Source organism: Benincasa hispida, chromosome 1 (genome assembly GCF_027475165.1).
Source record: "Benincasa hispida cultivar pf3 chromosome 1, pf3_genome.v1.1, whole genome shotgun sequence".
Lineage (NCBI taxonomy): Eukaryota > Viridiplantae > Streptophyta > Magnoliopsida > Cucurbitales > Cucurbitaceae > Benincasa > Benincasa hispida.
The window spans coordinates 10,990,005-11,062,093 of record NC_143478.1 but is presented as its reverse complement, the minus strand read 5'-3'; the positions used below and the strand labels follow the sequence as shown (position 1 = coordinate 11,062,093).

Sequence of the window (72,089 nt, the reverse complement as noted above, 5' to 3'; positions counted from 1 at the left end):
TTCATCACATAAAATAACGCATCATCATTCTTAAAGAGTAAATAACATTATAAAGTAAGAGTGACTTATTTCTTGGTCCTAATCTTATGCAAACTCATTGCATAGGACGTCCCCACTCCTCATGTCATAACATGTACGGATTAGTATCACATCGTATGTTGCACTTTACAACTCTTGTAACAACTACAGAGTAGGTCGCATCCAATGGTGTTATCAGAATAAGGTATCCAACCTTATTCATGTACCATAGATCATTTTGACTATTTACTCGAACCTAATCCACTCTTATGTATCCACATAAAGTTCAAGTGCTCATACAATAGTCATGGGTCTTAGTTTATTGGATTTAGACTTTCATACAATTTATGAAATCAATAACAAGTATATTGATTATAGAAAATGTTTATCATTTTACAAACTGCGAGTTTTTAGAACATAAAACCCAACAATACTCCCATTTGGACTAAAACTCCAGTGGATCAATATATACAATGTTGAGTTTACATGGAGAAAATAAAATGTACAAATACAATAAACTAGGGCATTACAATACCCATAAATTCTCTCACTTGCCCTAGTGATACAAAACTCGTAGACCTAGTCTTACTAGGTGACCCTCGAACACTTTAGCCGAGAGGGCCTTCATAAATGGATCAGGTAAGTTGTCTTGGGAAGCAATCTGAGTGACGATAACGTCTCCTCTGTGTACAATCTCTCTGATGAGATGGTACTTCCGTTCGATATGCTTTTCCCTTTTATGGCTTCATGTCTCCTTTGAATTTGCAACTACTCCATTGTTGTCACAACAGAGAGTGACAGGTAGGTGCATATTAGGAACTACTTCCAGATCTGTCAAGAACTTTCTGAGCCATACTGCTTCTTTTGCTACTTTGCTTGTAGATACATACTTAGCTTCCCTTGTGGAGTCCGCAAAATAACTCTGTTTGATGCTTCTCCACATAACCGCTCTTCCGTTAAGAATGAATACTGACCCCGAAGTTGATTTCCTTGAATCAATATCGGTCTGAAAATCAAAATCAATGTATCCAGTAAGGATCAGATCCTCAGCATCATACGCGAGCATATATCTCTCGTTCTCCGAAGATACTTGAGAATGTTTTTTAACAGCAGTCCAATGGTCATGACTAGGATTGGACTGAAATCTGCTGACAATTCATATGGCATAGCATATATCAGGACGAGTACATAGCATTGCATACATCAAACTCCCAACTGAGATACATATGGAATTCGATTAATCTTCTTAAGCTCTTGAGGTGTCTTAGGATTCTGTTCCTTAGACAAGTGAATTCCATGCCTGTAAGGTAAAAATTCTTTCTTGGAATTTTGCATTTTACACCTAAACAACATCTTGTCTATATAAGATGCTTGAGATAAAACCCATGTTTTATTCTTATGATTCCGAACTATTTGGATTCCAAGAACATATTATGCTTCTCCCAAATCTTTCATTTGGAATTGCAAAGTTAGCCATCTCTTAACATCAACTAGATATTCAACCTCATTCCCAATGAGCAGAATATCATCAACATATAACACCAGAAAAGCGACAGCTTTGTTGACGATTTTCTTGTATACACAGGGTTCGTCAAAATTTTGTTCAAAGGCATAAGATTTGATCTAGCGTCAAATCTCATATTCCAGGATCTAGAAGCTTGTTTTAATCTATAAATGGATCGATTAAGCCTGCAAACCTTTTGCTCTTGACCCTGATGTATAAACTTTTCTGGTTGAGACATATAGATACTCTCTTCAAGATAGCCATTCATAAAAGTTATCTTGACATCCATTTGCCATATTTTATAATCATAAAATGTGGCTATGGACAAGAGTATTCTAATAGACTTTATTATGGCAACTGGAGAGAAAGTTTCTTCAAAATCTAAACCCTCTCTTTGGGTAAACCCTTTTGCCACTAGTCAAGCTTTGTAGGTCTGTACCTTACCAACTTGGTCTCGTTTTCTCTTGTAGATCCATTTGCAACCAATGAGTTATACCCCTTCAGGTTGATCTACAAGATCCCAGACAGAATTGAAATACATAGATTCCATTTCAAGGTCCATGACTTTAATCCATTGGTCTTTGTCCACATCGTTCATTGCTTGATTAAAAGACAATGGATAATTTAAACCATCATCTTGTATGATGACTTGAGTTTCAGTTAAACCCATGTACCGGTCAGGCTGTTGCACAACCCTCCCACAACGACGAGACATTCTCAACTCTTGAGAAGGATGTGGAGTATCAATTTCATCAACAACTTTTGTTAATGGACCTGCTCTATCAACAACTCTTGTTGACGGACCTGCTTGATCAACAACTCTTGCTGATGCATTTGTCGTTTCTCTAGACATTTCTTCTATTACTAGCTTACTGCAAGGTTGATGGTTCTTTATATAATCTTCTTCCAGGAAGGTTGCATTTATCGATACAAACATTTTATCTTCTTGAGGATCATAAAAGAGACCACCTTTAGTTTCTTTTGGGTAGACTACAAATAGACATACTTTTGAACGGTGTTCCAGCTTTTTAGGATTTTGTACCAACACATGTGCTGGACAACCCCAAATTCTGAAGTGATATAAATTTCCTTTACGTCCTCTCCAGAGCTCGTGAGGTATTTTAGAAACACTTTTTGAGAGAACCATGTTAAAAATATACACCGCAGTCCCAATTGCATGTCCCCAAAAAGAATTTGGTAACCGAGCGTAACTCATCATGGAACGAACCATGTCAAACAAAGTTCTATTTCTTCTTTCTGCCACACCATTCTGCTGAGGTGTGTCAGAGGTTGTGAGTTGAGACTGAATTCCATGTTCTATCAAATAGTTATGTAATTTTGTGACCAAATACTCACCACCTCAATCCGATCATAGTGTTTTAATCTTTTTAACTAATTGGTTCTCAAATTCAGCCTTAAACTCTTTGAACTTTTCAAAAGTTTCAAACTTTTGGTGCATTAGGTAAACATGCCCATACCTTGAATAATCATCTATACAACTGATGAAATATTCATACCCTCCCCTCGCTCTAACATTTAGAGGCCCACAAAGGTCTGAGTGAATCAGCTCTAGGGGTTCTTTGGCTCTAAGACCTTTTCCAGAAAAAGATCTTTTTGTCATTTTACCCTCGAGAAAAGACTCATAAGGTCGTAATGAACTGTCTCCCAACTTATTTAGGAGGCCGTTCTTAACCAATCTCTCAATCCTGTTGAGATTTATGTGACCCAGTCTCAAGTGCCAAAGATAGACATTTGGAGAAATCTTCCTCTTCTTATGAGTCCCAGTAGTTTTAAGTATATCTATATTAAAAACAGCTTTGACCTCAATTGGTATTAACATGTACAAGTTATTTTTTAATTTTGCAGAGTAAATCTGTTTATTTCCTATATTGATGAACACTTCACCATTTTCAAAATAAACTTTATAATTTTGTTCTAGCAAACAAGAGACAGATATTAGATTCCTTTTCATAGAAGGAATATAATATACATTTTTCAAATAAATGTATTTATCTCTTATAAATAACTTCATATCTCCCACTGCTTTGGCTGAAACAATCTCTCTGGTCCCTACCTTAAAGACTATTTTACCTTCTGTCAATTGTCTCCAGGAACTTGTTTCCTGTGAGATAGTACATACATGATTGGCGTCACCTGAATCAATTATCCAAATTTTATCCTTTTTCACTAAACATGCTTCGATAACAAGTAAATCATATTTATCTTGTTGTTTGAATTCAACACTCTCATCTACATAATTCATAATTTCAGATGAGTTGGGAGATAGAGGACAATCCTCTGTTAAAACTCTTTTGGTGTAATCAACCGCTAGTAATTTGTTTGTTGATTTGATTTTACTGTTATGTACATCGAAAGCGATTATTACAGAAGAATTTGACATGCTGCTAAAAATAAAAACAAATTCTAATTAGCAAATTGTAACTAAATCCAAGATCAAGTTTTAGCAAAAAGTAATAATGTACCCATAACCATTATTTATTTGCAACGATATTTTAGTGTGTCAGAATATGTGTTATCGAGGGGCGGTCATATACTCCTTCACTAAAACAAACAAATTTGACTAAACACTATTCCCGGAATAACTATTATTCCTTAAGTCGTTTAGTTATCGTTTTCGGTTAAGATCTTTACTAACAACTTAGTAATTCTTGTAAGTGTGACCCGCCATTTTCAGATCCTATAGGACGGTATGAATTTGCTTCCGAAATAGAAGACAACATCCAAGACGAAACTATAAGATCCTATTCATTTTACTGAAGCTTACATTGTTCCGAATCCTATGTTACAACCCTCCGAGGGGATGGCTGTCGCTAAACACTAGCAAAGGGCCACCTAAAGCAAACCAGCAGGCGTAACATAGAAATCTCACGGTTTAGACTAATGGAGGAGACAGTAGGATATATTGACACATATCCTTCACCCACTTACTATGAACTACTTCATCCGTTTACCTTGATATTGACTCATACAAAACACTTTCCGAATGGAGGCCACTTCTAGGGTGACACGAAGCGTCATATGAATCTCACGATGTAAACTATGTAGAGACGTGGCAGTTGAAATCTATATATCGAATAATAGACTTATGTTTGAAAAACTTCCTCTTATTCACCAAAATCTAGATTTAAGCTAAAAAATACTTTCCGAATGGAGGCCACTTCTAGGGTGACACGAAGCGTCATATGAATCTCACGATGTAAACTATGTAGAGACGTGGCAGTTGAAATCTATATATCGAATAATAGACTTATGTTTGAAAAACTTCCTCTTATTCACCAAAATCTAGATTTAAGCTAAAAAATACTTTCCGAATGGAGGCCACTTCCAGGATGACACGAAGTACTGCTTAAATCTGGATTGTAAACTCTTAGAGACGTGAGAGCTAAAAATAATGCATCGTATATGTTATTAATCTCCCACTGAAGTTTTCTAATAACTCTATCATATAGAAGTTATTAAACTGCCACTGAAGTGTTCTATTGAGTAAATTTATACTTAGGTTCTTTTCGGCTAATAAAACAACCCTAAGTCTATGTGGTTTATCCAAGTATAACTCTTATAATTGGATTTTTAACCTATGATGTCTAGGTGATAAACCATTTTTGTTACCTCACATCACTCACATATGCTCATAAAACCGGTTACCAATGCTCAATAATTCGGCTATAATCCCCAGGTAGGATGTGTTTCATTAACCGTCAACTTAAGTACCCCCAGCCTTAGATAGGATTATATACTGGTTGAGTTTTTAACCTAGGTTTTATAAGTTTTAAAATTAAAACAAGTGGTCAACCTACGTGAGCATGCAACTGTTGTTTATGGATTTTAATTGTCTAACCCAATTTTATAACAACTTATAAAACTTTAGACATGCTAAACATCCATAACATATATAAGGCATTCAATAGTTAATATAACACTTATATTAAATACAAGAAACCCTAACATGCATACTATATATTATAAAATTATAACATACTTTTCAATGCATGTAACATGCTTCCTATGGTGGGATTTTAAATCTAAATGGCATACTATATGCACATACAAGATTTATTTAATTATAACATACATCAAATATATAAATAATTAAACACAGACTGATATGGTTTCAGTTTTGGAAAAAAACAAGCAAACAGAAGCCTAACTATTACAATCAGCTTCAAAACCATCTTTGAACTGCTCGAACCGCTCCAAACCGAACCCAAGCACCTTGAACCGGACTGGATGAGTCTGAACCAGACCATCAAAGTCTAAACCAGACCAACTAAAACACTTTGAGGCTGAACCAGATTGGACCTTGAGAAAATCGGTCAAACCGATTGCTCTCGGTCCAACCTTAAAGTCTTGAAAGGCCGATCGTGTAGCACTGAAGTCAATCGTCTATCTCTATCTCCTTGTGTTGTGAAAGACTACACGATTTTTTAGTGTTTGCCTCAACTAAATGATCGTTTAGATCCATCATATAGAACTACATGATCGCTTAGTGTCTGCCGAAGCTAAATGATCACTTAGCTCCATCGTATAGAACTACACGATCGCTCAACTCCATCACTTAGCTATCGCTTATTTCCATCGCAGAGAACTAAACGATCGTTTAACACCACCGGCTAGCACTTCATGTCATCGTTTAGTATCCGCCACAGCTAAACGATTTCTTAGCTCCATCGTATAGAACATCATCGTGTCGCTTGGCATTTCGTCTACATGATCGCTTAGCTCCACATCTAAATGATCACTCAGCGCTATCGCGTAGCACTTCATCACATCGCTTAGCATGCATCGTAGCTAAACGATCGGGTAGTACCATTGTATAATAAATTCAACATATCGTTATTTCCCACACCAAAGCTAAACGATTGCTTAGTGCTATCGTATAGCAAATTGAACGCATCATTTTGTACGATTGTCTAGCTTTTCTTCATATCGTGTAGCCCCTAGAGCTAGACGATCGCTTAACAACTGAACCTCAACAACGATTTTGAGCAGAAGCTGAAAAACTGGAACAGCAACTCGACCTCCTTCACTTGTTTCTTTAATTACATCTTAATTTCGATTTTAATGATTCTAAATTACAGACTCTTGCTAACACATAAAAGCTCATCAAACAAGAGCCAATTACAAATTTAAATGATAAATTAAAGAAAATTAAAATGTCAAAACTCAGAAAACCATATCAGTGCATCAGTTTTATATTTCTCATATAAAACACCCACCAAACCAAAATTAAACAAATTGAATGCTTATATGATGCTCTGATACCAATTGTAGAACTGTATCAGCAACAAGGAAGCATAAGAATCATTTAAGCACTCAAATTCACTAATTTTGGCAAAATATAAAGCATGCTCTTGCAAAAAAACAAGTGAGTTTCAAGACATACCTCTTGTAGAACTTCTTCAAAGCTCCTTCTCTAACTGTTATCTTCTTCAAATCTTATTGCATACCACCTCAAGATCTTCCCCGCTATTCTCTTGGTGCTCTAGATTGAGTTGTGGGACTCAAAACAAGCTTGAATCAAGGGATGAAGAAGAAATGCTCACTGCAGTAATCTTGTTGAATAACTCTTTCTTCAAACCGAATTTTTCTCAAATTCTTTATAGATTGCATACCCTATTTTCACTCCAGTCTCTTCATTATATTGCAGATCAACATGCAAATGAGAGACTTGCATGAATTTCAGCTCATGCTTGGAGAAGACAAGGCCAAGAGAATGCTTCTTGTGTGAGCAAGTGAAGAAATGGATAATGAAAAATCAATATTTTCCATTTTAGTGTTTTGTTTTCTAATTTTCAAATTTTATCTCAAAAATCAAATTTTGATTTTAAAAATGAAAATTTTAATTAATTTCATAAATTAATTATTAAATAAAACTTAATTTATTTAATATCAAATATTAAATTAATTTTAACACATATCCATCTTTATATATTTAAATCATATTTAAATATATAAATTCTCCTATTTCGTTTAATTCTCGAATTAAACATGTAATTATATCTCATATAATTACTAATTCCCTTAATTCTAATTTGAACTATTCAAATTAACTTATCATGCTATTCTAGAGCTAGTCCGTTACGAGCTAGTAGGGGAACCTGGCGGACCTACAGATCATGGGCTCCAACGATCCGAGATTAATTGGCTAAACTCATTAGACTATATTAATCCTCATTCGTTAACTAATAGGTCACTCCACTAAAGCCCATAGTTGCACTCTTGTAGATATATTATGTCCACATGATTTAACCATAATCAGCAAGTCAACTATTCACAATTTGTTTGTCATAACGGCAGGGTCAAATATCTGTTTTACCCTCGAGATTACGTCTTATTCCTCAAGTCCCTACTGATCCTCTAATGAACAACTGGTTTGTGATCCAATCACTAACCAAACTCTCTCAGCCTAGTGAGAGGGTGAGGTCTCTTGTTCAAGACCTAGATTCAGTACTTGAGAGAACAACCTTCCTTCTATCCCTAAATCGGGTAGGCGTGAACTCCGTCTTGCACCCTATGTCCCCAGTTATCTATTTGGTCTTACCCCTGAAATGGAATTCTTATTAAGCCGGCGTTGTTGAGCCAACCCTCACCTATGTAAATCTAAGGACAATCCCGAATAAACAGGAGTTCATAGTTAGCTCAGGATTAAAATCAAGTTATCTAGGTTATCTAGGTGAAATAGTCAGTCTTAAACAGTAAACAACGTTATAAAGTAAGAGTGACTTATTTCTTGGTCCTGATCTAATGTAAACTCATTGCATAAGATGCCCACTCCTCATGTTATAACATGTACGAATTAGGATCACATCTTATGTAACACTTTACAACTCTTTGTAACAACTACAGAGTAGGCCGCATCAAATGGTGTTATCAGAATAAGGTACCCAACCTTATTCATGTACCATAGATCATTTTGACTATTTACTCAAACATGATCCACTCTTATGTCTCCACATAAAGTTCAAGTACTCATACAATAGTCATGGGTCTTAGTTTATTGGATTTAGACTTTCATACAATTTATGAAATCAATAACAAGTATATTGATTATAGAAAATATTTATCATTTTACAAATTGCGAGTTTTTAGGACATAAAACCCAACACAACGTATCCTTCAAAGATGTCGAAGCGTACTCAATCCTCAAGGGCACTTTAGCTCAGAGGAAAACTATGGGTGTCATAGCCGCCCCATGTAATCACACCCCTAAGAAAGAGAATTAATTCCCTTAAAAAATATCATACAGACTTACTTTTACTCTACAACATGCTTGCCTTTTATTTAGCATACAACAGGCTTTTACTTTACAAAATAAGAGTTTGACAAAAACCTAAGCATGCATTACTAAGTTGAGCTTCAATTACTTAACAACTATCACCTAGACCTTTTGGAGTGAAAACAATGGACCAAATAACCCAATCATAAGCATTCAAAGCCACAAATAAGACGATTATGTGCTCAAAATATGCAAGGGAACCAAGAAAATTTTTTAAATTTAGCCCAAAATCATGCATACATTTTTCAATCTTAAACATATCGAATAGAGAGTTATCTAAATCTTATCACAAAAAGTCATCATCACAATACATGCATCACAAAAACCATATCAGTAACTCAACCACAAAGTCTAAGCTCAGGTGCTCAAAGACTTATGCATATATAACTACCATCCCCAACTTTAAAATGATACGTTATCCCCATTGTATCTCTAATCTAGGCCCAAGGAAAATAAAGACATGGGAATAGAAAATCCCCCCTTAGACGTTTTCATGCACATTCTTTGAGGTGTGGTAGTAGGACTTGCCTCTCAAAAAGATGCCCTTCTCTTCTAGGTCATCCCTACAAAACAAAAACAAAAAGAAAGCTAATCTAGAAAACAAATAAAGAAAGCAGTAACTTTTATCACCTGACTCCCTCCAGGAAGGGAAAATTTTTAACGTTGGTTGCTCAACATGACCTGTCCCTGTCAAGGCATAAAGAAATTCTCTTATTTCTCTAGTCCATTCTCGGATGAGTCAATATAGCTCGATAAGGCTATAAGGTTCTACATCTTTTGAAGAGAACCAGATAGGTCGAATTTGGTATTTTTCATATTTGTCAAAAAAGGTAAAAAGAAAGAATCAAAAGACTCAAGTGACTCTTCAAGAAGAACAAAAATAAACGATATATCAGAGGGTGGAATAGGGCAAGGTTTTTCAACCTCTAACTCCATTACCTTGAAATCGACGATTTTAACCTTATATTCTTCATCGTTCTCATAAACTGACTTTAGACATGGTATGCTATCTTTCAACTCATCCTCAATGTTGACATAGGTTACCTCATCGTTGCACGCCTTGGTATTGTTATAAGATGTAAGCAGCAGGGATTCACGTTCTCTCTCAACTGAATCAAAAGATTAAATGACTGAGTCTTTCAAACTCTAAAGATCAATTCCGGCCTCAATTTGAAAACTAAAGCTCTCCTGCTAGAGGTTGCGGGTCTCCTGCTAAAAAAGAAGATTATTATCAGCAAGCTGTCTCATCACATCTTCTAATGACATACTTGAGTCGGCGGTGTAAGCTTGCATCGACATGTCGAATGTGGCAAGGTGTGGATCATAGTGGCACTGGTCCCATCCTAGGTTTCCAAAGCCATAGGACTCCTCCCATCTAGGCCGATGGAAATTGTCATCCATATAACTAGGATAGCCTCCCACAGAGTAATCTCATGGCATAAGGCTCCACTGCAAATTTGGGCATACTTGCTCAGGGTGATCAATCCCACATGTTTGCACCTGCTGTGGTAAACTAACATGCAGCAGAAAAATCAAAATCAATAAGCACTCTAATTACACTTAATTTGAGTTTAAAACATGCATTGAAACAAAATTTCATAAAAGGGTTTCAAGAACACAATATCTTTGAAGATTCTCTTCCATTTCAACTTCCCTCCCCGAATTAGATCTTCAAAACACTAGAGGACCACCAAAAAGAGCTTATCTACTATCTTCCAACTTAGATTGAGATGTGGAATCTTTGAATTAGCTCAAATGTGTGAAGAAAGATGGAAGGATTTTATAGAAAAACCAGAAAATCTGGACTCTCCAATTTCGAAAAATTTGAGTATTTATCAAACAAATTCATGCAAGCATTATCTAAATCAGTAGCTTTACACCTCGAGCTACAAGATTTAGTGGGCTTAGGTGTAATGAAATGGATTAATCCACCTCAATTAATCTTGAGAAGTTGGATAAATCCACTTATGCATTTAAAACAATTTTAATTTATTTATTATAAATTTTTTAGTGTCCAAATTTAATTTTCACCAAATTACATTTAGATAAAACCCAAATTCTGAATTTGAAATTTTGAAATGAAAAAGTTTTATTTAAATAATTAATTAAATAAATTTAATTAACTAATTAAATAATAATTTAATATCAAATATTAAATTAATTAAACACCTAATTGATACATGAATCCTATTCATGTAATTTAATAATTAAATCAAATATTTAAATATTATAATCTCTCCGATGACATTAAATTTTGATAAATTAAATGTATAATTGTATCGAATACAATCAAACAAACCCTAAATTGAATTTAAATACTTTGAATTCAAAATCCTAATTTCGAATTTGAACTTTTTCAAATCCACTAATTTACTAATCCAAGATATAATTTTACAAGCTAGTAGAGGAACCTTATGGACCTACAGATCATGAGCTCCAACGATTTGAGATTAATTGACTAAAAATGAAGGTTAGATTTTAAAGAATTCGTCATTGTATGTTTAGAGTATTAAAGATTTGAGGTTTCAGATTGATTATTTCGTGAAAATTGCCAAATCATTCGTACACTGACAAACAATCACATTGGAAAGAAAGAGCGAGAGCGAGAACAAACAAGAGTGAGTGAAGCGAGAGCGAGATCATATCGTGATGGGACAATTTTCGTACTCTGGTATGACGATGTCGTCAGCAAAGGGTCATTTGACTTTTTTTTTTTTTTTTTTTTTGATATTTTGAACCCAAATATTGGGTCATCCATATAAAATTTCCAAATTTAATATTCTCTCTCTCTCACTTCTCTCATTTCATTTTATCCTTTATAAATTTCGACCATAATGCATGATTTCTAGAGAACGAAAACCTCAACTTTTTTTCGTTCCGTTTCTTCCTTATGATAAAAAGAGAATTTAGGTTAGACATTGACATTAGAAGAGAATTTAAAGACTTGTATGAAATGATTTTATAAGTGCTTGAAAGTCAATCCACACTTATAATTTTCTTTTTTCATTTTCTCTTACCAGTTCTTCTGATGTCTTGGTTTTGATCTAAAACATCTTTTATTTTTCATGATGAAAAAAAAAAACCATTTTCTTAAATATATTTTTAAGAAGTCTTTTTATTATTTTAGTTTAGGCTAATAATTATTTGAATTAAAATTGTGTCAACCAAACGTGAAAAAAAAATTCGGTTTTACAATTTGTCATCCAACTTGATAGGTGAAGTAGAGAAACAAAATAGATAAATATTTATTTTCATTATAATGAGTAAACGACAAAAAGTAATTTTATATTTAAGTCGTATATATTAACTTTAAGATTTCTTCCCAATTGTTGTTATTCTTCCTAACAATGATCCTCCATATATTTCGAAGATTGGTCAGAAATAACGTGTTTAACTTTTCATCTTACAAAATTAGTTCAAATAGGTCTTATCGGTGCATCTCGGTAAAGATCGACCACCGAAATTTAGTTTAAAAAAATAACTTTTTCTAACTTATCGATTATTTTTTTAAAAAAATACAATTTTTTCTAATTTCTCGATTATTTTGACGCTTTTGGACCTTTCTCATCGATAGATTAAAGACCTGAGATTCTAATAATTTTTCTAAATATTATATAATATACCTCAATGTGATACCAAATCTTATATATTTTCAAATTTTCTCCAAATTCAGTTATATTTATTAGATATTATATCAAAATCTTAAATAATTTTTCAAATAAATCCAATTTCTAATTTCCGAATCAATTTACCAATTATTCCAAATGAATTTTTTAGATAGATGATTGTTTTTTTTTAAAAAAAATTAGGAAATATTAATTATTTTTTTTTAAAAAAAGTAAGATATGGAAAATATATAAAGTTCGACATTACATATTAACACCGAGATTTTATATATTTTCCAGATTTTACCTAATACTTTTTTCAAAATTTAATATTTCCCAAAAATTTAAAATTAAAATGAGAACATCCATCTGAAAAAATTTAGTTGATAAATTCATTTGAAAATTAAAAAATTCTTATACATGTGGAAATAGAAATTTACCAAAAATTACATAAGAATTGATTATAATATTTGGTAAAGATAAACGAATTTAGATAAAATTTAAAAATATATAAAATTTGGTATAAAATAAGACCATAATATTTTTTTTTTAAAAAAAATAGTAGAATCTATATGAAATATGCAAAGATGTAGTGGCTCAATAAAACAAAAACAATCGATAAGATTGAAAAAGTTTTTTTTTTTATAACTCAATATCAATGGTCGATCTCGCCTAAGATACATCAATAAAAAACTATTTGAACGAATTTTCGAGAAGGATGCTAGTTTTGTAAGATGAAAACTTAAATGTGTTATTTCCGATAATTTCTCATATATCTCCCCAATGATATAATATGGTCCACTTCGAATATAAACCCTCATGATTTTAGTTTTGGTTTCAGCCAAAAGATCTCATACCAATGAAGATAGTTGTTCTCATTTATATACCCATGATAATCCTTTTATTTAACTATGATCATCCCCTTATTTAATTGATACGAGACTTTGTTTATATTTCTAACAGTTATGTTCATGTTAATTCAACAAACTTATGTTATTAATATATGATTTGAACTATACTCAAGATTAAAGGGTCGAAAAATTATTTCACATCAACAAGCTTATTTCCTCATTAAAAAAACAAAATCTATGATTTATAAAACATACCAAAGTTTACATCAATTGTATTGAGCGTTCCAAAAATTCTTAGGTCATAGTCTAGTTTATACACAGGCAAAATGGAATCTTTTATTTTTTACTTTTCTTTTTCAAGATGCTTTATTTTTAAAGTTTATTCATTTATTCCGTTGAAATATATGGTTATTTCTTCGATATAAGCACAATTTAGTTATTAAGGCATTTACATTTTTTTTTTTTTTTTTTTTTTTTTTACATTGGAGATTTAAATCTCTGCTTCATATTTATTGTACTAAAAAAAATGTCATATAACCAATGAGAGCATATTTGAAATTCTTTTCTAATTGTTTAAAATTCTTATTTTAAAGTGTAAAAAAATGTTTCTTAAAACTTAAAAAGTCATATGAAACATGCTAGTTAAAGTACATTGTAAAAAAAAAAAATGAATGCTATCTATAATATTACTGTTCATACCTTATTTGTAGGTTAAATTATAATTTTAGTCTATATTGTTTATGGTTATTTGGTTTTTGAACTCTTAAGAGTATACGATAACTACTTAAATTTTCCATCTTCGTGTCTAGTCTGATCAAACTTGAGGCTTTGAAAAATTAATTATTCTACTATATATAAATTTGAGTTTTATGTCTAACGAAATTCCAAATTGTTCTAATAATTTTAATTTTTTTAAAGCTTGAAAATTAAATTTGTTATTTATAAAATTTGGAGATCAAATATACATAAATTTGACAAATCTGTAATTGTAACCTTTATATTGTGCTATTTATAAAACCGTTAAAATTTTGTTAATTCATTGCCAATTATTTATTTATTTACTTTTAAGTTTAATAGGGATTGTGGAATTCAAACCATAAACTCCATGGTTGCTAACACATATAGATTGTCAGTTACCATTGAGCTATGCTCTAAAAGAAACTTATAATTAATTATTTATATGCACCTTTAGAAAATGGTTTAATCAAACTTGAAAAAAAAAACCCAAATTAATTTTTAATAATTACGGCCAGTTCAATAAAAATGGGGGAGTACAATTGTGATGAAATAAGAAAAATATGAATAACAAAATAACAACGAAAGTAAGACAAGAGAGAAACGGAGAATAGAAGAAGTAGAAAACTAATATTGAACTCAATTCTGGCGTCCTCTAGAAAGGCACCTTCAACCTTATTTATAGGGCATGGTGGAATGTATGTTACAAGGTAAAAGTTAATAGGGGAAGTTATGAAATTGGATAACTTACTAGGATATAAAATAAGAGTATGTAACATAAATAAGTTATGGATATCTACAATATTACATTTACAATACTCCCCCTTAGATATCCATAGTATGTAAAATAATTGTCTCATTAAAATCTTACTAGGAAAAACCCAGTGGGATAAAACCATAGTTAAGGGAAAAAGAGTGCAGCATATTTACTCCTCATGAAAATATCACTTGATACTTTTGGTTGTCACATACAATTGTTGTGTGTTAACTTCTCAAATGTTGTTGCAGGTAACACATTCGTCAATAAGTCACCCAAATCGTTTTTTGAAAAAATTCGTTGAATATTGATGTTGGTACTTTATGCTTAAACATCTTCACATAATAACACTATTGGCTAGCCTCGTACATCATCAAGATTTTAACATGATTAAATTAGTTGTTATGATCTGCTTCATAAACTGCCATAATACAAAAAAAAAATTCTCTATATACTAAGTAACCTGTTTAAGAGCTAGTTCTTATAGGTTAGATAAGCAACTAGCATCTTCACAATCAACTAGATCACAATCTGATTTATGAGAATAAAATAAATCCATATAAACAAATTCTCAAATAAAAACATAACATATATTAAACTCTACTCCAATATCTTTCTTTGGAGGAATATTATATTTATGCTACGATAGGTAGCGTATAAACTAGTAAGGATATAAGTGTACTTCTCAAAATTATGGTTCTTCAGGACCTAAAGTTCTTCATTATCTTTATGATATCAAATGATATACACTTTTCACACTAAGTGAATGAACCATCATAAGAATGTTCAATGGTGGAACTAGTCCATATAAGATCTTATATGTATATAATAATGCAATTCCATCTGTTTTATGCCTTATTTGCAAGCCAAGGCAAAACTTATCATCTCAATTTATTTCTTAATAAATTCTATTTGCCTTTGAAATCTCTTCAGAAGTTTATGTTTAAATTATCAACATATATATAATAAATCTCATATTGTAATTTCTTTATAAAAGTATATAGAGAAATAGAGGCTATTTTTATACCCCATATCAACAAATATTTAATAAAAGGATTATATCACATTCTTCAGGAATGTTTTATATATAATTCTTTAATATTTGAATTATATGAATTTGGTACCTCTAATCCCTCAGGGATATAGTTATTAAGAGATTCATATATAAATGTATAATGACTACATCCATAAGATGTATGTTAAGCTTCTCATATACAAGCAGATAAATTTGATATCTCATGGTATTGTATCCTCCATAGGAGAATATGTCTCATTATAGTCAATACCATTTCTTTGCGATAATTATTGTGGAACTTGACTTGCGTTATATAATGTGATCTCACTCTATTTGTTTGTCTTACAAATATTCACGTGTATTCCACGTGTTTGGTATTCTCTGATGTTTGAACTACTAGTTCTCACGATTTGAAAAATAAGTTTATTTCTATTAGATTGTTTCTTTCCATATAAGTTAATCATTTCTATGTCGCAACATTTTTTTTTTCAATATACCTGAGTATATAATACTCATTCATAAATAATATCGTGAGCAACATTGTATGCAAAAATGTTGTCAACTTATTTAAGTATGGTTCCATCATTTTCTTGTCATGATATATAATTTATCGAGATCTCTTTATTATCTTTATTTATTTCAAGATTCATATGAGTGCTCATATTTAGGATTTCGTCTGGAATATCCATATTCTTAACGGAGTCATTTTGATTATTGACTACCTTTTTTGAGAAGCTTTATCTTTGAAACCCAAGTGTCTATCACGCTTCAAGTATGTTGCAGACTCATTATTATTGATAACTTATTGCATTGGAATATCAATTTTAGATGGTGTATTTGCAACTATTATACATAACTTAGTCATTTTCTTGCAACTGTAAATGCATCTAGCATTAATTTGCAATATTTTACAAATAAATTATCTTTTGAACTTCTGGTTCAAAGATCAAAACGAGACAATATTTATGTATTTTATTTTATTTATTTTTCTAACTTTTCCTTAACTCCTCCCCTAATGTTGGAAAATTTGTTTCATTAATAACAATTAAATAGTGTAGTAAACAATCCACAGATTCAAAGTAATTAATTGATGTAAAATCAATTCAACATAAATTCTAATTGCTCAATCATCTTAATTGTTGGTGTGAAACAATTTAAACATTTACTGCATATCTTGTCTATGAAATATATTTGGCTTTTGGCCATAAGCACATTAGTCATTGGTTGAGCATACATAATAATATGATCTCATATAGATCTAGAAGTTTTGCTATTTGAACATAAGCTACGAGATATTCAACACTTATCCCAATCAATTATCAAATATTTGGGATGCAAACTCACTAGCATTATCAAAACAAAATAATAAGTATATATGTGACCATCAATTGGATGTGCCAACAAAAACCATTAGACCATTGATCTGTTCCAAAAGTAGGAAATGTTCAATTTCAATTTAGGTAGTGAGGGTTTGATAATTAATCTCTTGAGAACACAACACCATGACAATTTATTAGATGGAAGAATCTTCTAGTTCTTCAATGGATGTCAATGTATATTTTCAATAATTATTTTCACTATTGACTCAAAATGACTTATCATGTCAAATGATATATATTTGGAGCAATGAACTTCAAAGTCATTGTTGCATATATTTCAACAACACAAATATGTGTGAATTCAATTTAGAAGGAAAAACATATATTTTCTATATACACTTCTAAAGATGTCCACGGGGTGGGGCCGGAGATGCCATTCCCCATCCTCGTGAAATTTCCTACGGGGATCGGGGCAGGGATTCCCGTGGAAATTCAATAATTTTTTTCCGTTACTTTTTTTTTTTTTTTTAGTAAAAAGCTAATTAATTTAAATCCTAATGTGAACACATTTTAATTAAATAATTAACTTTATCACTAAATTTTATTGTGATTACTTTTATATGACTATTTGAATTTAAAGATAAATTATTCGAATTTTGGCCTAATGAATTTTTTAGTAGAAATAAATAAATATAAATCAAATTATTCACATATATAATCTAAATTTAAACCTTCAATTTAACATATTCATTATCTTTCCCAATAAATAATCAAATTTAAAATTTAAATGTAATATTTATATAATAATAATAACATAACATCAGATAACTATACTAAATAAATATGTACATGCTAATCGGGGTGGGATTGGGAACGGAAAATGCATTCCCCGTCCCTGTCCCCGTTTAACTTACAGGGAATTTTTCCTCCACTTCCTCCCCCATTTCTTGCCTAATTGAGGAATCCTCGCCCCGTTCGGGGTGGGGCCCCCTCCCCATAATTGGACATCTCTATGCACTTCACATAGAAAACAATAAATATAGTATATAAATATTATATATTATTCTTATTATCAACATTTCTAGATGATATCTACTACAACGTATACCTTCCAAATTTACTAAACATCTATTTGATTTATAAGAGATTAAAGTATATCAATTGTCAATTTTGCCCCTCTAGCAAAATATTGTTTTATTTTTCAAAATCTTTAATCAAATCTATAGGAGTTAATATCATATTTTATTTTTCACTTCAAACATTTGAATTTTGAAAACATATTATCTACTTTTCAGTATAATATGCATAGATGTACTATATGCAAAATATAAATATTATTTATTCCTATTCTCTTTATTAGAATTTAAAAAAATCCAAATATCTCATATATATAAGTTTTTAAAACTAATAATAATCTCTTTGGAAGATTCTAAGAAACTTGTAACATAATATCATATTTAGGAGTTAAAAAGATAAATTATGATCTCTTCAAGAGATTCAAATAAATTCTCATATAAATTCTCTTCAGCATTATATCATATGGATAAATTTGTGAGCTTTTGAAATTTGTATGTAGTGATTATATCTATATAATCACTACAAGCTCACAAATTTATCCATATGAGAATAATTTAAATATTCAGGTCCTGTTTGGTAATCATTTGATTTTTTTTGTTTTTGTTTTTGAAAATTAAACATATTTCATCTACATTTTTTACAATGATTTGCATCTTTTTTAACTACAGGTTGAATTCTCAGCCAAATTCTAAAAACAAAAACTATTTTTTGAAAGTACTTTTTTTAAATAAAATGGTTACTAGACGGGGCCTCAGCAATCAAATAAATTTCAATTCTAGCATATCAAACAAAAATTGACTCATTCAACTCCAGGTTAGTTCCTAGGTAGAAGTGTTCGACGGCCAACTTAAATACCTCAACCTAACCAGAATAATCCTTGTTCTCTTAGTCAATTTTTATTTCTAACTCATTGATCTCTTAATTAAGAGTTAATTAATAGATTAATTAATTTAATTGCATTGTTAATCTTATTAAAACAAATTCACTTTAAGAAATAATCTTTAATATCTTGAATCTTTGAAAATAAAATTAAAGATAATTTTGAATATTTATTCTCATATTTGAAAGATAAAAAAATATTACTATAAGAGAATCTTAATGAATAATATATAATATTATTATGAGATAATTTTACCTTTATTTAAAAGAAAGTCAACTTTTATTTAGAAGTAAGCAATTCAATCAAGGAAACAAATATCCTAATTTAATTTTCCATAAATAACAATTGTATTCTAAGATATAGAAAATATAAACTAATTAGAAAAATATCTCAAACAAATCTTTCAAATATAAGAAAATTAAGATGTGTGATTTGCAATCTATAATAGAATCTACATACATTACACAAAAAACTTGATGCATGCATGATTTATAACAACAGTTGCACATCTATGATATCATAAACATGATAAGAACAAATAAAAGAATCTACCTTCTAGCAAAGAAATAAAGCTGTAACAAATTACACATAATGAATGTTACCCAACAAAAGCATTGATAAGATATCGATGTGTACGTCACGATAATCAAATGCCTAACAAAAGCGCTACAAATGCCTCTTGGAGTATTTATTAAAAATAAAATTGAATTGGAAAAGATGGAGATTGAAAATACGATGAGAATATCTACAATTATATGCATACAGACAGTTGGCAAAGTAACAAATTGATTTGAGGATAAAATTCAGCGAACTTCGGAATGCATTGTGTGCATGTGATATAGATTAGAGAAGTTTGCATAACAACTCATAAGTTTTATTTAAATCTCTTACCCACAAAATCACATCTCCTCAATTGCATAACAAGCAACTAACGATTAATTATAATCTCAAAGTGGGAAAAAAGGCTGAAAAACTAACAAGTACTTACACAAGTTTAGACTAATGCCTAAGGAATTTAATTTCAATGCTCAAATAATACTTATATCAAATTATATTAAATATATCTTAACAATCAATTCATAAACACATAAAATCATATATATGATTTAAATAGAGCATTCACCTTATTCGAACTTTAGTTTTAAATATCTCAATAATATGTAGGGCCTTTATCGTTCTTGATATTCCAATGAATCAACTATAATCTCAACAAAATATTCCAAGTATTAGAGACTCGTGCTGATAATATGTGATGAAATAAGAAAAACATGAACAACAAAACAACAACAAAAGCGGGACAAGAGAGAAAAATAGAAGAGAATAAGTAGAAAATTAATATTGAACACAATTATTGTGTCCTCTACAAAGACACCTTATTATCCTATTTATAAGGTATGGTAGAGTATATATTATAAGGTAAAAATTAATAAAAAAAAGATTATAGGATTGAATAATCTACAGATTTGTTGTACATAAATAAGTTATATCTACGATATTACATTCACAATAACAATAAATATTTTTCTCCAACAAAGTTCATAGCATACTTGCAATTGACACGCATTTGGAAAGAAAATTAAAAACAAATAATCGAATCGCTATTTTTGCCATAAAAGGGCTTTTTGGACATTTTGCGGCACAAATCCGGGAACAGAGAAGAAAGAAAATATGCCCGGGGAAAGAAAACGACGGCGTTTAAATAGATGAAAGATTCGGCTTCCAGTTTAGCCCATCCGCCTTGAAGCCCTCGTCGTTTCAAGCCCAGAGAGGCTTCGTCTTCTGCACACAAAGGCCCGAATCGAAAGAACTCATCCTAAGATATTTAACGCAGCTCTGATGCTCCCCTTTTCTCTGAGGTTCGTAAGGGAAAAAAGGAAACCAACCCAGATACAGAAAACAGGATTCGCTTACAACCGTACCCAGATTCCAATTCTTCTACCTCCACAATTCTCCACTTCACTGGTATGGCCGTCCAAGGCTCTCACTGTGATTTCTTCGCCTTTTTCCCCATTTCATTATCTGGGTTCTTCACTTTTCAGTCCCTTAAGGTGTCCAGATGTGCTATTGATCGAATTGCTTATAGTGATGTGTTCTTTTCCGGTTTTTGGTTTCTTTAGCTGCCTCTCAATGTGCATGTTGGCGAGATTTATCCTGCTAATTTGTGTTTAGGTCTCATACCACTCCCATTTGGGTGCGTGTTTTTCAAAAGGGTAATGGGTTTTTGCAATCTCCATTGCTTCTCGCTTTGTCTGTTGCCATTTGATTCTGGGACTCGTTTATTGGAAAACTATGGTGTTTCCCTCTCGTTGTATTCTGTTTATACGATTTGCATATTGGGGGCCATGTTTTATTGATTTCGAGTATTGGGATTGGATGTCTTTGAAACGAAGCACACTAGTTGACGGGACATGAGTTAGGCTTATGTGCCGATGGATTTTATTTTGTAATTCTGTGGACAGGCATCATAATTCCTCTCCTCAGCCCCTTCGTTTTAGTTTGTAGAATTTCATCCTCATAGAGAAAGTGGTATGGAATTTACTTTAAAAAAATCTTAAATTTTCTGATTCTTATACATAAAAACTAAATTGGACTCCTAATAATGTTACTTCTATGTTTTCACTCTGATTATTTTTTCCCCCATTTTCCTTTTACTAGTTACTGATACCTTCATACCCATATTCATAACTTAAATGTTTTTAATATATTACAGGTGATTTTGTGCTTATCAAATTTGTTTGTTGAATGACACTATCTGCGACGTAAAGCAGTCATGGCAGATGGTTCAGAAGTCGAGGAGCGGGTGGATCTTGAAGAGGACAATTACATGGAAGAGATGGATGATGATGTAGAAGAACATGTAGATGAGGATGGAGTAGATAGGAGAGCTGGTGAACATCCGGAAGAGGATGTTGAAGAAGTAGGTGAAGAGCCTCAAGTTGGGACCGATACAGAAGATAGATTTTCAGGAGATGGTAGAAATAGCATATCCATAGAGTCTATAGAAAATAGAGAAAAGTCTGCTTCTTTATTAGATGAAGATGATCTAGAGAAGCATGCTGAGCTTCTTGCCCTTCCTCCTCATGGATCTGAAGTTTTTATTGGCGGGCTTTCACGTGATGTTTTAGAAGAAGATTTGAGAGATTTGTGTGAATCACTAGGAGAAATATTTGAGGTCCGCAGTGTTGTCTATTCTCTCTCATGCTCTTTCGTTCTTTCTTTGGGCCTTTTATTTTAGAAGCACTTTCTGTAATACAATTGTTTTGCAGATAAGGATAATAAAAGACAGAGATTCTGGTGAAAGCAAAGGTTATGCTTTTATATCGTTTAGAACCAAAGAGGCAGCACAAAAGGCTATAGAGGATTTGCATGGTAAAGAAGTCAAGGTAGTTGTGGGACTCCTTAAGACTTGGATGTTCTTATTGCTTTATTATGTTTCAAAAGCATCAAAGCTACTCTTTTTCAGATATCCATCATCGACAAATTTAAAATTGATTTTAGTTCGTCCTTCATACTACAGGGTAAAACGATAAGATGTTCTCTGTCTGATTCTAAACACAGACTATTTATTGGTAATGTCCCAAAAAGTTGGACAGATGATGAGTTTAAGGCACTTATAGAAGGAATTGGCCCTGGAGTTGAAAACATTGAGCTTATTAAGGTGGAGTTGCAAATTTATACATCCTCCTTCTCTAGAAATTAGTAGTTATTGAGGCTTTATGTTCTTTCTTCTGTATAACCTATTGCAGGATCCTCAGAACCCAAGCCGAAATCGTGGATTTGCATTTGTTCTGTATTATAACAATGCCTGTGCTGATTATTCAAGGCAGAAAATGTCAAGTGCAAATTTTAAGCTAGATGGAAATTCCCCAACTGTTAGTTGGGCTGATCCAAAAAGTATGCCTGATAACTCTGCTGCTGCTCAGGTAATCAAGTTATCATAACTGGAGAAAATTATATGGGATCTGCATGGCATTTTTCAATTACCTTGAAATTTCTTATCAACTGGAATTTTGTTGAAAAAAGTGGTACTAAGGTTAAAAGTGTAAACTGAAACACTGTTATTGAGCAGAGAAAAGTCGTATGTCGTGGTGGTTTGTTTCTTCAATTTCAATTACTAAACAAGGCAACCAGATACAAGATATCAGGGCCACAAAATTATATTGGTTGACCAACTGGACATTGAGCAAGGAAATGTGGGTAGAAAGATGATCATCTTGGTGATTTTGAAGAACCTAATTGCCTAAATTCCTCTTTGAGCCAAGCTCATTACAAAACCCCCCACAGAGTAGTCTGCTGCACCCCAGTAATCTTCTAGTTGGCTACTGACAGACTTCAGCAAACTCTAACTATCATTTTTAACAAACCATTAGTCTACCCACATGCTATAGTTAAATGAAGCAAAGAAAGGAAAGCTTAAAAATAAGGCTTTTGGTTCTCCTTTGTTCAACAACTTATAGGAACATAGAAATAAGACTAAGCTGAAGATGAAATACTAATACTTATATGTTCTTGTACATTCTTTCATTTTTCTCAATCAAAGCTGGATTTTTATAAATAATTATAGCAACCATCTAACTAACTACGAGGTAACAATTGATAGTGCATGAATGACAGATATTAAATTTTTATAAATAATTATAACAACTATCTAACTAACTATGAGGTAACAAGATATAGTGCATGAATGACTGATATTAAATTTTTAGGTTGTCTTTTGGAAAACCTCTCTCTAGGTAACAACATTTAGTGCATCTCCTTGGTGAACATGTGAGAAATGAACTCAATATTGACCCATTGAAGTAGAGCATAATGTTTCCAATTGCTCTGTAACCTTTAAATTGATTGTCATCAATTCTCTTTATGACTGTGTATTGAGATGTACTTGAGGAATCGAATTATAATTTGAAATACAAATTAGTTTCCAAACTTACAGGAAGATATTTAAAAGCACATGATAGTTTGAGTACTACATTGCATCGGTGAAAGCTTTAAAGACTTGTTTTGTTTTGGCATTGACTGCCTGATTTCTTATTTGTTTGTGCTAGTAAGTTATTATAGGTCTACAACATTATGGATTGCAGGTGAAGGCTCTTTATGTGAAAAACATACCTGAGAATACCTCTACTGAGCAATTGAAAGAACTGTTTCAGCAACATGGGGAAGTGACAAAAGTGAATATGCCACCTGGCAAAGCTGGGAGTAGTAAACGAGATTTTGCCTTCATCCATTATGCTGAGAGGTCAAGTGCATTGAAGGCTGTTAAAGAGACAGAGAAATATGAAATTGAAGGTTTTGTTTTTATATCCTCAGAGATTTACATTTGAAATCTCAAATTGCACAATCATATTCCCTTTTCTTTACAAAAAAATGTTAAACATATTTTGGCTTTTATTTCTGTTGGTTGATGCGTGGTTCCATTATCAAATTAGGCTACACAGTGAGCCGCCCTTTTTCTGACAGCTCGTTGCAGTGTTTTATCTCTATTTTACTGAAATGAACGATCTGTTCAACTTATGTATGGAATTTCATTTATTACATATTCTCAACATTTAAAAATAAAGTAGGACGAATCAGCAGTAGTCAAGTTGTCTAAATAGGTCTGTTGTATTTAACAGTGTTTTATAAAGAAAAAAAAAAAAGACAATAAAAGGGATCCAGAAATGATTTGTTTGAACCTTTTTCTTTCAACCCAAAGTATAATATTCAGAGATTTTAATCTGCAGGCCAACTTTTGGAGGTTGTCCTTGCAAAGCCTCAAAGTGATAAAAAATCAGATGGGGCCTATTCTTATATGTCTGGAAGTCATCCCAACCATCTTCTTCATGGTGGATACGGTGGTTATGGCGGAAATCCATATGGTTCCCTAGGTGGGTATGGTGTTACTGCTGGCTTTCATCAGGTACATTTTTCTTCTTTCTTACCTTTAAGGCTCTAATAATAAAAAAAAAAGTTATTTAGAGGTCAAAATTCCTCTGCAACATCTCAGCTAGGTGTATCTCCCAAAGTGAAAAGAAAAGAAATGAAAGGAGATTTTCCCTCCACATTAATCTGGATTTTCTTCTATGAACAGCCAGTGATTTATGGTAGGGGGCCAATGCCAGCGGGAATGCAGATGGTACCAATGGTTTTACCAGATGGTCGAATTGGTTATGTATTGTAAGATATCATTCTTACTTGACTCGAAGTCCATTTTTATATAATTATATAAGATAGTAAATTGTATGTGTTGTCACTCGTGAGTGCAGTCAGCAACCTGGAGTACCAATGCCACCTTCTCGATCTCGAAGAAGTGAAAGGAACAATGGGTCAGGTGGACCAACGGGTCGTTCAGGAGGTAGTAGCAGTGGTGATGAAGTCAACCGTGGGAGAAGGTATCGACCCTATTAATGGTGAGAACTGAAGACAATGGTGTCATTAGGCTAAATCACAGGAAATAACAAAATCCCCCACTCAGAAAAAGAATGTAAAAGAAATTGAACATAAGAGAGAACTGAGAGGTTTTGAATGACTGAGAAACAGATTGCATTGAGATCCCTTTTCAGGATAAATGGGAGGATGATTTGCTTTTGTGGCAATTCTTATTAGTTTAGAGTTAAACAAAGAAATTATGTGTACCAAAGCAATGCAGTTAAAAAAGTTCTGCTCAAATTTTAAATCTTCTATTCTCTCTCCCATTCTTCTTGGTGTTCTTTTCAAGGTGGAAATCTTGTGTAATCACTGGTAAAGAATAACTTCATTTTTGTTCATCTTTCTTTTGCTAAGCAGATGCTTTCTGCTCATTTTCCCTCTCTATTGTTTTTAGTTTGATTGGTTTGGTTATATTTCTTGCCTGTGCAAGAGTGAGCTTAAATATTCCTAAATTTTTGTGAGATGCTGACATTTAGCCCAAATGGAAGAGAGATTGAGAGGATAAAGAAAAGACTATGGTATGAATTTGCTTGTAGATCACTACTTTAGTGTTTTAGCCTGGTCTAAGAGCATCAGCCTTGCCTTTTGTCTCTTTGGAAGTGATTTTAATTGTACATAATTAATTTAATTAATTTAATTAATTAATTATTATTTTTTAATAATATGTGAGGTGGGGGATCGAATATCAGATTTCGAAGTTGATAGTATAAACTCTTATGTTAGTTGAGTTGTATCATATTGGTAAAATCAATTTTATATTTAGTTTTACATGTTTTAAAACAATTTTCGTACCATTTTATATTTTAGAGTAATATTGAAAGATTCATAAAAGTAATTTTGACCATAACAAAATCACTTTCAAAAATATGTTTTGAAGTTAATATTTTATATTGAAGTGAATTTATTAAAATAGTATGGTATTTAAATATAATATTTTTCCTTCTATTTTTGGGTTAGCTTAGCAATAAGTGCTTACAATGAATGGTATTTGACAAATGTTTTTCTATTTCCACTTTTAGAATATTCATGATTATGTAATCTCCACCTTATTTAATTAGGTCAGGTGTAATTTTAAATTACTTTTATCATTTTTAAAATTAATTTAAAATATATTTTTAATAATTAAAAAAATAATCTTAAGAGGTGTAGATATGTTTTGTGACAAAAAATAATTTTAACCAATTGAAATGCAATTGGAAATGCTTTTATAATTGGTTTGAGCTCATTTCAATAGACCACATTCAATGGGTAGTTGTCATTTTTAATAGGAGTGTCCTTGATTGTAACCACTTTATTGAGTTAGTCCCACAACTAGACATAGTTAAAGACACCACACTCTATTTAGGTATTTGGTAGAGGTTTGTTTTTATTTAAAACTTTAAATTTGATATTAATACAAACTACAAAAATGTTGAAGGTATCACATTCGTCTTTGCTCGAATTCTAAAAAAGTTCTTAGATAAGATTACAAGACAAAGAAAATCGATTATTTAAAACAAACTATAAAATCATGTTGAATTGTATTCGTAAATATTAGAGTCGCACAAAAAGTTTTTTTTTTTTTTTTTTGGAAAGGTTTATTTTTACAAAGATAAAAGATGGGCGATTGAGCTATTAATATAAACGGAGTTCAAGAGAGTGTATTCAACAATAGTCATAGAGAGATTTAAATGTAGCAATTAAATAATTTGACTAAATTATTGAGGGAAGATTAATCATATGTGAAGACCTTCCCATCAATAAAAATTATAGGCAAGCTATATGGTTTTTAGATCTTTTATGAAAACGTTGCACAACTTTTAATTTCCTCAATAGTTAGGAAGATGAATTAATTCTTATTCGTAATGATTTGGTGCGGTCTTTACACTTAATCATACATTTCTCTTTTTTAATCTAAAAATCAAAATAATTCAGTTTTTAAAAGAAAAATTTTTATCACATAATAAATTTTTATTGGGCACAAAGATAAGGGACTTTTAATATTAATATTGTTGTTCTCAAAACTTATTAGAGAAATATTGTTGTTTTGGGATTTCGAGGCTAGAAGTCGAGGGTTGAGGATTCGACTAATGTAGAGGTCGAACGTTGAGAACTCGACAAACAAAGAAAAACATGAAAACAATACGTAAATTAGGGTTGTCGAGGGTTGAAGTTTCGACATACATAAGTCGAAACTTCAACCCTCAACAAGGAAAGGGAAATCTCGCTAATTTTGTGATGAGGATCTCGCCCTTGAAGGGAATCTCGAAGGGAATCTCGCTAATTTTGTATATTAGGTTGTCGAAGGTTGAAGTTCTAGCATACATAAGTCGAAACTTCAACCCTTGACAAGGAAGATAAGTGGGTGAAGCAGATTGTAAGAGAGAACGAGATTGAAAGCGAGATTGTAGGAGAGAGCGAGATGGAAAGCTAGATTGTAGGAGAGAGCGAGATTGAAAGCGAGATTGTAGGAGAGAGCGAGATTGAAAGCGAAACTGTAGGAGAGAGCGAGATTGAGTCTGCCACATGGATTAAACGACCAACCAGTCAGCTGACGTGGTCTGCCACATGGAAATCGTCTTCACTTTATTTACTTTCCATAAGTCTGAAAAAGTGCATATATATCACCAAGCTGCCCCTGCTCTGATTCCCTGCATTCCCTGCATGCATTGACGTTATCCGATTCCATGCATTCATTAATGCATTCATGCCCCTCTGCCATAGCCTTAATGCCTTTTCAACCACCTTAAACCCGTGGGTCGAGTGTTCAACACTCGACCTACATCCTTTTAAACCACCATCCTCTTCATTTTTCCTCAATCACTCCCTCGATAATTTTTGAAGACTCACTGCCCTTGATTTTGCTCACTCCTCTCCCCTTGATTTGCCACTGCCCCTTCATAGCTCACTGCCCCCTCAGCCTTCGAAAATTAGCCTTTGAAATCATCTTCCTCTCCTCCCATTTCCATTTCCATTTCTCTTCTTGTATTTCGTTTAATACAAATTATTCTCACACAACTATACTGGTTCGTTACTCTACTAAATTTTTATTTTTTAAGAATAATTATAAATTTTATTTTTGTTCTTATATTATTATTTTTTTATAGATTCTAGTTTTTTTTTTAATTTTTTGTAATTGTTGTCAGATAACAAATAACAGGAAAAAAGGGCGAACGTTGTCACTTTGAAGGAAAAAAGAGAACTACCGTCGAATCTGTGAGTTGAACTTATGATATTTGAAAAGTTTAGTTTATTCTTATGATATTTGATTTATTTAGTATTAACTTTGATGTTTATAGTGTTAAAATGTTTAGTTTATTGTTATGTTTAAGAAGTTGATATTTATAGTTTAATACAAAATTATTGTGATAGTTAACAAGTTTAGTATAGTTTCAAAAGTTTAATATAGTTTGAAAATTTTAGTTTATTCATATGATATTTGATTTCTTTAGTATTAACTTTGATGTTTATAGTGTTAAAATGTTTAGTTTATTGTTATGTTTAAGAAGTTGATATTTATAGTTTAATACAAAATTATTGTGATAGTTAACAAGTTTAGTATAGTTTCAAAAGTTTAATATAGTTTGAAAATTTTAGTTTATTCATATGAAAATTATTGTTGTTATGTTTATTGTGATAAGTTGATATTTTCTAGTATTAACTTTGAAAATATAGTTTAAAATAGTTTGAAAAAGTTTAATTTAATTTAATTTTTTATTTTGTATTAAATTTGAAAAAATAGTTTTAAAAAGTTTACCTCATTTTAATTTGAAAAGTTTAATTTGTTGTTATTTTTAAAAATAGTTATAAAAAGTTTAATTTATTGCTATGTTTAAAAATAGTTATAAAAAGTTTAATTTATTGTTATGTTTAAAAAGTTGATGTTCATAAAACTTAAAAAGTTTATGTTTATAAACTAAAAAATTTAATATTTTTTAATATACTTCTTATAAAAAGTATAATACAAAAAATTGATGTTTGTCTTTTTTTTTTTTTTAGAAAATGGCAGGCAAATGCTTGGGATTTTTGTTGTTTACAAATGGTAATATGATTGATGGTATTGATGGAGTTGAGTATGACCAACCACCAAGTGGGAGTTTTACCATAAATGTGAACAGTGGAATTGTATTTAAACAATTCATTCAAATGATTGGGATGTTACTTAGTGTAGATATGGGAGCAAATCAGATAGAAATAATATATAGACATCCTAATCTAGAACCAGATCAATAAGATATATGTCATTCCCTATTTCGAATGCACAAGCTATGAACTTGATGTTCTCAATGGCAATGCCAGTGCCAAATGTAGTGCATTTGTATGTAAATGTAAATATGATAGGGGTGGATCCTGATACATCATTTAACCAGTTTGAAGATCCAACTCAATGTATCGATCCTGATCCGGAGTCAGTTGCATCGCCATGTGATAATGAAGATATGGCGGCTAACAACCTGTACAGAGACTTCAGAACAGAAACGGATGACGAATTTGAAGAGTTGGATTTCGATGGTCGTGAACATGAGATGCTTTCAGATACATTCAATGATTTGGATATGAATGTATTGGATAGCATTCGGGAACATGACCCAATTGTAGCTCCTGTGGACGTTGACAATATGCAATTGTATAAAGGAATGATTTGTCAAGACAAGGAAATGCTACAACACGCGGTCAAATATTTTGCTATAAAGTGTCACGCACCATACGAGGTTGTTGAATCTACACCGATGATTTGGACAATTCGGTGTAAGAAGTGGGAGGAAGGTTGCAAGTGGAGACTTCGTGCAATAAAGAAAAAATCGCATGGCTTGTTCGAGATCACTAAGTATGATGAGCAGCATACATGTTTTTATTCAGAACTAAGTCAAAGTCACGTGCAATTGGATTCATCAATGATTGCACTGGAGTTCTGTGACGCCGTAAGAGAAAAACCATCTATCAGTGTGGCACAACTGCAGTCCGACATTAAATCAAAGTTTGGATATCATGTTCCTTACCATAGGGTATGGGAGGGAAAAAGAAAAGCGTTGGCTAAAGTGTTCGGTGATTGGGATGAGTCTTACAAATTGTTGCCTAGGTGGTTATATATGGTTAAGCAGACCAATCCTGGAACACGAGTAGAGTGGAGAGTTAAAGAAACGCTTACTGAAGGCCATGTTATCCTAACTTCTGTATTTTGGGCATTTGGTCCTTGTATAGAAGCTTTTAATAAATGTCGGCCGATCATTCAGATAGATGGTACACACTTGTACGACAAATATAGAGGAAAACTGTTGATTGCTACATCAGTTGACTCGAACGGCCATCTACTTCTACTTGCATTTGCCGTAGCTGATGAAGAGTCCACAGACTCATGGGGATGGTTCCTGAAACACCTGAGAGAAATTGTAACACACGAAGAGGTGTGTTTAATTTCAGATCGACATGCTGGTATAATTGCAGCAGTGAACAACCCAGCAAATGGTTGGACGGGACCGAAATGTCACCATCGTTTCTGCTTACGACATATCGTCAGCAACTTCAATAAAAAGTATAAATTTAATTCATTGAAAAATTATGTTTATCGTGCCGGGTGTCAGTTTCAAATTCGAAAGTTCAACAAAGCAATTGAAGATATCAAAGGAATAAATCGGAGCTGTCTGAGTTTTTTTGACAACATTAGTTTAGAGCAATGGACTCAAGCACATGATGGAGAATTCAGATATGGGCGGATGACGAAAAATCTATCAGAGTGCATAAATGGAGTCCTCAAAGGAGCTCGAATGTTGCCTATAAATGCTCTTGCTCAGATAACATTCTTCAAATACGTGAACTATTTCGAGAAAAGAAGAGAAGAAATAAGGGATGCATTGGAGCGTCAAGATAAATACACCCGGTAATATTATATATATATATATATATTATTAATAATTTATTTCAAACATATTTTATAATATTAAGTGGAGTAAAAATCCAGGTATGCACACGACAAAATAAATAAATGGGCTGCACGATCTAGTAAACATGAAGTACAATCATACGATCGGTATGATGGTGTGTTTCATGTGAAGACCGGACGTCATAGTTTCAATGCCAAAGGAGGAAACGTTCAAATATTGAGGCTAGACAGGTCCGAGCGGTACTATTCATGTAATAAGTGGCAAGCATTCGACATTCCATGCTCGCATTTTATGGTCGTTTGCTCACATTTTAACATGAACTACGAAGATTTTATTGAGGGCTACTACAAATTGTCAACGTATGCTGAATGTTACTCTCCTCAATTTCAACCTGTATCGCATGAAGATTACTGGATCACGCACCCTAATATGCCCGTCTTACATCCTGATCCATCGTTATTGAGAAAACTTGGTAGACCGAAAAGTTCACGTTATCACAACGAGATGGATTGGACAGAACTAGCCACTCGACAATGATGTGGATTTTGTAATCAGTTAGGACATAATCGAAGGAAGTGTCCTTCGTTACTAAGACGGGCTCCAGATAGTTAGGGATTGAAAAATAAATAATTTTGTTATTATATATTCATTTTAGTGTATATTCAATTTTTTAATTATAATGTATTGTATATTCAATTTTTTTATTATAATTTATTGTATATTCAATTTTTTTATTATAATTTATTGTATATTCAATTTTTTTTATTCTAATTTATTGTATATTCAATTTTTTTATAATAATCTATTGTATATTCAATTTTTTTTATTCTAATCAATAAAGTTTTACATTATTCTTTACTCTCACACTTTTCTCTACTATTCAATTATAGTCAATTTTAATATTTTTTTTTTCAGATCATGGTTTTAAACCCAGGGCCTGTTGATCCAGATGTTTTGTACGACTAGTCCATTCATCGATCATATGTTGTATGGCGAGATCGTACTACTGGAGAAATATCTTGCAGACATCGAGAGGCAGTTCTCCAGCACAATATCCCGCTCCACCCTCGAATACTACCGCTACTGCGCACATCTGGATTCTATGGGGTTGCCATATTAGGATTTATTCAGTTGGACTGGCATCTGATCACAGCCTTGGTCGAGAGATAGAGGCCCAAGACGCATACATTCCATATGTCTGTTGGAGAGTGCACTATCACTCTACAAGACATAGAAGTGTTGTTGGGGTTACCTGTTGACGGTGAGTCGATCACCAGAGTGATGTACGATGACTGGTTAGAAGTTTGTCAACTGTACCTTGGTGCGACCCCACCTGGCGACAAGATTAAAGGATCGAGGTTAAGTTTAATATGGTTAAGAACACAATTTCGTGAGCTCACAGATGATGCAGACGAGGAAACCGTTATAAGATATGCGCGAGCATATATACTACAAATGATGGGTGAAAGTCTGTTTTCAGATAAATCAAGTCATTTTGTTCACTTGATGTTCCTGCCACTGTTAGTTAACCTCCATGATGCGGGACGGTATTCATGGGGTGGAGCATGCTTGGCATGGTTGTATAGACAACTATGCAAAGCAACAAGACCTGAGGTTCGAGAGATAGCTTGGCCTCTCATACTTTTGCAACTATGGGCTTGGGAGCGATTTCCAACAATGGCTCCACAGCTACATCATGTTAATGACGCTCAGTTAGTTGGACGAGCCTACGGTTCTCGGCATGTTGTTTTAATTCAATTTAATTTTTATATCACTGATCTAGTTAATTTAAATTCTAAATTATCAATTTAAAAATTTAGGTGGAGATAAATTTTGTGTGACTAGGACAGCCACACATGTAGTCAACCAGTGTAGATACATGCTTGATCTGCTTCAACTTGAACAGGTACATTACACTAAACCTAATTGATTATTTTATTCACATTTTTATTGTATTTGTCTTTAATATTCTCTAATATAATATTTTGTGTTTCAGGTTATTTGGGAGCCATACAAAATTATTGTGCATACTTTGCCTAATATTTATACGAATGGTCAAAATATATGGCGGACGATGAGTCCTCTCATATGTTTTCACATTGGTGAGTCGCATCTTCCTGACAGGGTGATGAGATAATTCGGTTTTCAGCAGGATATCCCATCACTTTATAATACTGAACCCGTATTGCATGATATTGACCTAAGGACTGGAGATTGGTCTGAAAAAGTTGCACATTTGGTAGTGCGATGGCACTATCGTGCAAGGTTTATTGCAGTGGGGGTTTCTCTTGAACAGTTTGACACAGATGTCACTCTAGAATATATTCATTGGTATAATAATATCACAAGACGCTACGTCACTCGTCCGAGAGCAACTGTGGGTCCTTTGGTAAATGAATAAATATTATTTAATTTTTTTTAATTTAAATGTATTTTAAATATTGTCTAATTATTTTATAATTCACAGAGATCGAACAACAGTAGACTCTGTGAGGTTGCGAATGATCCGAACCAGGTTCTTGCTATATGTAGTGACAACCAAAGCTATATGGAGAAAATTCATTATATATACGATATACCTATTGTTCCTCCACCAGCTCCTAGACATAGAGGACCTGTTCGAGAAGAGGATGAGTTTGATGAGGTTGCACATAATGTGGAAGAGTTACCCCCTATGATGCAGACGCAGAGTCAAACTGATTATGTTAGTCCGATGATGATCATGTCAACATTTGGTTCAGGACATTATGACTCAGAGGCTGGTCTTTCGTCTTCATACGTGTATGGACATGGTCGGAGTCGTGGAGAGCATAATGAATATTATATTATGAAGCGCCTGCAAAGGTACCAGAGCAACATCAAGAAGAACCCGAGCAACCTCAAGTTCGAAGTCGACGACGACAACCAGCTCGAAATCGACGACGTCCGCCTTGTGGGACATATTGATTTTTGTAATTATTTTTCTATAAATGAGATATTTAATTTATATTTTTTTTATTTTTATGAGTTATTATTTTTTTAATTTATTCTTTTTAGAGTTTAAATAAAATAATAAATATTTTTAGAATTTTTCTTATAAAATAGAAAATTAAAAAAAAAAAGAAAGGATTAGAAAGAAGAAGGTGGAATGTGTAATAATTAAAAAGAAAAAAAAGGGGAAATTTGTATGGTATTATTGCTTTCTATCAAAATCTCGCTCTCGCTCTCAATCACGCTCATGCTCAAATCTCGCTCTCACTCAAACTCTCGCTCTCTCAAACTCTCGCTATCTCTCATAATCTCGCTCTCGAATTTGATTGGGAAGTTCAGTGGCAAAAAGAAGGAGATTCATTAGCTCGTTATTTAGTCAGACTTGCTGAGATGACAGAATCCATTTGAAAACAACAATATTTTCCTAAAAAAAAAAGGAAGGTTGAGGGTTCAAAATTCGACCTATCTAGGTCGACTTTTCAACCATCGACTTATTTAAAAAAAAAAAACAACTATATTTTTACAAAGAGTTTGAAAACAACAATATTTTCCTAAATAGTTTCTAAAAGTACAATATCCTTTTAATTTCCCCCAAAGATAAGTACAACCAAACAAAACTAGTTTTCTCTTTCCGAATTTTACTAAAATACACACAAATTGGTTAGAAAGGTTTTAATTCTTACAAAATTAGAAGATAATGTTTAGTTTGCAATAACAAAAATACTTGTAGTGCATCTTATCACATGACAAACTTTTTTTCCTTCTAATTTTTTTCTCTTTATAATTGAAGGGAGTGCATAGAGATGAATGCACTCTGTGTATTACTTGTGAAGATTGATTGAAAAAAAAAGTGTATTTATAAAAAATAATTTGACTAAATATATCGATCTTTCAAAAGAAGAAAAAAACCCAAATATATCAAAAGTTTATTTTGATTGGTCAATTCAATAACCTTTAAGGTGAGAAAGATTTAGATTCAAGGAGAATAAAGAGAAAAATGAGAGTTGGAGTTTGTATGTAAAATAATAGTATATGTATATCTTATAAATATGAGGTCCTATAATTTTCCACACATGGATTATAAGTTATTCAACTTGAGATGTCATAAATCTAGTCAAGTGAGACCATTCAAATTGATTACCATTTTTTTTTTTAATTTGAAAAAAGAACTAAGTACACTTACAATAATACAAAACTACTGGACGTCATATTTGTTGAAGTTATATTGAAACGAAATGAAATGTGCAAATGTATTAGACGTGTTTGAGACACTAGATTGAATTATAAAGTATGAAGTTAATATGTTAGAATTTGGAAGTTTGTGTTTGGTGTGCAGAATTGTAAGAAATTCTTCGATAAATATGTAAGCCAGATCAACTTATAGTCACTTTGGATGCAACATTTTTGGAGGATCTGGATATAATTGAAAAACACAAAGTAATATACTATACATTTTGAGTGTCGTCTCAATCATATTTTTATCATTTCAAAATTTTCATTTTAATTTTCAAGTTTTTAAATTATCTGAAAAATCTTTGTTAGTTTCTCTCATTAAAATCAAAATATATTTTAAAGTTGGATTTGATAACTACTTGAATTTTCATACTTTATTTAAATAGAATAGTTTTCATCTTTTTCACATATAAACTATTAGGTGACCTACCTAAAGGGTTTGAATTAAATAAAATGTTTAAATGATAAATGAATTGAACCAAATGTGAACTTAGTTAACGTTAATTAACACACACTATTTTCTTTAAAGTCAAAAGTTCGAATGGTTATGAACAAAATCGCAAAATTGAAATCAACCCATAATGCGAAAATACAATAACCTAAAATATTTGATTTTCCACCATTTTTAAAGTATTCACATACTTTCTTCACGTTTTTCTTTTTAGCCGAAAGAGAGATAAATAAACTGATTAAAAAAATGGAAATAAAATAATAAGTAAACTTCAATTTTTTTTTTTCTCTTTAAATGAGAGGACCCACATCCGTTCTAATGTCCCACGTGGATTTGTTGATGGAAAACTCTGCATTTTAGACGCTATGATTATTAGCCAACAGGAACCTTGACCGGAAAGTTTTCAATTGAGTCGATCCATGGGTTAACTCGGTCGCACTCGGTCGCCGGAATTTCTCTCAGCGCCTTCCAAACTGTGCTGTTACACTTGAATCCGGCTCCGAATGCCACCTGCCAGATACGGTGGCCTTTCGTGACCCGATTCTTTGCTTCTGCATATGCTAATTCATACCACAAGGAGCTACTCGATGTGTTCCCAAATCGGTAGAGTGTCATCCTCGAGGGTTCCATGTGCCAATCACTCAGTTGGAGGTTCTTCTGCAGAGCGTCCAGCACCGCTCTTCCGCCGGCATGGATGCAGAAATGCTCGAATGCGAGCTTAAAATCTGGTACGCAGGGTTTCACCTTTGCTTTCAGTACTTTCTTTTTCAACATAGAGACTATGAAGGCGAATTGCTCTGAAAATGGCAGTACCAAAGGACCTAGAGTCGTAATGTTGGTCTTTAATGTTTCACTTGCAACCGCCATTAATTCGCGCGCGAGTGAAACCCCAACTTTCCCTTCCTCGTCCTCTTTCTGATAAACGCAATTATAACTTTCGTCGTCAGCTCCTTTGTGAGTCCGAATCGTGTGAATCAACTCGTATTTTGACCGGGATCGATCGCTGTGCTTGTTCGATAACAGCACGGCGGCTCCTCCCATCCGAAACAGACAATTGCTGATCAGCATCGAACGGTCGTTACCGAAGTACCAATTTAGGGTTATACTTTCGGTGCTCACAACGACAGCGTACGTGTTAGGGTTTGCATTGAGAAGGTCCTTCGTGAGCGTAATCGAGATAGGGCTTGCGCTGCACCCCATTCCACTGAGATTGTAGGCTTTAATGTCGGTTCGAAGCTTGTAATGGTTCACTATCATGGCGGACAGCGATGGTACGGGGTTGAATAAGCTGCAATTGACGATTAGAATTCCTATTTCGCTCGGGTCCAAGCCGGTTTTCTCGAACAGAGCATCGAGTGCGCCGAACATTACAGTCTCCGCTTCGAAGCGTGCTTCGTCAAGACACAAATTCGGCGGCCGAGAAGTAATTCCTCTCGACAAGTAGGTTTCGTCGCCAAGACCGGCTCGTTTTGCTACTTTCGACATAAACTTAAGGGCATCCTCTTGGAAGGCACCGCTCTCTGCACTCATCTCCAGGAAGCTGTCCACCGTCATCTTCCTTACATCCGCTGGTTTATGACAGGCAAACTCCACCAGATAAACCGGCGTGGATGGCTTGGAACAGTAGAGGCCAAGGAGAAGTATCGATAGCAAACCGGCTATGGCCGTAGTTGCATCAATCCCATATTGAAATCTTGTGGTCGGCAGTAACTCAGACACCCGGAAGAGTTTGAAACCGGAAAGCTGAATAGCGATGGAAATAAACAGAGGCAAAATGACGAGGAACATAAGAGTAGTGGCAGAGTTGCTTGAATACCCATATCCTAATTTGACATATTGGAGCTTGACTGACTGTAGAAAGTCCGGCAAGCGTTGCCGGATTCTAGTGAGGATGGAGGAGGAGTCCTTGAGCTCCATTTCTGCTGTTAATCTCCCTGTCTCCATCTCAATGCTCTCCATATATAATATACTAATTTCTCTGTGATAGGCTTTGTGCAGAACTCTCTCAAATCTCACCCTTCTTGAAGAAAAATATTCACCAGCTTTTGTATAAGTCAATTCAGAGAAGAAGAGAGGCAGAAATTAATGAAGGCAAAGACTTTCACCCTCTCAAACTTCCAGCTGGTTGGGTCATAGGAGACACAGAGAGAGAAAGAGAGAGACAGAGAGGTAAAGAGGGTTTGGCACTTGGCAGCACCAAGCAAGAATGGATATAAAGAATAGAAGAAGGGTGAAAGGAAAGAAGGAAGGAGAGGGCGTGTTTCTAAAATAAATGGGAGTAGTTCCAAGAGTGGTGAGATAGCTCAACAACCACACACCTCTGCAAGTAAGTTGGAGAGAAAGACCTTTCTAATAAGAAACTTAATTAATGGAGAAATCATTTTCAAATTGTAGTGGTTTTGAGATAGGTAGTTAGATATTTATTTGTATATCTTTTTTACTCTTCTGGATAGCTAGGCAGCCTTATTTGAAATTGGATAAATATCTACCTCCATACTAAACAGAATTCCATCCCCGAATCAGTTCTTCCATCTAGCTTTTTTTCTTCTTCTTTGCAGATATGAATGAATAATTTGTCAATGCTTCAGCCTTTTTTAGTCCTAAATGTTACTCTTATCACTTTTTTTTTTTCTTTTGAAGCATTTTTATGTTAACTTTATTGAAAATTGAAGTTTGTTTTGGAAGGATGCCATTACTATCAGTTGATGTCATAGGGCTACTGTGCATGTCTGAAACAAGTTGGGACCATAGACTATAATAAAACACGTTGCTTCTTTTGGGTTTTGTTTATCCTTTCACAGTGACTTAAAACAGAGAAAGGACAGAGCCCAAGCTTCCCTTTTTGGGTATAGGGTGGAGGGAGGGCAGATTCCTCTAATTACAAACAATCAAACCAACGATTGTTATGGCTCTCCTCTCCTTCCTTTCTTATAAATTCGAAATACTGTTTTTTCTTTCTTTTTCTTTTTTACTAAAGACTTTTTTTATATCAAAACTATTTAAAATATACTTTGAGAGTGTTTCAAATGCTATTTTGAGGGGTTATCAAACATTTCAATAAAAAATGACTTTTTTCAAAATTAAATATTTGAAAAATTGAACCAAACACAACCTTAATCTTGTACCTTCAAATTTGTAATAACTTAGTCTTTAAATTTTCGTATGTAACAATTTAATGCATGTACTGTAATGTTTTAGTTTTTATAATAGAAAATATTACTGAGGGATAGATTGATGAACGGGTTAGAGGTCAAACGTCTTTATAAACTACAAAGACTAGATTGGTTTCATAATACTATATGATACTCAACTTTAAAAGTACATTGGTTGAATTGTTACGGTATGGGTTAAATTGTTACAAAATTTATAGTAGAAAGACTCAGGGTGTGTTTGGTTTGATTTTTCAATTATCTAATTCTGAAAATAAGTTATTTAAAAAAAAAAATTGAAGCGTTTGACGATAACTCAAAATAGTTTTTGAAATATGTATTTTAAACCATTTTTATAAAAAGAAAAAAAGTTTAAATAAAAATGACTTATTTGAAATTTTTTTTTTTTTTCTAGTCAATCGAAACAGACTTTAAATTGTTGTTGATTAAAATTCATAAACTAAATTGTTACAAATTGGAAAATACATCAATTGAATTGTTAAAAACTAGAAGTGTATTAAATTGTTATTTTCATTAAATTCAAAATGAATAGTGTTCTTTATGTAAGATTATTCTAAAATTTATTTTAGGGGTTCATTTGATTGATAACCATTTTGTTAATAAAAGTAGGACCAGGTGAGTTAACAATTCTAACTCCTGTCATTGTTCCATTTATTTTCTTGAACTACACTTGGAGCCAATTTCCTCTACACTAAGAAAGGCAGGCTCTTATCTCATTTCAGTTTATGTTCTTAAACTATGATTAATTGAACCTACAATTTCTCTTTTAGATCATGCACTAACATTTTTTATGCTTTTATTTTCTCTGACTCCCAGCTCATCTTCATGCTCACATTTCTTCAAGTTTTTTTTCCCTATTATTATTTTCTTAAACTTCTAGACTCCTCCCTTCATCCCTTGAACTATTTTGAATCGACTTTTTCAGGTAAGAATGAACATAGTGGCGAGCAAAAAAGAAAATCTTACCCGATATACTTTAGAAATCTTAATCATGGACTACATTTAATATTGATCATTGTTAGTTAATACAATAATTAATTGAATCCCTTTAAATGAGTAATTAATTTATCCAACTTACCTAATTTGACCTTGATGAAGTAATTAATATGTAGCATCTTTTGAACAGAAAGTTATTGGGAGAATTTCCTTGTAAGTTGAAGAAATGGGCTTAAATGAGTATATTTAAACAGAAATTATGATTATTTGAATTTGAAGAAATTGAATCATGCAAAAGCAAATGTAGTCTTGCATGAAATCACTTCTCTTACTACAGAAACTTTGATTATTTGTACAATTACTTTGTATTTAATGAGTTCTGAGAAACAAGAAAAAAGTACAGATTTTCTTAAGCTTCTCTATTATGTGTAGTTCTTGTTTCGACGTCGGTAATGTGACAACAGGAAATACCTGCAATGCATCTCAGGAATCAACTTCATAACAGCAGCGTTATGAAGAGGAGAGAGATTAGCTCCCTTCTACGGTATTTCCATCAGTTCTCCACATTATGTCTTTTAATCCTGAAGAGAAACTTTTGTAGAACTGTCATATGCAAATGCAAAATCACATTAGTATATACAGCATTTGTAAAATTTAGCTTTGGAATGATGTATTTTCCAGATGACATGCCTTATGAAACTCGAGCGTATCGCCCCCTGTTTTCCGAAGCTCGACCATATGCAAGGAAGGAGCCACCTCAAACACCTGGATTTCAAAGGGCAAAAATATTTGGCATCAGATCATATGTTGACAGAATGGGGCCTGATGATAATGAGGCCAACTTATATTTATTCAGAACTTTGACTCCCTAGAAGCTTGTCTTTTTGCATTGTATTGGAACGAGTTCGATGTATGAGAATAGTTAGTAATATTAACCAGTAATAATATTTTAGTTCTATACCTCAGTAGCTATGGAGAGGTGTCCTTTCCTCCCAGTCTTGTCACCTTGCAACTTCATCTGCAGTGGCATTGTACCTCATTACATGTGTTCTAACAGAACTCTACTCAGAAATATACATATCTTACACATCAGTCAATAAAGGCTTACCTTGTAGTCCTGTTTTCGTACATTGAACCCCATCGGTTTTGCAGTTTCTTCAATCTTCGACATGATCTCGTTTGCAGAGCTTTGCGAAGTAAAACGGGTTTCCCTCTTTGCAACAGCCTAAAAATAAAAATAAAAGACTTCAATCAATTCTATTGATGGCCTCCAAGGAAATAGTCATCTAACCAATCTAAGATGCACGTACCCCTCAGGAAATGGAATATCCTCGGCTCAGTTATTGCAATATTATCATTTCATCAGGAAATTTTAGCTTACCATTGTAGCTAGGTAGAATGAGGTGGGAATTTGACAATAGAGTTCTTTTTTTTTTTTAAGCCAAAAAAACATGAGAAGTATAATCCCAAGAGAACCAATCACGAGAACAATTTTACATTAGAGTTCTGTTAGGCCTCCTATTATTTTTCAATATTATCGTAAGGGTAAAAAGAGAAATCTCGGTATTTATGAAAAAGGGGAGTCATCTAGTAGTAGTAACTAGTAAGGATAAGGATGGATGGTAGTTAGAAGAACTTGTAGTTATTTACAGTTTTTGGCTGGTTATGGAATATAGGGACTATATATATGTCATAGGTAGCTGTTTACAGTCAGTTTTATGTTTTGGCTGTGGTCTTGGCTGTCCAACGGTGGCGTCCGTATTTGCTTGTGCAGAAGTTTGTGGTCAAAATCGATCAGCGTGCTTTAAAATTCTTATTGGAGCAACGTGTCATACAACCACAACATCAGAAATGGATTGCAAAATTATTGGGTTATGATTTTGAAGTTCGATATAAGCCCAGATCAAATAATAAGGTTGTTGATGCTCTATCCCAGGTTCCCTCACCGGTCCACTTGGCTCATTTATCAGTCCCTGCCCTTCTTGATGTGGAGGTAATTAAAAAAGAAGTGCATTCAGACCCCAAACTCCAGTGTATCATTAAACAATTGTGTGAAGATGAGTAGTGTTCCTCGTTTTTCATTCACTCAAGGGGTTCTCAAGTACAAACGTTTTGTCAAAATCCTCTTAATACCCACTATCTTACACGCATACCATGACTGTTTTTGGGGGCCACTCCGGGTTCTTACGTGCTTGCCTAAACGGGGAGTTGTATTGGGAAGGCATGAAGGATGATGTTAAGAAATATGTGGAAGAATGTTTGATATGCCAACGGAATAAAGTCTTGGCCCTCAGCCCTGCTGGTTTACTCCTCCCTTTAAATATTCCAGAGGCTTTTTGGGATGACATATCTATGGATTTTATTGAAGGCTTGCCGAAGGCTCATGGGTTTGATGGGATCTTGGATGTCGTGGATCACTTAAGTATAGCCATTTGATGGCTTTGAAACACCCATTCATTGCACATTCCATGGCAGATCTGTTTGTCGAGGAGGTTGTTCGGTTACATGGGTTTCCCAAATCAATTGTATCCAAATGAGATAAAGTTCTCATGAGCCATTTTTGGCAAGAATTATTTCAAGCTGCAGGGACACGCTTGCATCATAGTTTGGCCTACCATCCACAATCTGATGGTCAAAAGTTGTTAACCGTTGTTTGGAGGCATATCTCCGTTGTTTTTGCAGTGGGCAGCCCAAAGAGTGGTTTGATTGGTTGCATTGGGCAGAGTATTGGTATAATACCACGTACCATATTTCTACCGGCATTACTCTCTTTCAAGCAGTGTATGGTCATGTTCCACCCCCTTTGATTTATTATGGTGCATCAGCCACCTCTAATTCCAACTTGGATCAGCAACTTTGGGACCGTGATGTTGCCTTGCTGGCCCTCAAGGATCATTTGCAAAATGCTCAATCTAAAATGAAGTATGCTGACTGCAAGCGATGTGATGTTGAGTTTCAAGAGGGGGATTGGGTATTTCTGAAATTATGGCCGTACCGACAAACTTCTTTCCTCGGAAAGTGGAATGAAAAGCTATCACCAAAGATTTTGGCCCTTACGAAATCATCGAGAAGATTGGCCCCTTGGCTTATCGCCTTTTACTACCACCTGAAGCATCCATCCATCCTGTTTTCCATGTCTCCCAGTTGAAGAAAGTGTTGGGACAGCATCAGATTCCACATCCCACACCATCTTGTTTTTCTGATGTCTATGAGTAGGTGACTGAACCTATGGGGGCCTACAACTATCGCAAGAATCCCTCGACTAACACCTGGGAGGTGCTTGTGGCTTGGAAAGGTCTACCTCAACATGAATCAATTTGGGAGGTGATGGAGGATTTGGAACGACAGTTTCCAGCTTTCCAACTTGTGGATAAGTCGAGTTTAGAAAGGGAGGGTAATGTTAGGCCTCCTATTATATTTCAATATTGTTGTAAGGGTAAAAAGGGAAATCTCAGTGTTTATGAAAAAGGGGAGTATTCTAATAGTAGTAAAGATAAGGATGGATAGTAGTTAGAAGAACTTGTAGTTATTTACAGTTCTTGGGTGGTTATGGAATATAGGGACTATATATATGTCATAGGTAGTTGTTTACAGTCAGTTTTTATGTTTGGTGTTGATTCTTCTCGAGAGTGGGAAGGAGAGAAGGAAAGTATATGGTGTTGTAATATTGCCATTAGGCGACAGTGTTTGAATTCAATAAGAGAATCTTTATACTTTGATTAATGATTCCTATCAAGTTCAAAATGACAATGTTTCTTGTGGAGATTCGACAACCCAAGAAAATGTATTTAACTTAGTTGTGCATTGCCATTGATACATGTGATATTGATTCACTAATTATAAAGAACTATTATAATACTACTAAATACGTACCTTCTGCTTCTCAAATAGATTGTCAAGACTAAAACCAGGTGACCTAGAGATAAGCTCAAAAGCATTCATGGACACTGGCTTCTCTTTTCTTTCGGTCACAAGATGTTCCTTGAATAAAAGTTTAAAAGAAACAACTTCAGAAAGAACTTTATATTACTGAATCAAGTGTGTATGAAGAAGAAAAACAGAAGAGATTTAAGAAATATTATTAACTAAATTGTTTTTTAGAGAAGGATTTTGATAGGATTGACTTTGTTTCTTCTCAAATATTTTTCTTGTCTGATATATCTTCGAGATCATCCACCATATGCTTTCAAACATATTGACAATGCCAGTAATGAGGACATCGAAACTCTCATTTCCACTACATTAATCTGTGGCTCAAAGGTATTGTTTTGTGATAAAATTCTTACCTTCGAGCTGCTAAAAGCAGCATCTACATCATCGAGAGTTATATCCTCTTCCACTTCAAAATGAGCAGGTGTGTAGCCCTTCTTGAACCATGGATCTTCTTGAATTTCGGCTATCGTTATTCGCTGTAGAGTAATGAAAGAAAATCAGAGTTAAAAAAAATGTAATAGTTAAATCATTTCTTTTTCTTATAAGATACAAAGTAACAGTTAAATCATTTCATTCTACAAAATCCCAAATTTGGACATATAAAACATTTGAGGCATGAATTCCTCTTTAATCATGCATCCGGGAATATATACTTACAGAAGATCACACCAAAAATAAGGTACATAAAAATAGTAGTTATAAACTTACAGTAGTAGGGTCTGGATCAAGAATGCGGGAAACTAGTTTTTTCGCACCATTTGAGAACCATGATGGAAAGCAGAAATCAGCCTTGGAAATCTGAAAATTCATATCAAATATATTAAGAAAATACTACATCTGTGTATATAGGAAAAACAAAACAAAACAAAGACTAACTTTTCTATATAAACACATTAGATTTGGCTCGTCAAAAGGCAAGAAGCCAGCCATAAGAACAAAGAGAATGACCCCGCATGACCAAATATCTGATGATGTACCATCATAACCTTTATCTTTGAAGACCTGATATAGTATATCAAAAGCAAACACAAAAACTTAGCACGTCTTTTACAGTAAGTATAATTAACATTCTTTATTCAGATGTAGAAATACAAATATCCTCCTAATGGTTAACAGAAGGAAGAAATATATATGCACACCTCGGGAGCTACGTAGTTTGGGGTCCCACAGGCAGTATGAAGAAGACCATCACCCTGCAATAATAGCGTTAATGATCCTGTAAGGGTTCTTCCTCACCCGATGGTATTCAAAATAAAGATAATTCCAGAACAGAGAAATAGAATCCAAACACAAAGAAAACACACAAGCGAATACCAACGTACAGCCAAGACAAACCAAGAGGGCTGCCCTCTCCACAAGACTACTGGTCATACACAAAATACAAGATAACTAACCCTAGCACCATAAAACGTTTAAATACCAACATTCCACACATTCCGTAATCCCCTGCTGGTCGTACGGTGGGTCCTGCTAATAACTACCTGCTGTTGATGGTGCAAGCCCCTTTTTGCCCGTCCTTTTGTAAACATGCTTGATAGGTGCCCTAACAGATGCCTTGACACTAAATGAAACAGAAAGCTAATGCCTAAAGGAACAAAAATCTGATACCAAAAGAAAGCAGCAATCCCATTCTATATTTGACATATCTGATGTAAAGTATAATAATTTTTGTCAAAGAAAGATTCAGTGGGAGAAGCTTCAAACATCTCCTTGCTAACACTATCATTTCCATTATCTAATTTATTTACCCACAAGATAAGAAACTGAAGTTAAATTTGGAAGTTATAAACATCTGGAGAATAACCAAGCTGTAGGAAGAAGACACTGAACACTGGACAGAAAAATCTTGAAAGAACCTCTGGAAGTATTGAGCAAAACTCACCCTTACTTGCTGCGAGAATGCACTCAATCCAAAATCTGACACTTTAAGAACATCATGTGAATCCAGAAGAAGATTTTCAGGCTGCAAAGGCAGACAGAGCAGTCAATTAACCACCACCATTTTAATTGCATACACTAAATGAAGTCTCTTAAAAGATCAAAATATCAGTTAAAACCTTCAGATCTCGATGGTACACGCCTCTACTATGGCAGTAATCTACAGCATTAATAAGTTGATGGAAAAATTTCCTTGCCTCATCCTCTTTAAGCCTTCCATTTGCAGCCTATAAACAGAAATGTCCAAGAAATCTAACAATGTACTAACGGGTGCTAATACAGAATCTCTTTGGTTAGGAGATTATCATACAAGTAAATTTAAGATAAGGAACTATAGAGACAACCAAGTACAGACGTAAAATAGAAATACGAATGTGAATCTCATCCACAATGTCTTACTATCTTGTCAAAGAGCTCGCCTCCATCCACAAACTCGAGAACAATGTAGATTTTTGATTTGCTTGCCATAACCTATCAACAAGAACAGAAGAATTCAAACACATGCATCCAAGAAGTATCTTATTTTCTTCTCACGTGTTTGGCCGTAATATTGAAAACAATGTATAAAGAAAAGTGTCTTTAAACCATAAATTAGCACATCAATTTTTCACAAGAATTTATGCTCGTTTTCTCCTTTTTTATGAACAAAGAAGGGGAAAATAGAACTACTATTTATCTTGCTCAGTATAAGTACCACTGGGGAAAAAACACACAATATTATATGATTTTTTTTTTTTTTTTTTTTTCTGTCGAGCAAATGTTAACCGGTAATCCAGTGAAACTATATGGTCTGGTTGCTGCATTTAGAATTTTAAATGATCAACTTGAATGAAGTCTTCATAGACAACAATACTGATATAACTCGTACAACATGCTAAAATATAACCTTTTAACTACTTAAGATATATATTAGGTGAAGAAAAAGCATATATTTACAACTACAAGGGTTCTATACAAATGGTAAAGAATGACAAAAGCCACACAAAACCAAAAGAGATGCGGATGAAGATTAGAAAAGAAATAAATAATAAGAAGAAAAGTCCAAGAACATTTTTTAATGAAAAGTAGTGCTTGCATTAAAAAAATAAATAATATATAAAGGCAAGGCATATACAACGACCAAGTATAACAGCAACAATTCAAGCAAAAACTAGAGAAGCTAAGTGATGTGCAAGCAGAGACTGCATCACAATGTAACTAAACATTAGAATTAAACACAACTTCCTTGAGTCCACTCAAATTAATTTTATCCTAACTACAATGTCATGTAATTTGCACTTTTATAGATCGATAGATAGGAGATCTTTAGTCAAAATATTTAAACCACAAAAATCCCATACATTGACTTTGAATTTTGAATATATATATTTTATTTTCTTTCATTTGTGAACACATGAGTCAGCTTATGCATATCTCGACTAATCTTATGCAAGAACTGTCTGACCTTAATACATTTGTTTGTCAAGAAAATTGACAGGTATTAAATCCTAGGTAGGTGGCTGTAAACCATTTCCCTCCAACTCAAGCTTATCCTAATAACCTTACATGCCAAACTAGTAGTAACCCAACTTGTCAATTCATTCTAATCTCGAAGCATGATTAGCCACTTATTTAAATGAGTACATGAACCTGTTATTTGTACAAGAAAACCAAAAATGTATCACTGTACAAGGAAATGAAAACAAGGAGAATTGATCATGGTACCTCATAAATCTTACAAACGTTCGGATGCTTGATCACTTTCAGAGTTGAAATCTCTCTTTTAATCTGCCAACATCATCATCAATAAACAATGAAATCAAGGGATGTGGGTGATCAACAAATAACATAACAAGCCCAAAAAAACAAAGAAGAGCACCCCATACCTGTTCGACCATCCTGTGGCGAAGAACTTGTTGCCGGTCGAGAATCTTAATGGCGACATAGTCACCATTCTCAACGTTCTTCGCGAACTTAACCTTAGCAAAAGTGCCCTCGCCGAGGGTTTTACCGAGCTCGTACTTCCCAACACGAGTCCTCGTCGCCGGAGCTTTGACGTTCATTGTCCAGCACCCAAAAACCAACGATCCTTGAGGGAAGAAATGACAGAAAAGGGAAATTGTTTGTTTGTTAGTTGTTTTGATTAGATGAGAAAAAGAAGGATGGGTGATTTGGAATTGAACTTGGAAGAGAAGAAGACAGTAACGAAATGGAGGAAAGAGGAAGAAAGGCCGAATTGGATAAGGTGGGTCCTTCGTTTCGTTCCTAATGCTTTGGCGTTTTGGCAATTTGCCATTGCAATTTTGGATGGTAACACACAGAATGTTGAATCTTCCGTGGCTCTGCTTCTTTCATCTTTTCTTTTCATCTGTTTTTTTGGTTCTAATCATTTTAAAATGGACCATTCTATTAATTTTAACTATTTAAGAATATTCCAAAAATGCATCCTTTCAAGTTTCAACGCCTGGTCAATTCAATTTATATATATACTAAAGAAGAACAAATAATTAAATTTAAATATATCCAATGATATGAGTTTATTAATCAAGAATAGGAAAGAATCTCTCTCTCCCCCCTTTTCTTTCTTTATTCTATTTCTTTGCTCAATAATTGCTGAATACAAATGAAACTTGTTAGATTTTTCAAATGATAATTGATGTCTTATTTACTGAGGTTCTTATTAAATAAACAAATTTTTATTGAATATTATTGGTACGTTCATCTTGTCACAATTTTGGACATGTGTGATAGAGCTCCTTTTGAGCTTGCAAGTACATTTGGGTCGACCTATGTCGCACCAGTATGTTGTCGAGCCAAACACTTCCAATGGCTAAATAAGTACAAAAACCTAAACATTACGAATATTACTTACCCCTTAAAGTGGTGGTGAGGAAATATTTATAGAGTTTGTTGTCTAATATCCATTTAGGACATGAGTCATACTGGCGGCATCGATCCTCGAGGTTAAAGACCTTCTCATTGGGCTTGCCTTGAACATTACTCCTTTGAGGTAGGGATTGAGTTCGACCTCTAGTAGACCGAACACTTAAGGCTTTAACTTTTCATTTAGGGACACCTTAGATGTGTACTTCAAAGATGCTTTGTGATTGAGTATGCATGGGACTTCGATCTTGCATGGAATTTGAATCTTTGACCTCTCGGTCAAGAGTACATTCGTTTATGTCAATTTAGATATGTTCATGTTTGAATATGTATTAGTTTCCTATATTTTACATTGATGTAGTTTTGTAAAGATTAAACTATACATTCTATAAATTGGCTTTTCCATAAAAAATATAGGGACCAAATTAAAACATTTTGATCATTTCAAAGTAAAAAAACCGAAATTTAACCATCTTCAAATTACATAACAAATAACAATATTTTTCACCTATATGTTAAAATTTTCAATATTCAAAATCGTACCATTTATGCATCGTATTGAAAGTTGAGACTAAAATAAATTTTACGTGCTCAAAAGTGAAATTTAAACTTTATATGAGATATTGTAATTTTATTTTGTTTTATATTTTGGTATTGCAATAAAATTAAAACTAAATTTATTGAAGATGCAAACACTCATCAATTAAAAGAGAGAAAATATTTCTCAAAAAAAAAAATGATAAAAAAATTTCTATGTGGTAAGTCCAACCTTTAACCTTTGAAAAACAATAAAGAACCACCCTTAATCTAGGCCCTGCTTGTCCGAGGAATAAAAATATTTTGTATGATATAAGTAAATAAATAAATAAGAGTATATCTCCATGATATAAAATTTTTCTATTAAAAGTAGAGTAATAAATTACAAATTTAGTCGAAGAACTTTCATATTTATATCTTTTGAGAAAGGTGTCTAATAGATTAACTTTCACTTGTGTACAATAATTCCTAAACTTTTTTTTATAGATGTTAAATAAATCTTCAATCTAGAATCTTGTGTCCAATAGATCTCTAAATTTTTAATTTTGTGTCTAATAGATCTTTGACATATTTGATATATATATATATATATATATATACTTTTTAAATTTATGAATCTACTATAAACAGATTTGAAAGTTTAAGGTCCATTCAACATAAATTAATAGATGAATGAATTTTAATTTTTTTTTTAATGTTGTATATCAATTAGTTATGAAATTAAAAAAAAAAATAAAAAAAATCAAAGATAAAAATTTAGAGATTTACTCACGAGCTTGCATTTATAATTAAACCAAACAAACAGGAAAATTGCTCAAATTAACCCAAAATCCAAAAATTTTCATGTAATTGACCTCTTTTTTCGAAAACATGTTTTTTTGGGGGAAAATTGCTCAAATTCACCTAAAACCCCAAACTTTCATGAATTGACCTCTTTTTCAATAACATGTTTTTTTTTACCTTTTGAATATGTGAAATATGCACTCTGCCCTTATTTTTAAATAAATCACTTCTCCCTCAGTTTTTTGAGTTTTTCTATCCAGGTTTCTTCTTATATTACCCAAATATCGCATATCAGAAATGATCTAAGTTTACTTTGTGAAGGCATTTAAAAGTAAAGATGATTTAATATTTTGCTCAATTTATAAGCATGGTTGAAAAGAACACCGAAAAACGTATGAAAACGAGTGGTCATTTAGTTAAAACGAAATTGTATCAACGAAGATAGGACCACAATAAAATTATCGTTTGCGCAAAAAAGGTGTGTGATCGTTGACATCATATGCGTAGTTATTGACCTCATGTGCGTGATTACTGACCTCTTGCTTTGCAATTTTGTTTTGGTCATATCTTCTTTGATAAAACTTCGTTTTAACTAAATAAACATTTGTTTTCATATATTTTTCATATCCTTTTTAACAATGCTTATAAAAATGGCAATTTTTGAAAGAATATTGAATGTAAATAGTCTTACAACGTTTAAATCTATATAAATTTTATTTTTGGAGTATTAAAGTCAAAGATAGCTTAGGGCTTGTTTAGTAGACAATTTAGATTTTGTTTTATGGTTTCAGATTGATTGAGTTCAATAAATATGCATTTGATTGACAATTTGGATTCTGTTTTCGAAAATTGTTTCTGAATTCTATGATTCAAAAAGTGCAAATTATGAAAACAATCTTTTTATGTTTTCAATGTGTCCAAATATTTTAAAATACACAATTACATTTGAAATGATAAAAATAATAACAAATGTACTATTTCATGTTGTACACTCAATTGTTTTTGTTAAATTTAATATATATATATATATATATATGATATTACATTAAAAAAATTTAACATAAAAAATTGTAGGAATTAATTGGTAATAGTTTATATTCAACATAGTATTTAATGAGTAACTAAATATATTTTCAAACACATTTTGAAAAAAAAAAATTAAATTAGATTTTTATTTCAGAATATACTACCAAACACATATTTGAAAACATAAAATACAAATTTGTTTTCTTTGCACCTCTTGCTTTCAAAATTATGTTTTCAGATTGCCTACCAGACCCTTAAATTTTTGTTTAGTTTACAAACATGGTTGGAAAGAATACTAAAAAATCGTATAAAAAGAAGTGGTCATTTAGTTAATACGAAGTTGCATCGATTAAAATATGACTAAAATAAAATTGCAAAGCGAGAACTTAGCAATTTCCACACTTGAAGTCAAGGATTACACATATGATGTCAGCCATCGTGCACCTTATCTTTATGAACAATAATCTTATTTTGGTCATATCTTCATCAATATAATTCCATTTTAGCTAAATGAACACTCGTTTTCTTACCTATTTTTTGTATTTTTTCGAACCACCCTTATAAATTAAACAAAATGCTAAAATATCTTTACTTTTAAATGGCTTCACAAAGTTTAAACTTAACATTTGTTGTATGTGATGTTTGGGTAATATAAAAATAAACAAGGATAGGAGAACTCCAAAAACGGAGCGAGAACGATTCATTTAAAACTGAGGGCAAAGTAGACATTTCACATCTTCTAAAGGTAATTAAAAAAAAAAAAAATCATGCTTTCAAAAATGAGGTCAATCATTCGAAAGTTTTTGGATTTTGGGTTAGTTTGGGCAATTTTCCAAACAAACAAGCTGCGCTCACAGAAAAACTATGTTCTAAGAATTTAAATCAATTTGTTTTTTGGTTTCAAAAGGGAAAATGGAGGCTGACTTTTTTTTTGTTTGTTTATAGTATTTAGGAAGAAACGTAGAAGTGGAGTGGCTAATTCAGTTGGGTCCTTTCCAGAATTTGGAGCCAAGAAGGTTTATTCCATTATATATAAAGCCTGAACCAGCCCTTAACTGCCCAGAAGTCGCACATTCAATTGGATTTGCATCTCAAACTAGAAAAAGCTGATTCCATATTCCAATGCTTCAAATGGAAGCAGTTCACCTATAAGTATAACTTCACAGTTCACAGTGTAGATCCTAATTTTCTAGAGTCCAAGATGAACTCAAATTTCAAGGAGAGAGATGTTTATATGAAACAATTAGAAGGGCTTAAGATATTGGTGTTTGTGAGTCTATGACACATATTATATCATAAAAGGCAATAAAAATCTAACCCCAGATAGCTACGTCAATTGCTGATGCTAATTTCAAACTTTGATAAAATCCTACGCTTTGTTTCTTGTCTACAATCACTTGCCAAATCAAATCCTTTAGCCCCTCTACAGCCATCATTCTCTCTTTTTCTCTGTTTTTTTCCCTCATTCTTTTCTCTTCAGCGATTTCTAGTTCTTCTGAAGAGCTTATTGGGTAATTTTGTAATGGATCAAACATGGAGATCTGCAAGGGGTGGAGAAGAAGGTGGTGGATTCGCAATGGAGTCAGCAATGAAAGAAGAAGAGAGAGATGAGAAGATGAAAGGGAATATGAAGAGTTGTAAGATAGCAATTTGGGTGATTTCAATGGCAGTGGCATGCCTGATGGGAGGGCTTGTTTTTGGTTGGTGGGTATTTCAGTTTCATCCAACAAATAGACAACTGTGGATGGTACCTTTTGGTCTTGTTTTGATGATTGCACCAATATTTGTTTTGATGTCTTTTCTCATCTCTGCTTTCTGCACTTCCATGGATCACAATACTACTAGTGCAGCTCCATCCTCAGACCATGTCATCCAACAATCTGTTCAAATTGGATGATCATCTACATATAATGTTACTCTGCCATCACACCAATTCTTCCTTCTCTACTTCTTTTTCAAGTTTTTTAGGTTACAAGACTGTAAATGTTTCCCCCTGCAAAAGAGATAAATATAAGATAAATTTGGCTGAGGACTAATCAGCAATGTATCATAGTTATTTATCACGACTATGTGATTGAAGGTTTAAAGAAACCTTAAACTTTGGTTCAAATTTGACGCGTGTAGTTGGTTGTAATCATGCTTAGCGTTAATAAACTGAAACCTATTGATATTTCATTAGCCCACATAATAAGAAGGTTGCTTTCCAATAAAACAAAATGATTACAGAAGCATGTTTGCGTGTGGAATAGAATCTTTAAAGAACGGCAAATTTTTTTGCTCAAATTTTATTCTAGTAGTAAAATACGATTGATTATAATCATATTTAAACTGCTGAGTTAGCTTCCTAATATTATAATGTTACCTACCTAACCCAGTTGTGTCCTTCAAAAAACTATTGTGTTACCATCACTTGTTTTATTTTGTCCAATAAAGAAGCTGTCATGAGTTCTTCTCTCCCATGCCTGCATACAGAAAGAAACAGTCTTGTTTTGATGTGTTTTGGGTTTTGCTTGTTCAAAGTTTTAATTGGGTTCCTAAAGATTCTCAAAAGAAGGAGTTTTTGGAATAGTAGGGCTGTTTCCTTTTCTAAACATGAGTAAAAAAACAAAGTAGTTTTCAACTTATTTATGAAGCCAAGGTTGGGTGAGTTGGAATGAATGCGTTTATGATGCAGATGCATTTCACAGAGTTGACTAATCTAGTTTCATAAATAATTTAAAACTGCCTGTTATTACTATTTTCTTCAACAAATAATAATATATATATATTTTTAAAAAGGTTCTACTTTTCAAAAACAAATCCCCCTAAAAAAGGGCAACTAGAAAGTTAGATTATAACTTTAGTTACTCATATAGTGATATGTATTTCTCTTTGCATTTATGAGTAGACTTTAAAAATTAAAGTAACCTTGAATACATTCAGATATATGAATGAAGGGTAATTAAAGCTATGAATAGAAACTGGGGTTGGGTTGCATGAGAGGAGAGAAGAGGAAAGGAGAGAAGAAACAATAATGAAGAAAGGGGGGCAGCAGCCAGATGGGTGCAGTGGCACATAATGCCATCAAAGGCAATAAATCAATCAAACTCTACCCCAGATACAAGCTACGCCAATTACTGATGCCTGCCAACAAATGCCAATCCTTTTTTTGTTTATATTTTTAATCCTTTAATTGACAAAACCAACTTGGATAAGCCACGCGTGACGTTATACTCAATGTGATTCCCTTATTTTACAACCAAAATCTCCCCCTCCCAATCTCTCTCTCTCTCTCTCTCTGTCTCTCTAGTATGTTCAATCACAGCATGGGTTTTTTCAATTAAAGCTAGCAGAGCTAATTGGGTTTTCTTCCAATAGATCATTTGTGAGGTTTTCTTCTTCCTATTCTTTGTTGCACTCGAGAGAAATGCTTGTAGGAACAGAAATTGAAGATGTGATGAAGGGGGAAGGAGAGCAGAAGAAACAGAAGAACAGAAAGCTGAAGGCTGTGTGGGGATGTGTGGTCTTAGTTTTGGTGAGTGTGTCAGGGGCGTTTTTAATGGGATGGTGGGCGGTTCGGTTCCATAGATCACAGAAACAACAGTGGATGGTACCTTTTAGCCTTGTTTTGATGATTGCTCCCATCTTCGTTTTGATCTCTGTTTCCATCTCCAGTTTCTGCAATTCCATGGACAGAATTTCTTCTTTAGTTTCATCCTTGGATCATGATCGACCACCTGAAATTAGATGATGATCAAGATTTACATTTTTTTTTTCTTTTTGGGGGAAAATGGGGACATTGGGGGCTCCACCTCTACCAATTTCTAGGAGGCTTGTCTCCTCTAAGGCCAGTTCTAGTGGATTTCAAAGGGACCCGCCTGCCCTAGTTGTCATCATTTGACCAAGATTTACATGTTACTACTATATAATGAGAAGTTTCTTCTTCTTCTTTTTATTTATTTATCATTATTATATATTATAGTGTGTTTAAATAAGGTCTTCGAACTCCGGATAGGAATTTTAAAGCAAGAATAATTTGCCATCCACTATATACAACTTTTTTATTCAGTTGCTTGCTAACTTTATATCTTTTTTTTTTTTTTTTTTTTTTTTAGCTGACGAATTATTATCTCCCAAAAGAGGACATCGGTATAAAACATAATTGGTTCATAAAATAACTCACTAACTTTGATTTCCCCAAAACACGATATTGTATGTGCAATTACGAGAAAAATAAAAAATAAAAAAGATCTCGCAAGAAAGATTATTAAAGGCTCATATATGCGAAAAACTAGTGCATCTTTGGAAATAACTCTTCAGCTCGGTACAAAACGACTATAAACAAGAATAGCACAACTTCTGGGAACTATAGCTGTTCACTACATCTTCTCTGAAAAAAATGAGAAATTTACAAATAGAAACGCCCAAAGAGGGCCATACATAGAATAAGCTTTCATGCGTGATTGTTTACATAAAAGAAAATAAAGATACTAGGACAATATATTACACTGACTGAAGTACCGGGAAAGAAGTGTCAAGACTCCATATCAGAACGAATAGGGAATTCCAAGCCTCGAAGTGCAGGAATTTTCTCCAAATCCTCCTTCGAAAACAATGGGAAAAGCCACAGTGCTGCCTTCGTCCCAAATACCTTAAGAAGGAAAGAACACGAGACACGACATCATTATAAGATCTAAACTCGACTAGCTTCTGTCATTGTGTAACAGACATTGGGAGATAAATTTCCATGGGAGTGCAACAAATGTATTGAGAGGCATGGAGTTCAAATATAATCCCTGAAGAACATCATAATCTTTTTTTATTTCCCCTTCTTCACGGGATAATATTAGGAAAAAATACCTTTTTAGTATTTGAGTTTTAAAAAATAGGTACATTTAGTCATTCATGTTTTAAATTGGCCAATTTAGTCATTGAATTTTTAAGAATATATTTAAAAGGTCTCTCTAATTAAAAAAATCATTAAATTTGAACAAAGGTTGACAATATGCTTAAGTGGCAAAATGAGTTAGAAAGAAAATACTATTTTTTAAATTTTCTCTCATCTCTCTCCTTTCACTCTCTCCCCTCCCTTCGTCCTCCTTTCCCCTCACATTCTTTTCTCTTCTTTTTCTCTCTCCACTCTCTCCATGGCTAAACTTCCACAAAAAAAATTTGAAGAAAAAAAAAAAAAAACATTTCATTCTCTTCTCTCTTCTCCCTCACCCTCACCGGGTTTAAACTTACACAAGAATTGAAAAAAAAGAAACAAATTGAAAATCTTTCTTCTCTCATATTCTCTCCCCTCTCTCTCCATGGCTATGGCAACTTTGAAATGTGCTTCTAATGGACAAAAACTATTGACCAAAATGAAAACTTATTTGTTCTTTTTTTTTTTTTTTTTTTTTTTTTTTTTTTTGAGCTTTTGTTGAAGTTTAGTAATGGTGTGGGAGGAGAGAATACGAGAGAGAAGCACGAAAACTTATTTGTTCTTTTTTTTTTTTTTTTTTTTTTTTTTTTTTTTTTTTTTTTTGAGTTTTTGTTGAAGGTTAGTAATGGTGTGGGAGAAGAGAGAATATGAGAGAGGAGGGAAGGAAATATTTTCAATTTTTTTTTCTTCAGTTTTTTTTGGAAGTTTAGCCGTGGAGTCAGAGGAGAGAGAAAATGAGAGGAGAATGTGAGAGAGAGAAAGAGGGAGGACGAATAGGGTAGAGAGAGAAAGAAGAGAGATGAGAGAGAAGTAAAAATTAGTTTTTTTTTTCCAGTATCTTGCCACTTAAGCATATATTCAACTTTTGTTCAAATTTAATGATTTTTTTTATTGGAAAGATCTGTTAAACCTATTCTTGAAAACTCAGGGACTAGATTTAATTGACTGATTTAAAACACGAGGGACTAAACGCACCTAATCTTCAGAACTCCAGGAACAAAAAGGTATTTTTCCCATAATACTAGTATTTAACATTAGGAATTCCCAATATCCAATAGTACGCTGTTTTCTCTTTCAATCACAAACTGCAGCATCCTGAATCCTGATTCAACCAAGAGCGCAAACAATGTTTTCCCCATATTCAAAATAATAATAATAAAAAATAAGAATTATGTTTCCCCAGATAATATGAAAGTGTAGCAAACAACTGCAAATAAAATTATTTTCACAAGAGATGCATAAGATGATTCCACACAGAAAATGATTCATAATCCTACAGATGTGAGGATTATCATAATATATTAATGAGTCTGAGAGGGAACATTTCAAGATGACATATACAAACACGTATTACCTGCTCAAAGTTTTTCTTCTTGCCTAGGTCATACTTCCATTGAACTGCTCTTCTCTTCTCGTGAACCTGAAAATGTAATAGTGAATGAGCACCTTTGATAGTAAAAATGGAAAGACTAGCCTAAATAAGGCATGCAGGTCTCAATAATTAATGACTGAATTAGGATCATGGTTTACTTAAATTTGAGGCTACAATGGTCAAATTGCACATTTGAAAGAATGTTTTAAAAGAATGAGTTTTATCTTATTTGTGAATCGTGACCAATAATCCAGCTATTTGATTTCCACCAAGTAACAGACACCTTGCACTTGTGGGAAAAAACTAACAGATTAATAAATGATAGAGGAACAAGTGGGGTTAAGGTAACAATCACCAACCCGAGCCTGGTGGAAAGAAAATTGATAATCCAATCTGAAGCAGAACAATTAAAGAGATAAAAGAAAAGAGCAAGTGACTACTTCAATTTCATTACCTCAATTGATGTTGTGTTGCTCAACAGGAGAGATGCATGCATAACTACGAAACAAAGAAGACTGAGTGCAAAGGCTAAATTAAGAACTGCATCAAAGTACAGACATAAAAATATTGGAAAATCAAAGGGTTAAGTTCAATTTTTTAGAAATGTAAACTATAAACCAGTTGAGCTTCTTACCAAAAGCTAAAAAAAGGATAACAAGATTGGCAGGAGAACCAGAGTGACTCTTAGCTTCATCAAAAAATTTGATAAAACTAGGCAGCAAAACAAGCGTATCCATTGTTGTCTCCAAGAATGTGTAGAGCTTGGGGGGAAGCAAGGGGCAAGTAGGTTAACAAAGAGATTTCACTCAGCTATACATGCATATATACACATACATACATGTAATTATAATTTTCTATACTTCCTCTTGAAGCCGAGTTTTATATTATAAACATGAAAGAAATATATTTTACTTAACATGATAGGATGAAATGATTTTGAACCTCAGTTATTTTAGACTTCTTGAAAAGTAATCACAAAATGGTAAATGAATTAATTTCACCAACTTGTTTCCTTTAAAGATTATATTGATCTTCTTCAGGCAAGCTTATGAAACAATAAATAACCAAATTAACCATCTCTAAGGAGTTAAATGTGACATCAATATACAATCTATCATACTGCCAAATGCAACTAATCTATATTTTTTGCATGTTCCAACAACACCATGCCCTTATCATACAAGTTCAGTAGAACGTAAGAGAGACCAATAACTCTAATTCCATATTTCCATGGATCTTCCATACTACAGAAAAGAGGAAGAAAAAAGCCGACAACATTTCTCACGAAGATGGGAAACTATCTTGCTAACAGCTAGGAGGTGAATTGGGTTGAGAGTTTACCAAGAAAAGAAGAAAGAATTTGTAGTTGCGTGCTCCAACACAATTCACCACCCAGATACAATGATGATCCATCTTAAGAACACATCTTTGACCTACAGATCATTATAGCATTCAAGTACCTTAGATCATTTCAGAGTACAAGTTGTATAATAACTGAAAAAGTAAATATTAAGCGTAAAGTAGCATCCAGAAATAAATCGAGATTAATAAATAGGACAGAGTAATACAAATCAAACGACTGATCACTCATTAGGTGCAACATAATTCAACCTTGCTGCATGGCTGGGGTGGTGCGATGTGAACAAATAAAGAGATGCAGGGATAGTGTTGAAGTTAAGTAGCTTACAAACAGAGCAATGATGACAACGTGGCGGTTTTCCATTTTGGCATTGACGACAATAGGCTGTAGGTCTTCTCCCGGCACCATCTGAAGAGGAATAAGTGGCATCCCCCGTTGCTCCATGTTCCGGCAATGACGAACTACCAACCTCCATATTGTCTGCTTCATTTGCCAATATCCAATTTGCTGGTACAGAACCAGGATCTTCAAGGAGTACCATAAAGTAGCTCCACGACAAGAGTAAAAGCTGCAAAACAAGATGCAGTCTTCTCACAATTTATCTCAATGTCAAAGTTTCCCAATGTCATCGCTCATTACTTTTCCCCCCATCAGAAGAAGCTAATCGTGCATCTAACTAAAAAAATGTATGATCCCATTTGTAGAGCCGCCTACAGATGTGAAAACAAACTCCAGCATATTGAAAGTGACTCAACATTTTCGCAGACGAAACTAAAACCAAATTACTTGGAACTCTAGAACCGAAAATTTAATCGATGCACAACTAAGTTGAACAAACGTGTACAGTTCAATTACTCCAAATGAAAATGGAAATTCAAGTTCAATAACCCAAAAATTCAAAACGTATAGAATCAGTACCAGAACATGAAACAAAATGATGATGGAGAAGGCGAGGAAGGAGTGGAAGCCGCCCATGAGTAATTTGGGGCCCCAAGTGAGGACTACAACCGCATCGTAGGAAACTGCAACGATGGCGAAAACCAAGAGGATCATGAAGTAGCCAAGGAATTTGAGGCCGGAACAGAGCTTGAAAGGGTTGATAACTTCCATTGTTTGATTGAATTGCCGACCAAGACGAATAATCGGAAGAATTGGAGCAGATCTTCTGCTTCTTGGCGCGAAAAGTCGCTTCCAGATATCGGACGCCAGATTTAACTTCGTCCCTTGATTAGCAATAACGTAGAACTTTCTCTGAAGGAATTAGAGAAGAAATGAAGTTCCGGCGAGATTTGCAGAGTTCCCACCAGCGGGAAGAGATTGAGGCCATCTTTAAGTTTAGCGTGAAGCTGAAGAAGCTGATGAAATTAAATTTCATACCATTTTTTCTTAACCCTAAAATTTGAAAATTCTCTATTACGATAATTTGTTCTTTTAACACTGTTCGTTTGATCTCAAGCAATCCGTACTAATTTGAATTTTGAATTTTGTTTCAAGTTCTCTTTTATTATTATTATTATTTCAAGAATATAATGATTCCAACCTACGGTCTCTAAGAAAATAATTTTGTTTTTCAAGAAAGGTAATTTGGAAATGAGAAATTTTCATCAAAACTTTTTCCAGTTTCTTTTATTTTTTCTTTCCCTTTTCTTTGAAAGATTATGATTCAAACCCACATATCTTTTCATAAGTAAGGGTAAATATATCATTTTAATAAATATTACCAATAACTTCCATTTTTTCTAAAATTTATTTGAAAAATTAAATCAAACATACCCTAATTTTAGGGGCAATTGCATGACTATCAAAAAGATAATAGTGAAATTAGGCGATTACATCCATGGTCTACAAATATGGATTATGTAAGAAATGGTAAAATAATAAGCCCACCCAATTGAAATATCGGACGACCAAAATACTCCCACAGTTGAAATGTGTGATTGCATTTGATTGCCAATGATATCAATTACTATCGGATTGTTGTCTTAACTACCTAATTGCTATTTCATACGGACTGTTATTTGATTATTATCTTATACTGATTGCTAATGATATTGATTTATTAGCTAATTATTGTTTAATCATTATTTGATGATTATTTTGTTATTGCCAATTATATTGATTGTTATCTGATCGTTGTCTGGTTACTATTTCATACTGCTTGTCAATGATACTGATTTATATCTTATTGTTGTTTGATTACTGTCTGATACTGATAGCCAATGATATCAATTATTATTTGATGACAATTACTATTTATTTTCCTTTCATTTGGCTTGGGATGTGATTAAATATATATATATATATATCGTTGGTAGCTTATGATATTGCCTTCTGATTACCTTCTTTTTTTTGTCACACAGTACTGGTATTGCCTTTTGATTGCTTATCGATTGACATCGGATTACCTTATATTTCTTGTCACATGGTTAGTAGTTTTAAATGAGGCATTGAAATGGAAAAGTAAAAAATGCCCTCACTCATTCACTGATTTCCACCTGGAATTTGTTTGCTCTATGATTGCTATTTGATTACCATATGATAATTAGCCAGTGATATTGATTGTCATCTGATATTGATTCTTAATGTTACCGAATACATTTTGATAATGATTGATATCTAATTGTTATTTGATATTGATTTTATCTTATCGCTAATGATACTTGTTATATGATTGTTGTCTAATTGTTATTTGATATTGATAATTATTTGATTATCCATGATATCGATTGCTATATGAGTATTATTTGAATATTATTTTTTTATTATCTAATACTAGTTGCCATTTGTGCCTTTTGCTATATGATTATTGTTTAATTACTTTTTTATGTTGATTCTTAATGATACCGATAGTTATTTGATAACAAGTTTGAACTAACTACTATTTGATATTGATTATTATTTTATTGTTATCTTATATTGATTGCTAATGATATTGATTTTCTATCTGATTGTTGTCTAATTGGTACTTCATATTGATTGTTATCCGACTCTTTGATATTATATGGTTTACTGATATTCGAAAGATAAATATATCATACCACTGACATACTATTCAAAATCCACGACGCAAAATCAACATAAAAAATAGAACAAAATCAATATAAAAAAAAAAAAAAACATATTTGAACTCCAATGTACTCAAAACTTTGCATGAAAAATAAAGATGAGCTATTGGTGATATTTTCTTATTTTTTAAATGAAATAAAAAGAAAAGTGGAGAATCTCACATTGGTTAGTACAACAAGAAGATGACTCCTTATTTACCCCTACCTTTCCTTATGGGTTTGGGCCCCAAAGGATATCCAAGTTCTAGAACGGGTGAGGAGGTAGGCAAATGAGGGTTCTAAAGGAACCTATGAAGGCTTCGCAGGGGATCAGTCCCAATTTTAATTTTTAATCCTGATTTACAAAATAGAAAATTATACATAGATAATAAATTTACAGCATGCTTTAAGAAATAAGGAGTTAGGAAGAAGAGGACTTACCCTTGAAGCCCAATAATTTTTCACATATTCCCATGATCCGGATCACAAACCCTTCATTCTGGATCTCGATCTCCAAAAATACGGCAACCTAAATCAAGACACCACCACTTGAGAACCTTCTGTATTCTCTTTGGATTGAGAATTAGCAAGAGTGTTAGGCTCTATTAGGTTATTTGGGAAGATGGAGGAAATGATCTAAGAAAGGAATGAGAAAACCTTCATTTTCTTCTCTATGCCATTTTGTGAATCCCAGAGCAAATCACTCTGACCATCAGAGAATTGAGGAAGAAGACGACAAAACCAGCATCCATACCAACACCCATCCTCACGTTCTAGTTGAGAGAATTAAAGGTAGAGAGTTGTAACCCTCTCCCTTTGATCAAATTAAAATCAATTTAATTAATAATTATATATATAATAACTAACTAACTTATTATATAAATGTATATATTATATGTTATCAAATATAACACATAAACTGTAGTTTTTATATCGTTATCAAATACAATATGATCTATAGTTTTATTTCTCTCAATTAATTATGAATTTTTTTAATATAAATCATATTTATACTAAATTCAATTATATGAATCTCATCTATATAATTAATATTTGAATCATATTCAAATATTTAATTGCTCTCAAAATAAACTTTATAATGTATCAAATACATTATGTTAATTATATCACATATAATCAATTTAATTAATTCCCTCAATTAGTTTGAACAATTCAAATTAATCCAAAAATATTTCTCAATAAATCCTTGTTGAGCTACAGAGGGGATCTTACGGACTTGTAGATTGAAGCTCCAATGGTACTTGGATAATTAATTAAACTTTTTAACTAAATTTACCCAACATCCATAATTAGTTAAACTCCGGTGGTCATGTCACCAGGTCCGTAATTAAACTACAGAGGGGACCTTATGGACATGTAGACTTACATTTTACCAGGTCATGTCACCACAGATGACATAATTAATTAAACTCTTTAACTAAATTTTCAACCTCAATCTTGTACTTCTTGAACTTTTCAAGAGCTTCAGACTTGTGTTGCATTAGGTATGGATACCCATATCTATAATTATCTATGATAGAGATAAAATATTCATACCTCATCGTGCTCTTACATTCATACCACAAAGGTCTAAATGTATAAGCTCCAAGGTCTCTTTGGCTCTATAACTTTTTTTGGTAAAAGGTCGCTTTGTCATTTTGCCTTCAATGCATGACTCACATACAGGTAAAAAGTTTTCTTCTAAACCATTTAGAAATCCACTTTTCACCAATCTTTCAATCCTATTGAGATTAATGTGACTTAACCTTAGATATCATAGGTGAGCATTTTCTTTAAGATAATTCCTTAGTTTTTTTAGCAGTTGTTGTCATATCGAACATTTAGTATTTATGACGCCTTTTATAACTAACGATCTTAGTACATAAAGTTACTTTCCATTGAACCAAAGCCTAGTTCCATTCCATTCTTAAAAATAAACACTTTATTTTCAAAGAAGGATAGAGAATACTTTTGTTCAATCATACAAGAAACAAAAAATAAGTTCCTCTTGATATGAGGAACTACATATACGTTATCTAATAACATATATCGTTTCTTGTCTAAAAATAACTTAGCTTGCTTATAATAATAGCTAAAATGACCTCACCAGTACCGACTCTTAGAGTCATCTCTCCAGGAATTAAATCCCTGAGTAAGAACATACGTGATTAATAGCTCCTAAATCAACTACTCAGACAGAATCATCATTATCTACTAAGCACGTCTCCAAGACAAAAATTAGATTTATTTTCTTCGAAGTTCTTCCTTTTCTAGAGAGTAGTGGGATCAGCTCCACAACCCATATCATAAACTCCAAGTTTCATCGCAGAGGACAATCCATCGTTGATTAACTTCATAAATTTAGCAACATTTGTTTTCTCTATTTGTCTTTTGACATTCAATATGGACTGGAGTTTATCTAGGGAGCTGATATTACTGATTTCGTTGTCATCAACCTCATTTAGCTTGAATTGTGAGAACTCTTGCTCAAACAATTTTGGCATTTATTGCATGATATGATGTGCAGTGACCATACTCTCAAATATTTTGGCTAAGGCATCAGGTATGCTTGCCAAAATGTAGACTTTGGCCTTATCATTAGCCTTCGTCCACATTTTGTACGTACTACAAACATTTCATGTTGCATCAAGGGTTGGGACTTGAGGACAACAATCCTCAACCAAGATGATATTGAGGTCGTTAACCACGAAATTTTTTTTAATTGAATCTTTCTAAGTCGTATAATTAAAATCGATCAAGGTACTAGAGCAAAATAACGGAAAAATATAGTTTAACATTTTTGCTGAAAAGAAAAAAATTGATCTACATTTGATTTTAACATAACTGTAACGACCCAACCCCCTAGGACTTAAGTTAGACCGTTACTAAATACATGCATGCATGAAACTCAAAACGACACTCGGTTATGGCGAAATAAATGCTAATTAAATAAGGTAAGTTCAAAAGACTTTCATTAAATTCAAATACTAAATCAATAGTAGGGTACTTATAAATCATAAAGGATAATAAATAAATCTGAAAAACGATTCTTAAAAGTAAGTTTTAAACATCAAAACTAAAAATTAAGAGAAACATGAAAAGAACTTTAAATCTCATGAGCGGAAGCGTAAAAACATGTCCCAGTGGCTCGATCACGAATTCCGCTTGTTCATCGTTGATGCATCTCTACCCTTACCTGAAACAACAACATGAGAAAGAATGAGTATAAAATACTCAGTAAGTAACCCCATTACTGGAGTCAGGCTGGGCATCTATGTCCTCTAGATACACACCTCTGGTGAAACATATAAACTGCTCTAGTCCTCATAGGACACATATGCATATGAAACAAGAAGAAGACTGAGTCATATCCTACTGTAGTTAAGTATGCCCATTACCTTTGGTGAATCCCGAAGGAGACACAAACTGGTGAATCCCGAAGGAGACACAAACTGGCGAATCCCGAAGGAGACACAAACTGGCAAATCTTAAAGGAAACACAAACTGGTGAATCCCGAAGGAAACACAAAATCTAATGGGCATCTAACTAATCAGTAAGGATATTTGCATAGTCTCAACATCATAATCATCACTGTACGAATCTATGACATACATATAAACCTCAACATCATGGCTCTACAACATACACATATACCTCAACATCATGGTTCTACAACATACATGTATACCTCAACATCATCAGATCAAATACAACCATATGGAAGCACATATCATCTCATACTAGCATTCAAGTGTCTATGTGCATAAATAAATAATTCAGATCTCGTACCAGAACATACTTCGATCATATTATATTATCAGTCTATCATGCTAACATTCTGCCATATCGTACATTTATCATGCTAGAATACATCTAATGCCTGGCCCGTGGGCAGTTCCAGTAGTAAGATTACTTACCTTGATATTAGGTCGAACCAAAAAGCAATTGAATTTTTGTGAAATTCTTGAATCCTTAATCAAGCCTAAGCATAAACCAAGCTTTAAAATTAATAGTTAAGGCCAAATCCCAAACACCCAAATATTACAAAATATTTCCAAATAACCTTACCTAAGGTGTGGTCCAATTCGAATTCTCCTTCCAAACCTCCAATTTTAAGCCTAAATAATTAGCAAACTAAACTCTTCTTCATCTTGAATGAAATTCTTGATTAAACCCCCTAATCATAATATGAAATTAGGCTTACATGATTAAAGCTTGAATCAAATACATACTTCACTACCAATGTCTCAAATAAATTATCCATATGTAGCTTCGTAAAAAAAAATCATTTCCAAATGACTTTACCAAAATTTCTCAACAACCAAAATTAATCCACAAGAGGGTAATCAAAGCATAAAACTTACCAAAACTCGCTAAAACAAACTCCAACTTCACTGAACAACACCTCAATACCTTCACAAACTTGAATCTAAAGTTGAAACACAATGGGTATCAACCAATTGATGCCAAAAGTAAATGAGTATTCAAGAATCAACCGAAAACAAACCCAAACGGCAGAAATCTTACCCAAATCGATAGATCCAATAATTAATCAAACACAATATAATCTATAGTTTTATTTCTCTCAATTAATTTTGAATTTTTTAATATATGATATGAATCTCATCCATATAATTAATATTTGAATCATATTCAAATATTTAATTCCTCTCAAAATAAACTTTATGATGTATCAAATACATTATGTTAATTATATCACATATAATTAATTCTCTCAATTAATTTGAACAATTTAAATTAATCCAAAAATAATTCTCAATAAATCCCTATTGAGCTACAGATAGGACCTTATGGACTGTAGATTGATGCTCCAATGACACTTGGATAATTAATTAAACTCCTTAATTAAATTTACCCAACATCCATTAACTGTCAGTCACTCCACTAAAGGTCGACAACTGCACTTTTTGCACTATATGTTGGGGATGATGCCCTAAACTCTCGTTGGGTCCTGTAGTTTGTAAACACCGTTTTGAACAAACGCTTGTAATGTAATAATATATGATATTTTCTTCACTTTTGTCTATGGAACATTGGATGTCTTAATTGCTTTACCACAAATCAATAAACTAAGATCCCTGGTTGTCGTATATATGAGATATATTAATTGGAGGAAAATGATATAAATATGATTTATATCTAGTGGAGGAGAAAATGACTATGGTCAATGTATTGCATATGATCTGATATTAAACCATAGGTTATAAATATAATAAGATTATATTTATTTTTTAATTTAACAATTATGGGATAATTGTGCCAGTTTTTTCTCCGTAATTGAATGAGATAATAGGAGGTTGCATTCAGTTTTCATAACTGAAGGATAAAATGAAAATTGTTTTCATTTTGCAAAGGATCAGACATTCGCTCACCGTTAGTGTATACTGCCTATCGCATAGCAAACCGAGAGCCTACACGATAGCTTAAAGTTTCTAAATAATCATATACACGTGCACGGTTTACTAAACGATCGTATATAATTTACTAAATGATTGTCTAGCTTTTTCCTACACGATCGTGCACCCGAGCGTTTACTAACGATCGTCTATATGATCACACCCCTTTTACTACACGATCGTGTACTCTACCTAAACGACCAAGCATCGTCTATACGATAGACACACGATATCTCTCACTTGCTTAGTCGTGGTAAACAATTGTCTCTTCCTCATTCCCTCTACCAAATCCAACAGAGCCCACACCTCCTGGATTTTCACCCCGAGAATACCGAGGGTTCCAAGTGGTGGTGAATTCCCTGCTGCCGTGTTTGTGAAGATGTCGTACGTGGGTAGACGATTTGGTGGACAATTGCTTGGACGATCTCTGTGAGAGCGAGAGGAGCAGTTAGTTGAAAGATATATTTCTATGTCCATTGGATATAACCAATCCACAGTGAGATGACCTTTCATAAATTGCTCATAAGTACCGTTGATCCCTCTTATAAAAAATAAGTCATAGTCTAACTATGACCAAATCCCTCTCAGGCCAAGAGAGGGTATGTTCACATTGTTCAAACCCTAGAATCTGAAGGAACTTTAAAACTAGAGGACCTTTGAGTGGAAGCGGATCGTTTCAAACTCCATTGTGAAAGAACATAAACATTTACAATCATACAAAGATGATTATGCATTAAAGATAAATTACAATATGCTTTTTATCAAAAAAAAAAAAAAAAAGGATAGAGTGACAATAATTTTGAAGAACTCTTTCTTCACTTATTTCCCTCAATCAGTTACCAAGGTGTCAGACAGCATGAACGCTACGAGCAATTGGAACTTCCTCGATCTCCATCGAGTAAAACTCGATCCTCGAACAGAACTAGATACCACCACAAGATTACCTTGGTATTCTCGGTGTGAGAATCCATGAGTTGTGGGCTCTATATGATTTTGGATAGAGGGGAAGAGGAATGGAAGAGGAGTAGACGATCGAGTATGCGATCACACAATCGTGTAGTAGATGAAGTCTATTGTTTAGACTCGACGCTCGATCGTGTAGTAAAAAGCACTATCGTATAGTGAACTCGATGCTCTATCGCTTAGTCTTTCGATTAGTAATCTGACAGTGCGTTTCATTGTCTTGAGAATTTTGAAATCATATTTCTTTTTATCTCACAGTTAACCATAAAACCGTCTAAAATCATTCACTAAGGTAGTTATTGGAGAAAAAGAAAATTAATTATCTCATAATTAATAAATTATAAAAAAATACAATAACTAACTTATCATATTATATTTATAACCTATAGTTTTAATATTGCATCATATACAACATATAAACCATAGTTCTTTTTCTCTTTTTATGGCATTTAATATAAATCATATTTATATTAATTCCTCAAATCAAATAATAATGTATCAAATACATCATATCCATTATATCATATATAATTTAATTAATTTAATTATATCATATATAATCAAATTCCCTTTTATTAATTTAAACACTTCAAATTAACCCAAAAACTGATTCTCAACTTGAATCCATTGAGCTACCAGGGGGATTTTATGGACCTATAGCTTGAAGCTCCAACGGTATGTGAGTAACTGACTAAACTCTTTAATCACGATATCCACAATCCGTTAACTGTCAGGCAGTCCACTAAAGACCAACAGCTGAACTCTTCGCACTACGGATATATTTCTGTGTCCATTAGATATAACCAATCAATAGTATGATGACCCTTCACAAATCACTCGTAAGTACAACTGGGCCAAGAGAAGGTGTGGCGCCACATTGTTCAAGCCTCGGAATCAGCCCGTAAGGGAGCAATTTATCTACTTACCCCTACTTCGGGGAAGGAGTGAATTCCATCTTGTGTAGCTGAGTTCCTAGCTCCCTAATCAGACGAATCCCTAAAATGGCAGGCTTGTTGAATTGTCGATCTCGCCGCTCTCACCCATGCAAATAAAAGGACAGCCTTCATAGGCAGGAGTTTACAACTCAATTAGGATTAAGATCATGTTACTTATGGTTATCCTAGTGAAATGAAAGTCTCAATTATGAATGGCGTTATATAACGAGACTAAACATTTTATGGTCTGGTCTTATACAAACTCCTTTTTATAGAATATCCCCGCTCGCATGTCTAATACATGAATGATCAAGATCAGATCATTTGTAGCACTTTACAACATTTGTAACACCTACAAAGCGGGCCATACTTGTAGTGTCACGAGGATAAAGTATCCCTCCTTTATCCATATACTACAAACCATTTAGGTTATCACTTAAAGCACGATCCACTTGTATGTCTCCACATGAAACACGAGATATACATAGTGGAATTAGGATCTAATTAAACTCTAATTGCTCTTAAATTAAAGGAAATAAGCATGCATCATGAAGGAAAAAACAGTGAATTAAAAGTGTAGGATACTACCTTTGAAGCTCCCGAAAATCGCTTTTCCTCGTTGAATCTCGACCCGAACTCTTTCGAACCACCATTAGAGTTGACCTACTATCCTCTAGACTCAGAACCGAGTTGTGGGACCCGATGGATGAAGAAAATCGAGAGAGAGAAAAGAGATGGAATTTGGGTAGGTTTGGGTTTTTTTCTTTTTTTCAAAGTTGTGATTTTTCCAGTCCAAATATGAAAACCAATTTCCAAAATTGCAAAAACTCTTTTCATTCAAAATGAAAGCCCAATTTATAGAAAAATCCATGCAACAATTGCATGAACTAAATGCATAAAAAACCCAACACCTATATTCCACTTATCTTAGTGGGCTTAATGTCTCCACTATAAGCCAACACCTAGCCCACTATTTTGTTAGTGGAATTATCCAACAAAAGTTTGGATTTTCCCACTAACTATAGTCAAAGGGCAAAATAGTCATTTGGTTAAAGTCAAACTTTGACCAAAAAATCAACATTTTGACTTTTTATGATTTTTCCCGTGTTGACTAATTTTGGCCTCCCGAGCATGAATCCGCATTCATTTTCTCAAAATTCAAATCAAATTTGAATATAAGGTCGGTCAAAGTTTGATTTTTCAAAGTCAAAAGTCAACTCTTTGACTTTTTACATCTTTGACCATTTCCATTATTTTCGAGCTTCCGAATATGAACATATTCATATTCTTGATATTTAAATCACATTTAAATATTAAAGCTATATTTCTAAGCTGAAAAACCCAACCACTATATCATATATACTTGTCCGTTTCTCTCTCTCTACCTAATTCGAACAATTCAAATTATTCTATCATACTGTTCTAAGTTTATTTTATATGAGCTAGTAGGGGAACCTAATGGACCTATAGATCATGGGCTCCAACGATCCGAGATTAACTAGCTAAACTCTTTAGACGGAGCTAATCAATATTCGTTAACTAAGGGGTCATTCCACTAAAGTCCTGTAGTTGCGCTCCCCTCACTATAGATATATTTGTGTCCATTTGATATAACCATGATTAGTAAGTTAATCCTTCACAGGTTGTTCGTAATCTCGGTTGGGTCATAAAAACCGTTTTACCCCCAAGACTACATCTTGTTCCTTAAGTTCCACTGATCCTCTATTGAACAATTGGTTTAAGGTCCAACCTATAAACAGAATCCCTCTCGGGCCAAGGAGAGGGTGGGGCCCTTTGTTCAAGACCTGGATTCTGTACTAAAGGGAACAACCTATCTATTGTCCCTATAACGAGTAGGAGTGAATTCCATCTTGCACCCTATGTTCCCAGCTATCCACCCGATCTTACCCCTGAAATGGGAGGCTTATTGAGCCAGCGATATTGAGCTGCCCTCACCTATGCATATCTAAGGATAATTTTGAGTGAGCAGGAGTTCATAGTTAGCTCAGGATTAAGATTAAGTTACCTAGGTCATCAATTAATGAAATAGTCAGTTTTATACATAAAACGGTATTTAGAACATAAAAAATGACTATTTCATGGTTCAATCTTATGTAAACTCTTTACATATGATGCCCCCACTCACATATCTCTATATGAACGATTCAGGATCACATCATTTGTACTAGCTACAAAGTGGGCCGCATCCATAGTGTCCCCAAAATAAGGCGCCCAACCTTATTCATATACTATAGACCATTTTGGCTATATATTTGAACTTGATCCACCTTTATGTCACTACATAAAGTTCAAACTACATTAAATAGCCTCAGGACCTTAGTTTATTGGATTCAAGATTACAATTTCAATAACAAATTTATCGAAAAACAAAACAGAATATATTTATTAATTTACAAACTACGAGTTTTAGGACATAAAATCCAACAGAATAAAGCTCAATCTTGTGCTTATATGTTGTGTTCTTTTAATGTTTGACATGTTAGGCTTTTTCATGTTAATAAGTGAATAATTAGTAATATAGTGGGTTGGAAATGATTCCTAAATTATCGATGAATGACTTTGATAAATGTAAATATTGTAGTCAGTCTAAAATAACTAAGAGTTCACATAAATCTGTACTTTGGGAATTTGAACCTCTAGATTTCATTCATTTAGACTTATGTGAATTTGATGGTGTCTTGACTAGGAATAGAAAAAGATATTTTATCACTTTTATTGATGATTGCTCTAACTTCACATTCATACATCTGTTGAAAAATAAAAATGATGCTTTTGACATGTTGAAATTGTTTGTGACTGAAATAGAAAACCAATTTAACAGAAAAGTTAAAAGACTTTTGTAGTGTAGAGGAATTGAATATGAATTAGATGAATTTAATAAATTCTATATCTCACATGGAATAT

General features: G+C 33.2%; 4 protein-coding genes and 1 long non-coding RNA gene across 11 annotated transcripts; 1 reads left to right on the top strand and 4 right to left on the bottom strand.

Annotated features, from left to right (window-relative positions):
• Positions 1-20,667: 20,667 nt before the first annotated feature.
• Positions 20,668-25,706, top strand: LIF2 (RNA-binding (RRM/RBD/RNP motifs) family protein). 4 transcript variants are annotated; one of them, XM_039047591.2, is made up of 9 exons: positions 20,668-21,020; positions 21,769-22,230; positions 22,325-22,441; positions 22,576-22,716; positions 22,805-22,981; positions 24,140-24,347; positions 24,782-24,957; positions 25,129-25,214; positions 25,304-25,706. In XM_039047591.2, the coding sequence occupies exons 2-9, from the start codon at positions 21,829-21,831 to the stop codon at positions 25,443-25,445; spliced, it is 1,449 nt and encodes a 482-aa protein (XP_038903519.1). In that variant the 5' UTR covers positions 20,668-21,020; positions 21,769-21,828; the 3' UTR covers positions 25,446-25,706. The 4 variants fall into 4 exon arrangements, with proteins under 4 accessions (XP_038903519.1, XP_038903503.1, XP_090173766.1 ...); XM_039047575.2 differs by having other exon boundaries at positions 20,694-21,020; positions 22,325-22,444; XM_090317640.1 differs by having other exon boundaries at positions 20,833-21,268.
• A 10,409-nt stretch (positions 25,707-36,115) lies between these two features.
• On the bottom strand, positions 36,116-38,580 carry KCS1 (3-ketoacyl-CoA synthase 1). Its single transcript, XM_039022235.2, has one exon. It carries the CDS (start codon positions 37,938-37,940, stop codon positions 36,354-36,356), a length of 1,587 nt encoding a protein of 528 aa, XP_038878163.1. The 5' UTR covers positions 37,941-38,580; the 3' UTR covers positions 36,116-36,353.
• Positions 38,581-40,330: 1,750 nt separating this feature from the next.
• CIPK9 (CBL-interacting protein kinase 9) lies at positions 40,331-48,335 on the bottom strand. Its single transcript, XM_039022236.2, has 14 exons — positions 47,824-48,335; positions 47,663-47,725; positions 46,358-46,429; positions 46,078-46,185; positions 45,903-45,983; positions 45,160-45,213; positions 44,897-45,022; positions 44,729-44,818; positions 44,374-44,496; positions 43,961-44,068; positions 41,196-41,312; positions 41,049-41,105; positions 40,778-40,852; positions 40,331-40,690 (listed from the first exon to the last, which is right to left on the bottom strand). The coding sequence occupies exons 1-14, from the start codon at positions 47,998-48,000 to the stop codon at positions 40,616-40,618; spliced, it is 1,326 nt and encodes a 441-aa protein (XP_038878164.1). The 5' UTR covers positions 48,001-48,335; the 3' UTR covers positions 40,331-40,615.
• A 3,922-nt stretch (positions 48,336-52,257) lies between these two features.
• Positions 52,258-54,897, bottom strand: LOC150038236 (uncharacterized). The gene is made up of 3 exons (XR_016525461.1): positions 54,760-54,897; positions 53,533-53,628; positions 52,258-53,159 (listed from the first exon to the last, which is right to left on the bottom strand). It is a non-coding gene; the product is annotated as an uncharacterized LOC150038236 (long non-coding RNA).
• Positions 54,898-55,427: 530 nt separating this feature from the next.
• Positions 55,428-60,395, bottom strand: LOC120070316 (DHHC-type zinc finger family protein). Of its 4 annotated transcripts, none has more exons than XM_039022237.2 (7): positions 59,723-60,395; positions 59,132-59,372; positions 58,786-58,877; positions 58,079-58,205; positions 57,899-57,984; positions 57,427-57,492; positions 55,428-55,796 (listed from the first exon to the last, which is right to left on the bottom strand). In XM_039022237.2, exons 1-7 carry the CDS (start codon positions 59,912-59,914, stop codon positions 55,680-55,682), a joined length of 921 nt encoding a protein of 306 aa, XP_038878165.1. In that variant the 5' UTR covers positions 59,915-60,395; the 3' UTR covers positions 55,428-55,679. The 4 variants fall into 4 exon arrangements, with proteins under 4 accessions (XP_038878165.1, XP_038878168.1, XP_090164725.1 ...); XM_039022240.2 differs by having other exon boundaries at positions 57,899-57,942; positions 59,723-60,247; XM_090308599.1 differs by lacking the exon at positions 55,428-55,796 and adding an exon at positions 57,022-57,174 and having other exon boundaries at positions 59,723-60,205.
• Positions 60,396-72,089: the final 11,694 nt, after the last annotated feature.

Excerpts from the sequence above, each read along its gene's own strand:
- KCS1 (XM_039022235.2), bottom strand. The coding sequence starts at position 37,940 with ATGGAGAGCATTGAGATGGAGACAGGGAGATTAACAGCAGAAATGGAG.
- LIF2 (XM_039047575.2), top strand. The coding sequence starts at position 21,829 with ATGGCAGATGGTTCAGAAGTCGAGGAGCGGGTGGATCTTGAAGAGGAC. Across the intron at positions 24,348-24,781 it reads AGAGAAATATGAAATTGAAG|GCCAACTTTTGGAGGTTGTC; the intron begins GTTTTGTTTTTA and ends TTTAATCTGCAG. Across the intron at positions 25,215-25,303 it reads GGTCGAATTGGTTATGTATT|TCAGCAACCTGGAGTACCAA; the intron begins GTAAGATATCAT and ends TCGTGAGTGCAG.
- CIPK9 (XM_039022236.2), bottom strand. The coding sequence starts at position 48,000 with ATGAACGTCAAAGCTCCGGCGACGAGGACTCGTGTTGGGAAGTACGAG. Across the intron at positions 41,313-43,960 it reads ATCTATTTGAGAAGCAGAAG|GCTGTTGCAAAGAGGGAAAC; the intron begins GTACGTATTTAG and ends TTTTATTTTTAG. Across the intron at positions 40,691-40,777 it reads ATACGCTCGAGTTTCATAAG|TTCTACAAAAGTTTCTCTTC; the intron begins GCATGTCATCTG and ends TGCATATGACAG.
- LOC120070316 (XM_039022237.2), bottom strand. The coding sequence starts at position 59,914 with ATGGAAGTTATCAACCCTTTCAAGCTCTGTTCCGGCCTCAAATTCCTT. Across the intron at positions 58,206-58,785 it reads AATTCTTTCTTCTTTTCTTG|CTCTACACATTCTTGGAGAC; the intron begins GTAAACTCTCAA and ends CTTCCCCCCAAG. Across the intron at positions 57,985-58,078 it reads TATCCTTTTTTTAGCTTTTG|TTCTTAATTTAGCCTTTGCA; the intron begins GTAAGAAGCTCA and ends ACTTTGATGCAG.